This window comes from Sinohyriopsis cumingii, chromosome 12, assembly GCF_028554795.1.
Source record: "Sinohyriopsis cumingii isolate HCF-2022 chromosome 12, ASM2855479v2, whole genome shotgun sequence".
NCBI lineage: Eukaryota > Metazoa > Mollusca > Bivalvia > Unionida > Unionidae > Sinohyriopsis > Sinohyriopsis cumingii.
Window position 1 is genome coordinate 107,824,242 of NC_142972.1, and position 72,089 is coordinate 107,896,330.

At 36.2% G+C, this 72,089-nt stretch overlaps 1 protein-coding gene across 1 annotated transcript; it reads right to left on the reverse strand.

The window, feature by feature from the left end:
* Positions 1-18,910: 18,910 nt before the first annotated feature.
* Positions 18,911-42,689, reverse strand: LOC149787217 (uncharacterized). The gene is made up of 9 exons (XM_089977717.1): positions 42,560-42,689; positions 37,866-38,086; positions 34,193-34,353; positions 32,839-33,066; positions 31,807-31,988; positions 30,802-30,976; positions 22,799-29,908; positions 22,367-22,531; positions 18,911-21,904 (listed from the first exon to the last, which is right to left on the reverse strand). The coding sequence occupies exons 2-9, from the start codon at positions 38,072-38,074 to the stop codon at positions 21,786-21,788; spliced, it is 8,349 nt and encodes a 2,782-aa protein (XP_089833843.1). The 5' UTR covers positions 38,075-38,086; positions 42,560-42,689; the 3' UTR covers positions 18,911-21,785.
* Between the last annotated feature and the right edge of the window lie 29,400 nt (positions 42,690-72,089).

Genomic DNA, 72,089 nt, shown 5'->3' on the forward strand with positions numbered 1-72,089 from the left:
AAATTAGCGATAATGGTATTGCAGAAGAAGAATATCCTGAAACAGGGGAATATATATATGTTCACGTACAGGAAGGTTTCTACGCGGAAATGAAGCGAATGAAGAAGAAATATCATTCCTTGACAATTTAGAGACAATCAATATTTTATTACCAAGTAGAATAACACCAGGTCATATGTGCACATTTCGTGGAACAAACATATATTGAGAATGTTATACAATGTCTTGTTTGAATATTCATTGGTGACCTTGATTTGTGCCTCATTAATGCAATGAATCATTAATACCTTATGTGTTTGCTTGTTCAAGTTTGAAAAAGATACAGTGTTTGAACAAACATTAAACATGTTACAAATGTATAAATTGTCGTTGCTGGTAATATCAGAATTATCAATATCACGGTTACATTCTATTCTTCCTCTGCTCTGAAAGCCATGTACGAAAATATAGATCGTCCAAGTTGGGAGGCCTTGTATCTTCCCAGTTCCTTTAACAGGTTCATTGCATGACCGAGATTTTCAGGAAACACTGAGTTAATCAATCGTTTGATTGAACACAAATTACACTTGTTTGATCGTCTTCCTCAACGTACAGTGTTGTTTTACAAAGGGAGGACAAATATGAAACCATCACAAAGAAGAATGTCTATATTCTTTCAATGCTGCAGGTCAGAATGCGTTCAAAAAGTGTATTTAAACAAAATGCTGCTGCTGAAACCAAACTTGATAGTGCACCTTCACATAGTGTGCAAGAAAGGTTGCACGAATAACACTGGACAACAAATTTTTACAAAAGTCATGTTACTGAAATAAAATTAGTCAATTCTTATCAATTTTTATGTGCTGAACACGAATATGACAGTCAAATTGCAAAATTGGCTCTAGTTTTTTTGTAATCTGCAAGAAATTAATGTTTACATAACGAAATGCATTCCAATAGTAAAAGGTCAACTGTAATAGCCTACCTATAAAAAATCAAGTCATTGACTACATCTTAGATTTCTTCGCCTGTCTCTTGTACAGCTGTTCGGGAGCATCTCTGAGGAGTGTCCAGCAGTAGTCAGCCAGCATTGTAGTGGACCATTTTCCCTGGTATCTTTGTTCCATTGTTGCGATATCTTGATGAAAATGTTCGCCGTGTTCATCACTAACAATACCACAGTTGCTAGGAAAGAAATCCAAATGGGAATGAAGGAAGTGAATCTTTAGAGACATATTGCAGCCAAGTTTCTTATACTTCATCAACATGTCTTCTACTAGTTCCTTATAGTTTTCTGCCCTAACATTTCCGAGGAAGTTTGTAGAAACTAGGCGAAAAGCATTCCATGCTTGTTTCGCGTCACCTTCCAGCAAGTTGTTGAACCGGTCATCTTTGAAAAGCTCTCGAATCTGAGGACCCACAAAAACTCCCTCTTTAATCTTTGCTTCGCTGAGTCGAGGGAATTTTTCATGCAGGTATCGGAATGCTGGCAAAGTCCGGTCAATGGCTTTCACGAAGTTCTTCATCAAACCTAGTTTGATGTGAAGGGGTGGTAGCAAGATTTTCTGAGCCTCAACCAGAGCTGGGTGTTGGATATTCTTCTCTCCAATGGCTACATTCTGCCTGTGAGTCCATTCCTTCCTCATGTAGTGCATTTCCCTTGCTCGGCTATCCCACTCGCATAAGAAACACATGTATTTTGTATATCCTTGCTGCAGTCCCATTAAAAGGGCAACTACCTTCAAATCACCACAGAGGTGCCAGCTGTACTTGTTATACTCAATGGAATTCAGTAGCTGCCTTAAGTTATCGTATGTCTCTTTCATGTGGACAGCATACGCTACTGGAATAGATGGAAGAATGTTTCCATTGTGCAAAAGCACAGCCTTGAGACTCAGTTTCGAAGAGTCCACAAATAGTCTCCATTCTTGTGGGTCATGAGTGATTTTTAAAGCATTCATGAGGCCCTCAATATCGGAACAGAATATCAGATTACTTTCCTTTCTGAAGAAAGGCTCCAATTGCTGGTGGCGCTTTCGATATGCAGTAATTGTGACATCTTCTTCTAGAAGATTCCATTGTTGGAGTCTTGATCCTAGCAATTCTGCCTTGTTCTTTGATAAGTCCAAATCACGAATCAGGTCATTTAGTTCTTCCTGTGTTATTCTGTGTGGGGTTGATGATGCACCACAGTGAAAATCTGGATCACTGCATGCTGATGGACCAGGAGAAGAACAGGTCGACCCACCTTTGTCTTCGTCAGATGAATCAAGAGAATATTCTGCTGGAGGTTCTGGAATAGGAAGTCCCTCACCATGTGGAACTGGTCTCAATGCAGACGGAATGTTTGGGTAGACTATTCTCGACTTCTTTCGCTTCGTTATTCCGCCGGAAAGAGGAGGAACCAAGCAGAAGTAACAGTCATTTAGGTGGTTGCTTGGCTCTCTCCACACCACTGGGACTGCAAACGGCATTGATGACCTTTTGCAATTCAACCACTGTGAAAGCTGTGTTGTACATGTAGCACAGCATATATGCGGAGCCCAAGGCTTGTCTTGGTCACCAACCTTGCATCCGAAGTAAAGATGATATGCCTTCTTCACTTGAGAATTGATACTTTTCTTCTGGTTGGCAAATGTCACTTCCCCACAAATATAGCAAAAATTGTCCGCGGTATTAACACACTTTCGAGGCATTACTGTTCTTTATTGTACGTAAATGGATAAAATAATAAGTTTTATGTAACAGTAGCTTGAACTGTCTCGCACAACGTCTAAAATATTTTAAATGCTGAACCTATCTGATTGGGCTTTATATAGTACACTGCTTACGTCAGCTTCAGCAGCCGCCTGGCATTAGTATAATAGGCCTACACATGTATAGTACACTGCTGACGTCAACTTACTTCAGCAGCCGCATGGCATTAGTATTGCATTGCATCAGATAATGATGCAATCAACTGTGGATGATGTGAGCATGATGGTATTATGCAATGTTACATCATTATTCCGGATGTTGCTGCAGTCCTACTGGAGAAATTTACACAGTGAAACATAGAAAATGAGGTATATGAATATCTTCAAAACTAGAGCCAATACAAATTTTTCACGGTTATATTCGTGTTCGGCACACCAAAATACTACAGATTAGGGCCTTTTCAAGTCAGTAATGATTTCACTGTTGACCAGTGTAATCGACGTACACGCTGCAATGAACAGTCAGATGAAGATTTTCCAGAAGTCAAACCAAGCGATCAAATTCAAAAAGATTTAGCTGACGCCTTTCATTTGGCAACGTACAATCTGGTCATATGTATTTATTTTCTGTGTCATCGACGTGTTTTGAAAATCAGCATGGATATATAGTTTAAATTCTTAAACAAATTCAGAGTTAGTAGGAGCTTTCAAATTGATTTTGAACGAAGTGGTATTGAACCTTTACGATGACATGCAGACAACTGCACCAAATGTCTGATTAAAGCTATTTAAAAGAAGTAAATGATACATAATCTGTTTTGTCACCACTAAATATCATGATACAAAAGCTAGTGTCCCGGAACGTTTTAAAGAACCTTTGAAAGAACGTATATGGAAATAGTTTACACATCAACACACTCTCCAGAAAATGGACATGTTACCACGTATCGTCATTGCCTGCAGTCAGTATTATTATAGTAGCATTGGATGTGCACAGAAGAAGCGACCACCGAACACAAGGAGTAGGTGTTGGATCGATGTTTGGAACGTCACATGCCACCTATAAGGAACAATGGATGCTAAATTTGACAGAGTTCATATTGAAAAAAGCAACGAACACACAGTGTTAGTTTCAACAGCACAACTTTGCCACCAGCGGCACCAATATCAGGTCAAATCACATTTCAGTTGCGGCCCTTTCAGATTATCGCAATGGTTTGTTTAGCTCAAATAATAATCTTGCGGACAACTCTGCAAAACCCAGTAATATGACTGGGATGAAAAAGAATGAGGGTCCACGAGGCTGCAAAAATCCAAGGTTGAAATGCTCATTGATGGAAGTTAGAGCGAACGTTGGCCCATCTACTACTATCCCGACATTTCCAGCTTTATGTAGATTATGAACTGCGTTTGTGTTTGCCAAACATCATAGACGGTTAAAGTTATATTCGTTAATCCTCGCTGTATCTCTTGGGTCGGAGTATTGTAGCAATATTGACATCAATCTTCGGTCTCGCAATACCGGCGCGTCGATATCAAATTGTCGATCGGATATATCTTTGAAATGAGCCATTTGTTATACAATTGGTTTCGTCTAGTCCATTGTTTAAATAACCGTAATGCGTTCCAAATTACCAGATTCACAATTATTGAATCTGCAGTGGCTTGTGGCAGATATTATTGAGTGACTTCATTGACAATTGAGATAACTGGAGAACTGACACTGGTAATGCCGATGGAAGTGTAACCACATCTGGTTGTCATGTCACAGTTAGTTGCAGTGCATGTTTCAACCCATTCACATCTATAATTTTGATACTGTCGGCGACTAGCATTGCAAGTTGTTTAGCTGAATGTGCTGCAAGCGGGGCCAGGCTAGCGATTTTATTTGGGGTTCATTTTATGGCTCTATAGTCTAAAACCAACGAACATTAGAGGGTAAAAAAAACTTTTTGTAAAAGTATTCTTTTTTAACCTAAATTACAAACTGAACTTTGGATTTTTTTGATCAGAATTGCAAATTAAATCACAGGTAGTCCTGAAAATTCTATCGCCAGTCTATAGGTATGGATTGCATTCTGGCGGTGTTCCAAATTAAGTCCGATATTGAATGTGCTGATGTGCCAATATTTTAATTTGTTGATTTGCTAACAGTCGGATGTATCACAAACATATAATATAATTGTACTTGAACGTATTCCCAATAATTCCAAAATAATGATTTAGAACGAAAATAACCAATGAACTATTCTGAATTCCAATGAATAATTTAAACAAATAAATTAAATCATTTCAACTGAACACATGTACAAGACAGATTCATCCAGACAGATGGTATGATTATAAATGAGTAATTCTGTTGATCACGACATTTAGATACTAAATAAACGCAATTACAACATCAAGATGATGGTAAAAATTTCATTTAGCGGCAAAAGTAATACAGAAGATCATTTATATACTCTTCCTAATTTCTACATAAAATTGACATTGAGTTCAAGGCCTTTAAACATGATTACTTCCATGTAATAATGATCGTAAAGGACAAACCGGTATCACATAGAAGTATTAGCTATGTAAAAAGTTATTTACGAAAACGTTGTGAGTTGTTAAGAAGGCTTCTTTATTTTTTCTTAATCAAGGTCAACCACACTATATATATTCATAAAACTCATGCAAAAAATTCCCAGATAACATTTCCGTAATATGTCGCATACACAGACTTTCTCGACTTCACAACACGCTCGGGTCTCACATGTCGACGTAAGATTGTCATAATATTAACTATTATATGGATCATTTTATGTTTTGCTATGTCGCCATTGTTTCTTCTCGCTGGTATAACAGGTGTCCGACCTACAAGAAAAAAGTGAAACGAGGGTGCATCAATTGGGCAACGTTGCTTGTTAGATATACAGTTCTTGCTGGAGCAATCGACATCATATAACACGGGGACTTATTTTGGGCACGCCAGAATAATATGAAAGCTGGGAAGCAGTGTTAAAACCGGAGGTTCTCTGACTGTCACTGATAGCGTCACAGATTAGATCATCCTAAATCATGATTGTGATCAGGGCAAGATATGACTCAATATTGTATTATATGCGTAACACAAATTTTCCCATTAACATCTTCCGGCCATCTTAGAACCGTTCAGGAGATGATTTTTAGATATTAACCTCCTGCTCTGGAATTTCGATCCATATAACAAAGTCGATTGTGGATTCTTGCTACCGTAGAGTCTTAGAGTTTTCGATTGTGACTTTCTGTTAGGTCTCCTCATCGATAGATTCTATATCGTACGCGCCCGCTGAAGATGGAAAACTATTACGGGTACCGTTTAGGCAGGCCTCTGAGGAAACACAAGACATTTGTTTGCGCCGAAGCCCTTTACGGCTGAGAATGAATATTAAGCTATATGCGATAAACTCGCAAGGTCGATGATCTCGAATGTGTCGGATTAAATAGAGTCGAAAAATATTTGCACAGTTTCTCCCTCTTATGATAAGATTGTGAAAATTGAGGTATTGGTGATATGCACCACACATTCACAGACATCTATGTAAGCGAACAGAAGTTGCAGTCGATCAAGGGTGGATTTGCGGCGTCGGTCGGCATACTTTGTCATAGCATCGAGATTGTATTAAGTTATCATGGCTGTTAAATTGACGATTTTTAAAACCCTTGCGTTACTTGAGCGACCCATCTGCCAAGACAATGGTGAGGAATCTATATTGGTCTTGTGAGATTCCCAGGTACATATTTCGAAACTCATCCCACTAGTGGTTGCCGGCTCTGGGTCAAATAAATGTATACAAGACCATGCGCTTCAATGCAGCTAAATTTGATCAATATTTTGAAGTTGTCCTCGATCACATTGGTCAGATAGATCACGTCTGTGTTCTAGTGCTGGCCATTGTAAATATCCTCCGGGCTTTTTCTTACCGGTCCGGCATCAAATCATCGTACGCGACAAGATTATTAAGCTCCGGGTCCAGGTCGCGAATTTCATGAGCATCTTCGAGGTTGGATAATAACTCAATGGTAGACGGCGACGGCGTCTTAGACGATAAAACAACTTAGTGTGAAATCTATAAGCAATTGATAATATTGATGGTCTTCAGCGGATGGTGCAATTAAGGTATAATTTATGCCACATTAACAATCTCATGGTTTGATTTTGCCAGCTGATGTTTTACCCCATCCCCTGTTTTATAATGCCATGTTTAACGTCAATTGTCCTATACAAATTATCCTGTCCTCTTACTGTGTGCAATGCCACATCAAAACTCGAGGTTGAACATCTAACAAGTCTTCTAACGCTTAATAACTGGAATAGCATATTCTTGATTACGGTGTGGAAAAAAGATCGATCTTGACCAGGTTTAAAGTAACCCTGGTGGCATTGATAATGCTCCTGCATTAAGAAAACACCCAGTGGTATTGTGGAACACATATTCTGGTCAAAAGCATAAGCATGAATGAAGTGTTACTGGTATCAGACACAACTGGATAAAATATGGAACTATTACTATATTGAGGCCCGAAGAAGAGTATTATCCACATTATCTCAAAATATCGTGGTGAATCCTATCCATGATCTGAATGCTTACATTCCTATCACAGAAAAACTATCGGCAGTTTGATCTTCAGTGGTGGCATAGAGTACAAGATTTCTCTCCATGGTCAATTTTCCCCATTGGAGATAAAGCACATTAATATGATAAACATGATCGAGAAACTGGTGAAATATGTTTTACATTCCCTGCTGTTACATTAAGGGTGAAACAGGCTTCCGAACGTGAGCGAAGGGTTTGTTAGTGCGACGACAAATGATCCGATTTGTCATCGAAGCAAATGAAACAGAAGAACACCCGTTAACAACTTCTCCTTGGGCAACGGCGATGGGCCAGCTGGATGGGATCAAATAAGCCGTTATTTTTGGACTAGATCCATTTTAAAATTAGTACATGGGTGAACCCTGCCAAGGGAGGATCACATTAAATTTAGATTGTACTCCTAGTGTAAACTTCCACTTGTAATAGAGAAGAATGCTCGTGGATTTCAGGGTTGGGAACTTCCAAAGGTAACGTATCGTCGCCCGAATATTGTACTACTTTCATGGAAATATTGATACATGATTACGCATAGCCAATTATTGAACTGAAATATAAGTAATCACCCAAATACGAGCTCTTCCAAATCTCAAGCTGGCACAAGTTTTAGAAGTTTCAGATACGAATGATCAGTGGTTCTTATCTACTTGTACCTATTACACGAGAAAAGGACACGTTCTTTATTTACAAATCGAAAAATATGCAACAGAATCAAGACAGACCTATTATTAATGCTCTTATTTCTAAGAGGTAAAGGTATTAAAAATAATACATTTGTTTGGTCTAATAAACACCAGTCATAATTTATATGGAGAATTATGAAGCATTCGTGTCGAATGGCTCTATTTCACTCACGCCTAATTCGGCCTCTTCTGTCCTTATTAAAATATTAAGGGACTCAGAAGCTTCTCAGAGTCATTTATTATCAGGTACATTGACTTGTTTTGAGACGTTTACATCTAATGAGAGTGTTCTTAATCATTGAATATAGTGTCGTTTTGTTAATGGGTCTCTCCATTGTGTACATTTGTCATCAGACGTAGTGTCAGGACCTTTGACAGTCGGAATTTTGTTGTCTTTACCCATTGAGGGCGTTCATATATTACTAGGCAATGACCTAGCTGGAGATAACGTTGTGGCGCATCCACTTGTAACTGACAAGCCTTGTATGGATCAGAAAGTCGATTCTAATGAAAAAGAATTCCCTGATGCACATCAAACTTGTGCAGTAGCTAGGGCTATGGCAAGGAAAGGTCTCAAGAGTGATGTTGATCAGGAAAGTATTACTTTAGCTGACCCGTTGATTGATTATGCGTTTAATGCAGTCACTTACACTCCTCGTTTGGAGGAATCAAAGGGTATTGACCACACTGATCCTCTTTAGCTACTCTTTTTCTTAATTCTAATCAGGCTGACAAACGACAATCGCATGTCGTCCAACAAGAAAAAGATCCTGAGATCTCCTGTTTGCTTCAAATGGCCAGCAGTGAAGCTGAAGCCATAGAAGTACATGTTTATTATTTCATTAAAATGGGGATTCTTATGAGAAAATGAAGACCACCTGAGGTGCCTGCTGGTGACGAACGGTCAGTGAACTATCAAATTGTAGTTTCAAAATCGTACAGACAGGGAGTTATTAGTCTGGCCAGTGAAACTCATCTGGCTAGTTATTTAGGTATTAATACGACTTATCGCAAGAACTTAAACCACTTCTACTGGCCACAAATTACATTGATGTTTGTAAATACTGCAGATCTTGTCACACTTGCCCAACGGTAGGAGAACCAAACCAGAAGATACCTAAGGCTCATCCACAACCTATTCCTGCATTTGGCAGAATGATGGTAGATTGTGTTGGTCCCTTACCTAAGAGCAAGCCACGTAACCATTATTTGTTGAACATAATGTCTGTGTCAACAAGAGTGCCTTAGGCAATTCCTTTAATGAATATTAGAACCGAAACGAAGCAAAACGCTTGACAAAATATTTTATTCAATTTTGCCTTCCCAAACCTATCCAATCTGATCAAGGGTCAAATTTTATGTTTGGAATTCTCCAGAAAGTTATGAACGAATTGTGCATCCAGCAATTCAAATCTAAGTCAAAAATGAAATTAATGTATGAGTAAAAGTAGAAAGGACAGGAGTTTTAAGCCTGTTTATAGAGTTCTGGGTCTCTGACCCGTACCACAATTGAAAAGAAAGTAAATGATTTAAATTATATCATCAATACTCCTGCAAGGAGAAACAATAAACACCAACTTTGATATATAAATATGTTAAAGGAATATGTGGATAGAGTTAGTCAGATTAATCATGCAATTAATTTAATTGTACCTGCTCCACACACTGAGGATTTAAGCGATGAAATGTAATGGGATTGTACTGATTTTGAAGTTAAAATCTTCGAAATTCAGAAATTATGAATAATCTGAAAAATAAACTTTCACATTTGCAGCAGCAACAAAAAAAAAAGAATGTCCTAAAACACCGTTTAAACAACTCGCATACTGGATGAACAATCTCAAACTCTAATGTTTGAAAAAGGATATTGAGTATTTGCTGGAGAATGATTTCATAGAGCTAAGTACAAGTGACTGAGGTTCATCATACTTGTTCCGAAATCACATAGTACCTCTACATGTGCACTGATTATACATTAGTTAACAGTTTTACTAAAGCGATTAATTTCTATTACCAAGAATTGAATACTGCATTGGTAAAGTTGGAAATGCAAAGTATGCCACCAAATTTGACCATTTGAAATGATTTTGGGCACATTCCACTAACGGAAAGGGCAAAGGTAATTGTGATGCTTACATTGATGATGTCATCATCTACAATACACATGGAACATCATTTAGCGACAATTCGGAAATTCTTTGGCAAAATCCCTGATGCAAATTAGACAATTAATTTATCTGATAGTGATTTTTGCCGGACTTTTACATTAATAGGACAGTTCGTGGGACATGGACAAGTTAAATCTATACATGCTAAGATCAAGGCTGTCTCTGAATTTCCTGTTCCTATCAGTAAAATGCAACTGATTCGAGTTTTTGGTAAGGCTGGATACTATCGGAAATCTTGTTCCAATCTGTCCATAATTGTTGAACCTCTCAAAAATGTATTGAGCAAGAAATCCAAATTTCATTGGTATGAAAATTGTTAGGAAGCTTTTGTAAAGTCTAAGGTCAAACTTAATAGTGCACTGGTTTAAGAGCTCTAAATTTCAGTCAGTCTTGTAAAGTGTCTATTGAAGTAAATGATGTTGTGGTTGGATCAGTAGTGTTTTAAAAAGACATCAATGGTGTAGCTCTTCCAGTATGCTACTTTTCAAAGCATTTAAATAAGCACCAGAGAAATTATTTTTGAATCGATAAGGATTGTTTGGCTTTGACATGGGCATCACAACACTCCTCCGATTATTGTATTTAGTGATCACTAACCCCTTCCTTTCATCAGCAAGATCAAAAATACAAGTCGGAGATTTTGAATTTGGAGCTTGATTTTACAGGAATATAATTCTGGCATCTGGAAGATCAAGGGAAGAGACAATTTGATAGCATATGGACTTTCACGTGTATATAAATGTATTGTTTCATATATACTTTGTGTCATTCATAAGATTTCCTCGCATGTAATTTTTTCCACATGTATATATGACTCTTAGTAAAAAAAATGCTTTATTATGTAAATCTTTCTTTTTCTTTATGAGGGGAAGTGTTACGCATATTTAATTTAATTGTTTGTTTGTTACGTTCAACATTTTTACCTTTCATTACATGCTATTGTATTTTAACATTTTATGCTGGATTTGACCTTTTCCAAAACTGACTTCATTTCTGCTTGACCAGAGGAAATTTTTACATTTAGTTTGTGTACCAACTAATACGTAGCTAAATTATTATCTCAGTTTATGGGATTGATAGAATAATGTCTAGTAGAGAACTATATAAACCTGTAATTATGAGGACCTGGTCATTAGTGATTTAAGTTTTGGTAAAATGAAGTTGTATGTTGTGTTCAGTATTCTCTTTTTCTTCGGGCTGGAATCTTTTTCTTCGGTTTTTTCAATTTATGTGATTATTTTCTCTGGAAATTAAAAGTGATAACATTCTTGGATAGAGAAATTATCTGAGTTTTATACTGAATTCATACCTGGAATTATATTAATGTGATTCAACAAACTGTGTAGACACATCAACACCCTACAAGCCATAACACACACTTCATCGCCTTCACTTTTTGGATTTCTCCGGGATTTGTACTGAAGTTACTAGGACTTGTGTCTGTAATTCTTTGATATTTTAGGATTAATCCCGGAATACAATAAATTCCTTTTTTCCAATTTTCACTTTGTTTTCTATGGAATATATTATTTGTCAAATTTTACAAAGCTTGTCGCTCACTCTTTTTTAGAGGTTATTTAAAAGCATAGTCTCGTAACACATTTTATTAAATTGTTATACTTTCCACTTTGAGTTATTTATATGCTTTGACCATCAGCATTGATGACTGGGAGATCGGAGCTATTTAAAATGTTAATTTTCCATCTTTCTCCGGTATCAGAAATAATACCGTAGGCGTCTTGTGGTGGCTTTTATGTGGGACTTGAATAAACACCAGTGGGATGTACAAAGGCAGATTCTTTCTTGCATATCTAGGTATTCCTTTTTCTGCACTTAGCGGCATGAAAAGACTGCAAATAGAGTAGAAAAAGATACAACGTAACAAAATAAGAAGGATTGTTAGAAAAAACTAACACTTTTGCTGGACATGTCTCAAGATCGTGGCGGCTCAAACCTTTTCCCTATCAACATACTATTTTATGGATGCCACAACTCTTTCTGTATAGTCAGTGCAGAGAAAACAGGATTCGCAGCATCACAAGATGTCGGAATCGCTTCTGAAACAATGACTGACCATATGTATATCTTTGCGGCTGTATGTGAAACCATATTGTATTGTATTGCAGTGTTGCACAGAAGAAAATAATATAGTGTTTTATGTTCTATGGTCATATAGATTATACAGCAAATATTTGAAGTGTAGCAAGTCATTCCGAGTTTTACATAGAACGTGAAACTGGGACAAGTGTGCGCTTCAGGAAGGTTTAGTCAAGTTTGCGACTACAGGCGGTGTTGCAAATTCAAGTCTTGGATTTCAAGAAGTAAATATTATGTGGAACGTGGAACGTTTAGCCACTTGACTCATGTGGTAAAGTCATAAACGCAAACCTGCAATATTCGGTAATACTATGCTTCCTGGTATTTGAAAAAGAGAATGCATGAGACGGGCACAAACAGTCCTTCTTCAAAACATTAAGGCCGCCGCAGCTTGTATTAAAAACAATGGATACACAAGGAGGTGCTTTACAGAACGTTACGTTTTGTTACCCAACGTTCTAAGAACAGCATTGCGTTGCCATGACAGCAACTGCTCCTAATGCAAGAGATAATCCATGGTCTGTGTTGGCGGTCACAGAGTAGAGCTGGCAGATCAATTCAAAATTTCTCGGTTCAAACGTGCGGCCAGGAAGACTTCTGAACCTGTCATTCAGTGCTGGTAATATGATACTTAAATACCACGGAGTGATTCACAATATGTTCTAGGTCATGCGTGCGTATTGCAATGAATGAAAACCGAAAACAAATCGTTGTACGTTCCCGTCTTCTATATTAATGATCACTAACCCGGATATGCAACTAGCAAATATCAGCAGAGCTCAACGAAAACCGATTTATACTTCTAATCGCAATACCGATGCGTTAAAAAAATTGAAAATGACTTTCTGTCTGAATTGTCTCAAAATATTTGCTTATTATCTTTCCCTGTTACAGACTCAGATGATGAACTGTGTCCCTGGAACACGTTTTAAAGCTACCATCCAAGGATTCCGTCGAATGACTCTTTCCAGACCAACAGTGGCTACATCTACAAATAGTATTCTTTATTTGATAGGAATCATTCAAGTCTTTGAAGGGTCTTTCTAAGATCATCAAATACTGATTGTATTCTCCTGTCAACACCTCAAACATTCTTCATATTCCGTGGCCATTAACCGACGCTTCCAAAAGCGCTTTAACCCTATCAAGACCTATTTCGTAGAATTCCTTATATCTGAGGATATGTAAGTCAAATTATCTTGCTTCGGTTTAAAAACATTGCCAGCAAATTGACAGGAAGAACTGATAGTTTAAATCCTCCCGATACTGAATATAACCATTGTGTCCATAATATGTGCATGTTTTATCAGATTCATGTATATATGACTTATCTTATATGACTTCTTACATGCTGAAATGTATATAGCTGTGCATAGTATGATGGTCATAGTATGTATCTGTTGACAACTATAATTGCACATATCAATTCTTTTAAATATTTGCGTGTACGTGTGCAATGATGCTAGATATGTGTAAATGGCTTTTCTAAAAGAAACTTTTAAAACATATCCTGTTACAAAAGCTAAGGACCACGTGGCAGATGGATCTTCCATGACCCAATGTATTGCCTACGCTAAATGCTAATAATAATAATAATAATAATAATAATAATAATAATAATAATAATAATTATTATTATTATTATTATTATTATTATTATTATTATTATTATTATTATTAGTGATATTATTATTGCAGGAATACTACAATCACTTTTTATTTAGATGTGTGTGACTTTCGCAGAAGACAACAAGTCTCCAATTTCCATAACTTAGTTCCTTATTTTCTGTGCAACGTTAAATGTTATCATTTCCAATGGCATCTGGTTGAGACTGTAGAAAGAGGCTGACTTGTTACATTACAACATATCTGTTTCGTGTCCTTGCATCATACACATAAACGCGCTTCAGAAAAGTGCATGTCTTAGTAGACGAACAATCAGTCCAAAAATCTAGTGGTACGGACGGACTTACATAAGAACTTAAAAGGTGTTAAGTCACAAACTTGAAAAACCGTTTATTTTCTTGTAGTATAAATTCCTACCTGTGTCTTAAATGAGTTGCAATTATTGCAAACTCACTTCAATCTCTATTTTGCTTTAAAAGTGGAGATTTAGCAATACATATTGAAATGGCCTTTGATGTGTTGGTTTCGAAAAGAAACCGAGTTTGGTTTATCCCATGCCGCATGTGCGAGTGCTTTATAAGGAAACAACCGATATTTATCAAGCGCACAGATGATGTAGGGCTACATCGCCTGTGTATAAATACCTGACCGTAGACGAAAACATTACACTACGGAAACGTTTTGTCAGTGAGCAATGAACTTAAATATTTGGAGATCTGCAGCTGTAGCGGTATGTGAGTTATTTATTAACTTCGTATGCATCTTACAGGTTATAATTATGTGCTACCACGTTTATTTATGCATATTTTCTATGTAGCTCCAATTTGCGTAGGATAATGCAAGTATTTTCTATTCCTGTATATGGATTATCAGGAGATCTATATTAGCGATAAAGTTGCATTTTATTAAGAAACGTGCATTACCAAAGGATTCTTATCGCACACAGGTAGGTTCACTTCTGAACTTGTTTATTGCTTAGTAATGTTTTGCCGATAATATATATTTGTCTACCTTACCGTATATAACGCCATTACGTGTTAGTGTATATGCCAGTGTCATTCTCCATACACTTTGTTAGATTTATTTGCAGCTGATCAGAGTTGACGGTGTAGCAGTTGTATAGCTGACCATAAACTGACCATAACAGCTGTAGAGCTGACCATGGTGATCAGAGTTGACGGGGAAGCAGCATACAGCTGACCAGAGAGTTGACCATAGCAGCCGTAAAGCTCAACATAGCAGCCATAGAGCTGACGATGGAGCTGTTGTAAGAGCTAGTTGAATAACAGCCGTACAGCTGATTGAACAGTGTGTATACTGGTTGAGTAGCAGGTGAATGGACGTTGCTGACTGACCAAGTGATTGAATGGCGGTCGGTGATCACCTGTAAAGCCCACTGCTTGATTGGTAGCCAATTATTCTAGTGACGCAGTATGCATTTTTCGTGGGCTAATTTAGGGGTATGTTATGCCTAGTGTTTTGGGACTGTAAAGATATATAGTACATTTTTACATAATTTTACTATTTGAGTAAAGTATATACTTTTCTAGTATTCGACTGAATATGTAATTTTACTGTTTGAGTAAAGTACGTCATTTTGCACTCTCGGCATTCGCCCGTAGGGAGTCGATGGTGTAGCTTCTAGTTGGGTGTCCTATCTGCACCTTCACGAGTGGCTGAAGAGTCCGACCCTAGAGTGAGTCTGTGTTGCGCTTGCTGCAGGTGAACGTCGGTGCTTGTTGAGGCGGTTGTTGTTTCGCCTTCATCCTGGTTGTATTGCAGCAATGGGTTGTGTTATCTTCTACCTCGGCTTTCTGAACGACCTAGGCACCAGATGGAGCGGTCGGCAGCAATGGTCTCTCGGTCGTTGACGTCGATGTTGGCCGTCTGCATGTCCTTCCTGAAGACATCTTTGTAACGCAGACCTGTCCATAAGCCAGTCTTTCGCTTTCTGCTAGCTTGCCGTACAGCAGGCCCTTGGCTATGCAGTCTGACTACATTCTCTTAATGTGGGCGAGACAGCGAGAATGAAGAACATGCTGTTCATGTTGGCGTATTCTAGAATATCTGTGCTGAGTAATTTGTCCTTCCACTGGATGTACAGAATGTGTCGCAGATATCTGTGTTGGATGCTGTTTAGTTTCCTCTCGTGGCCACATAGGTGGTCCATGCCTCGCTGTTGTAGAGGCGTCTACTGAGCATCCAGGACTGGTAGACACGCGGTTTGGTCTTCTCATTGACTTTGGGTTTGTTCCAGATCTCTGGTTCAGTCTGGCCATAACTGCTGATGCCTTGGCAATCCCGCTGTTCACTTCAGAATCAATGGAGACGGGCTGGATATGTGAAGTTCTCAACATCTTCCAAGTTGTACCCATCGATGGCGATGTTAGTAGGGGCTTATGAGTCCTGAGCCATGACTTTCGTTTATCGTCAGCCTGATTGCCAGTCTAAACTCCTAACAGGTGTGGGAGAGGTGGCCCTCCAGTTGTTGAACTCCATTTTCCGTGTATGATGTAAAGGCTGCATCGTCGTCGAGGAACAATTCACGGATGAAGACCTCTTTGCCTTTAGTCTTACCACGGAGAACGGCAATGGTGAACAGCTTGCCGTCAGCCCTGGTATGGATGTATACTCCCTCGTTGCAGTCGTTGCAGGCGTACTAGAGGAGCATGGAGAAAAAGATGGCAAAGAGCGTCTACGTAAGGACGCTGCTTCGCTTCATTGCTCTGCTGACTGAGAAGCCCTCCGATGTTGCGTCATTGAAGCACACTGTGATGTGCAAGTTCTCTTGGAACGACGTGACGACAGCGAGCAGTAGTGGGGTCAGCTGATCGTCTTCAGGAACTTGAATAATCCGCTCCAACTGAACTGGTCAAACGCATTCGTCTGGTCTGTGAAGGCGATGTAGATGGGCATCAACGGCTCACCCACTTCTTCAACAGCTGGCGTAGTGAGAAGATCATGTCTAAAGTTGACCGGCCGGCTCGTTAGCTACTCTGGGACTATGAGTAGACGCTAAAAGCTATCGTCTGCAAGCGCGCCAGGGCGACACGGGCGAAAGCTTTTTCGACGGTGCTGAGGAGGGAGATAGCCCGGTAATTGTTGCAGTCTCTATGGCCTCCTTTGTTCTTTTACAAGTTGACGATTTGGCGTATCGCATGTCCTGGGGGATGTGTCCCTGTTCCAAGCAGATGTAAAGGAGACTTGCAGGTTCTGACGCAATGCTGAGTTTCCGCTCTTGAGGCCTTAAGAAGCGATAACGTCGCTCCGAGGAGCCTTCTCACAAGCGAGGAAATCGATGTGCGGGTGGGCGGTCTGTTTATTTCCTCCATGACTGGCAGGTCTGGGATGGCGTTCAGTGCGTCTCGGTAGCGACGTTTTGGGTTGATTACAGCTCAAGATAGTGCTAAACCCATTCCTGCAGCTCTTTATCCTGGTCTGTGATGACTTCGCCCGTCTTGGACTTGAGGGGGCAGTCTTGAAGGTAGGGGGCTTACCTTGCTAAATGAAGGTGCAGTCGGCTTCCCTAATGATCACGCAGTCGGCCAGTCGGGTCTCCTGAAGACAGACAATGTGGACGTTCAGTCGGGAAAGTTCTCTATTAATGACAGCAGTCGTCCATGCGTCGTCGATCTGCTGAATATCAGCGGTGATTCCAGAACACGTGAAACTGATGTTCCAGCTTGCGAAACAATGAGCTGGAGTCTTCTTATTTCTTCTTTAAATCTTGCCTGGTGCAGAATTTATATCCCATTTATCGAGATAGCGCTCTAAGATCAACGCACCCTGTGAAGCAGGCAGGTCATTGCGGAGCAGCACCTTATTAACTGAGGGCTGCCCAGCTAGTAATCAGGCAGTGATACAATGGTTTCATTAAAATATTGCAGAGTACCCGTCATACATTATCAGTATTAGTTCATACCAGGATTAGTTCGGTCATTAATGCCTTTTGTGGTTGATGACAGTGCATCGTAATGAATACTTGCTAATAAACTCGGTACTGGTTCACCATATTGGAAAATTTGAGTGCGCTATTGCTTGTATAAACATATGTCTGAGTACCTGACACAAGAACACTTGAATATTATATTAGTCCTTGTTACCTTAGAGTGTACAATATGCACATTTTAAAAAGAAAAATGCAATTTCATGCAAAAAGCACTGTGAGTTATCTATCTTCAATATCCCTGGACGAAATGTTACAAGGCGCACAGGACCGAGCTCCCACTTGCTTTTAAATACCATAAATTGGTCAAGTTTGATACATAAAATGAATCTGCTTCATTTTTACAATTTGTAAGCATTGTTAATTTTATATTTAAATTTATTTTCCTAAATTCAAATTTGTTTTAAAAATTCTTTTACAACTTAATTTTGCAATGTTTTACTTGTAGACAGTCATTATCATTTTTTACAATTAGGTCTTACTGCAATTGACAATAATAAGGCGTCTCAAAAGCAATCGGTCTAAAACATACAACCTGTGGAATATCGACACTACACACTTTTTGACAGTTGTCATGCACCTTGTTTGCTGTGAACATAAAACATCTTTGTGAATAAAGTTGAAATAGTCTTGGAATGCAAATTAAATAATCTGATTATAATTAGACATAAATATGTTGGCCTGATAATTACTTGTTGTCTCAATCTATTTGTTGAGCATTTCATGTCTCATTATGGTAAATAATCGGCATTAGCATTTTTGCGTTGGTATATATGTTTATTAAGGCGTCACTACAAAGTGAGTATTGAGGCATTATTGCTGGCCCGGAAGTGAAATCTGATCCATTGCACGATGGTTTGATTACAAAAGAGACTCCAAACAAATTCCAATTAACCGATGGTGATATCTTCACCGTGACTTCATCTTTGAATATATTTAAATTAATATAACCTTTATTATGATTTGGACATACTGGAATGTTCCACAATAACCAATGTATGCGTATACAGGAAGCAATATAATTATGATCTGAGTACGGTTGATAAACGAGAAAACCACAATGAAATTGAGATGGGAGGATTTTTAAGATAACAAGGTGTTGAATTTGCACATTTTATTCAGTTTGCAAATAGAGCATATGTAATTGTTGCTCCGTTAATTATATATATCTACATATACATTAGCATTCCCTTCAGTAGATATATATTTCTGTAAAGATCAGTTATTATGATGAAAAACATTAAGCTAGGAAGCAGAGACATGCTGTTGCAACAAACACATATGCTTCAGATATCCTACACGATGGACAAGCTACTTAATTTGGAAAGGCGCTTTGAAAGTCTTCCATCGAAGGCTATCTTTGGGTCATGTAAAATTTTGTTGTTTGTATCATTATCTGTATGGCACATACAAGCAACAGAACGTAATTGAACATGGCTGTATTCCACATTCAAGTGTACATTACGATTTATAGCTGCAAATATGAATAAATTGGGTTACTATACAACATGCACGTGTAACATTAGCTGCAAATGAACATGGTATGCAAATAAAATTATAGGAGGATATTAATGTAACCATGATAAAAACAGTTAATTCATTTTAAGGATAGTGTCTTCTTGCTATCAGCTTTGATTGGCAAAATATGTAATTTTCGGACATTGAATTCAATCTTTCATATCCCACTGTTAAACATTTTCTTTCTGAGCCATATATAATAACATATGATTAAATACATCAGTATCTGTCTAAAATATCTTACTATAATAATGACAATCAAAATAATCATAATCTTATCATCATTGCATGACGCATTAACATTTTAAAATATTCCTAACATTCTGAGGTTATTAGATATTTGTTACTTTTCTTACTATGGTAATGTTTTTATCTATTTCCAAAATACTCATGAGTTTGATTTTACCTATTAACTAATGTATCACGTTCCTTAGTGTTATAGCTGTATCTGGCTTTTCTTTTAATGGCATTTCATCTTGTTCTTTTCGTCACTGAAAGTTTCTTAGTCGCTCATTTTTGTACGATTCATTTGTGCGTATAGACCAATCTTCGCTAGTTTTGTTTTAGACATAGTGATCAAAACCAGGAATTATTTCAAGTATTCTCATGGTTATGCCCTGACCTTCTGATAAGCTAGGGATATGAACATTCAAACACAATATGAGCATTTTGTTCTTAATTTATCAACTCATTACTATCACGTGCGGTTAGAACACACTCTATAACACTCCGTTTGAGTATATATGACACGATGGGGTCTTCTTAACTTTCGGCTCTCACAATTGTATTAATATATTTGTTACCATTTATCTATTACTACTATAATCACACGTATATACATTCTACATTTAAACCTAAAGAGAAGCATGCTTAGAAAACACAGTCAAATTAAATATACAAAACTCAATCATGTAATCAAAGTATTCAAAATTAAATGACTATTGTTCGGCAAGAACATACATTTGTCTATCTGTCAGCTTGCTGGTCACAAATCTGACATCAAGACAACCCCAACAAACTACACTATAATACACCATTTGACTGCACTTGAAATTTCCAAAATCAGTACCTTCATACTGAATTCATAGTCTTTGCATGAAAATGAGATTGACAATTTACATAAAATTTAAGTCCAGCTCTTCATTCATTCATTCATTCATTCATTCATTCATTCATTCATTCATTCATTCATTCATTCATTTATTCAATAATTCATTCATCCTGCAATCTTTCCCTCTAATCAAGTATATATGAAGTACATTTATACAACAATGCAAGACACTGTCTGATAAAGATTATATTGTACCACGTTTGCATAAATCCAGTACGTAAACGTAAGCAAAATCATCGTTTTCTTTTATACGGTTTACTTCAGCACGAACATATTTGTTCTAGTTTGCATAGAATTATACTAATTTACATTTAATTAGAATTTTCATTTATTAATAAATCACCCCTGGAAAACAATGATCTTTACGAATGAACGGAATAAATCTTTACTCTATTTATCTGTCAAGCTGCATATTTTTTAAATTTCTCCTCTATTAATATCCCTTACTGAAGAAGTTTAGTCTAATCTATTTGATAAAATAACATATTAACACAAGTTATAACGGTGTAACGTTTCATCCTCATCGAACTAAGACGAGTATGAAGAAACGAAAGTGCACTTCAAACACTGATTTTCTTGCATCACCGTCCAAAGTCCAATTGATTGACTGTTGAAATATATATGAACTTACCACTAAAATCTGTGTTGATACTGATGGGCGATATGTGGGTCTAATGTCGCCAGTTCATTAAAATGTGCAATTTTGCTGCGTGCAAATCTTTCCGGAACAAACCTACGTACACTTTATACACTTAAGATAATTGGTTACAGCCATATATAGCGCGAAATTCAAAATGGCCACAGGGCATAGGGTTGTGCTATTCCACGTGGATATACAAGTCATCAAACATAGCGTTTGTTCCGGAAATATAAGGAACATGTTAGCTGCCGGTAGCTCTATGGCGGCGTGAAATAACGGTAAGATCATCTATGTGTGCAGCCCAAACTGGCAGCCATAGTTGCATGTGACTGACACAGTATACATCATCAATGCACAACACAGATTAATACTGACATACTCACAGTCTGCAGAAACGTCCACCAAAATCGTTTTCCTATATGGCCTTGTTAATGATATTAACCTGTAATTCTAATTTTGCCTTATTTTGGGCGAATATAATGTGACGCAGCACTTTTATCTGTCAAAATAGAATATATTAGAGTTTGCCTATAATTAGCAAAGAACAATATAAACTTAATCTCAATCATGTAGAAAAATGGAAAGGTATACAAATATATTTTCCAAACAACAACTTCTGCTCTTGCCGCGAACAACTAGGCCAAGTTCAAATAGCCTTAGCCATGCCAGTGGCACTATGTACACATTACACACTCTGTCTAGGTCTCAGTTGCAGGCGGTACATATCTGCTTGACAGCATCCATCCACTTGTATGCCAGCCTTGCAGATGTTGTTTTAAAAATGTACGACCTCTGCTGGGTGCGGAAAATTAGGGCACACTGTCCTGCAAGTAAAAATGTATTCAATATAAATCAGATGAGTTTAATAGGTGACAGCCTTTAGTGATTGTTTAGAATTAAAAGATTAAATGCGTCAAATAAACGTTTATCACTAAATGGTACACACATATTGCGTGTGAGAAATACAATATTTTGCGCAACTGGCTATGCAAGTAAGCGTTTTCTTAATATTTTACTTCAAACTCTGTTTTAAGGCATTTAAGAATATTATGCTTCCACGTTGTCCATAACTGAAATTTCCCCTCGGTAAATGGAAACGGTAACAAAATGTATTATCCTTAATGTTAATGTGTCCAATACATATTTGAAGTAAACTGCACAGCACTATGTACATTTTTCAAATCAAGCGTGATTACATCAGAATGAACTGTAGATAGTTGACTTGAGAGGTTTCGATCTATCACTGTTATATTTGGTCTCCTAACCATCTTGTAATAGTGACTTACCATTAATGATACATAGTGATATTTCTTGTACTGTACTTGAATGAAGGGTCCTGTCCTGTCGAGCTGTTTTTTTCCCCCATTTAAGAACAAAGTGTGATGACGTGCTTTCAAGCGTCACAGCTACTCGGTGATCCCACCCCTTGGATGTCTGCTTCGTAAAATATCCTGTATATATTGTGAAGGTTTTATATTATTATTATTTCTGTTTATGTTGTGAAAATAGATAAGTAATAAAAAGGTAATGTAAAGTGAAGAATTTAATTTTCTTTTTTTCCTAAAAATTGAAGGGATTTCTTGGTTAATTCCTTAAATCTGCTATTTTACAGAATCAGTATTTGAGACTATCATTTACATGTATAAATCCCGCATTCACGTAGTTCATTTAGGGGAAGTGTGTTATAATGATAAACATATAAAAAAAGAAAGAGAAACCTGTAAGAAATGGATAAGGCGTTCTTGTGTAAACATCCAATTTCGAATTGACCAATATTCCACTCAATGTGTCCGTCTTGCTTTCCTCTTTTTTGGCTTGAATGACACTGTTTAGTTGGCTACGCAATGCATTTGTCTCGACTGTCTCCTCAATCAATACTGTGCTGTTCAGAGGCTTCTCTAAGGAGGTTGTGTTTTGTTTGTTCATGGAACTATCGAATTTCTTTGGTTGCGTGATTGAAATTTCGGCTGATAATTTTGTCTGGTTGGAGACAGTGCCTAAAAAACGTTTCTTTTCAGAACAGGAACGTTCTATGAAATGTTTTGTCGAACCAAGCTCAGGCAGATCTCTTATTTGGCAACTTGGAGTTCTTGTCACATGTTCGATAATTTCTATCATAAACTGAGACAAAGAGTTTCCAACCCGTGCGTCCACGACAGCTTCATTGTAGGCGCACTCAAGGTCAATGGTCTTACTGTTTCGGTCATATCTTATGGTAACGTGTGTTTCATAAGTGCCGCTGATGTGGGCAATATAAAAAGGCTTTAATTGAGGTGAATCAGGAACTTCATAGTAGTCCATATTTGTCAGACCAGCCATATTGAGGCCATGTCTTTCGATGTTTTTAACTAGGGTTTCCTTCATTGCCTGTTTAATCATAATATATGGATATATATTATTATCAACCGCTTCAGCAGTTAAATCAGCATTTTGGGATACATATGATTCCAGGGATTCATTAGGATTGATATGCGCTACCAACGGAAATGGGTTGATTAGTCGACTTATGACCTTTCTAAATTGGAAAATATGGACTCTCAGGTCGACTCTTGTGATGATTGGAATATACATACTCCTTGTAAGCATGTACAACAGGAGCTGGTATATTGACGCAAAGAACTGGAAGAGAGTGATCTTTCTTTCCTGAATAAAGCTGAATACATCGACCTGATGTCTGGATGGTAGTCTTGTACAGTAGTATCGACTGTAAATGCTATTAATTGGTTGGAATGTTCCGTCTCCAAGAGTGATGGGATCCACTGCATCTATAAAGTATCTGTTCCAGAACTCCTGTAAATGGTTCAACCTTGGTTTTAGAAATCGTTTCAGTGTCGATTGGATATTTGGAACATTTGGTTTTTCGTCTATGATTATATTGTTTGCAATTCGCTCTCCGATTTCAGATAGGTCCTGTTTTAAAATTCCAAAAGAATTGAGATCGAATACTATCTTGTGTGCCACCAGTCGCAGGATCGTTTTACTTCCATTACGAAGTATATAAAACTTAACCGGTAGTTCTTTGGTAACATCGATCTTGTAATTCATCCTGGGATCACTTTTTTGTGGTATCGTTAACATATCAATTTGCTCATCAAATCCAATCAAAGATCCTGATCCCACTTCTTCTGGCGCTAGAACTATTGCTTCATATTTTCCTCCTTGAGTGTGCTTGAAAACTGTTCTCATTTGTGGATGTCGCTTGTAAAGCAATTCGAGCACTTTTCGAAGTCCTTTCTCTGAAATATGTGGCGCAACATCGAAGTCAACGAGAATGAGAAAAGTATGGTCATTTGGCTTTTGTTCATAATCCTTCAAAATAACCTCTTGGATGTAAGTTATCTCAGTCTTTGGAGTCGAGGCTACAGCGTCGACTGTGACTGCTGTCATGGATAATAAACCAGAAAGGATTTCATCAGCAAGATCAGACATTTTTGTCTCACTAGAAAGCAGTTTCAATATGGGTACCTCGTAGCCAACATATTCCGAAATTCGATTAACAAAACTCATTGCGGCCATCGAATCAACGCCTAGAGTCATAAATGGCGTTTTCGGTTCCAGTGTTTCGATGTCTACAAGAAATACTTCGCTGGCGGTGTTGTAGATGATACTTAGGATCATTTCTGTCTGATCCACGACTGACATTTCATGAAGAGTCCTAAGATCCATGCCAACATCATGTGTCTCAGCACTAGCTTGTGTTACTTTATCGATAAGTTCAGATGATATCAAAGATTCGAATGTTGTCTTCCAACTCTTGCTGGAACTCTGCAACAAGCTTTTGGTGAATTTCGGCCAGTTAAATGAATTGTAGGTTATTTGTGTCACACCCGTCATCAATGCGTGCAAGAGACAGGTTCTGATCTGTGGAACAGTCAGACTATGAAAACCCACTTTTTGCATCTGTTCTTCTATTGCTGGATTGTTACTTGCCATACCGACAGTCATTGGTCCCCAGTTAATACTCTGTCCACACAATCCCAGAGCTTTCCTGTAATGGGAAACCGAATCCATAAATGCATTCCCTGCTGCGTAGTTTGTTTGACCTGCATTTCCTAATACAGATACAATTGAAGAATGCATAACAAAATAATCAAGCGGGAGATGAGTCGTACACAGATGTAGGTTCCACGTTCCTTTCACTTTAGGCAGAAGTACCTTTTCGAGCATTTCGTCTGACATTTGAATTAGTAGGGAGTCTGACAACACTCCAGCTCCATGAAAAATTCCCTTAATTGGCGTGCTTGGGAATTGTGATTCTATATAATTAATTCCATTTTTAAGGGACGTAACATCTGAAATATCCACTTGAATGCTAATTATTTGACATTTATATTGTTCGATCAATCCTTCAATCCTCTTCAATTGCGATGAATCAGGAGATCTTCTTGAGAAATTTACGATCATCCCTGCACCTTTCTCTGCAAGGAGGATAACAATTTCCCATCCTAGGCCTGTCAGGCCACCAACGACTATATAACATCCGTTTGACGTAAACAGATCTCTACTTGAAGATTTTACTACCATTTTTGTGTGTCCGTCTTTCTTAAGAGATAGCGTTAGGGCTGGTATGGGTAACACTGATGTGTTTTCTGCCCAGGCAACGTCATTAGACTGATATGAATTGGCCGCTTCGGTGCCAACAGCTAGTAGCTTATCCTCGACAGCCTGAGATAATTCCAAGTTAATTTGCTTACTAAAGTCAGTCTTTTCTAGCCAGCAAAATACAGGACCGAGGGCGTTGCGAAGTTTACATGGTGCAAAGATATTATTAGTATCCAAGACAAACACATCAGTGTGAGGATATTTCCTTTGAATTGCTCGTTGAAATGAAGTCGATAAAAACTGCCGCAACGTGACTAGTTGGTTGAAATATCCTTGCCCCAGGAATCTGTGAAACCATTCATCTAATGATTTAACACATGCTAAAAGAATTATCGACTTTTCATTAAATGTTACTTCTCTTTTGATCTGGTTGACCGTCATAACTGTCACATTTTGATTACGGTGTCTGAAAAGACTTTCGACAAGTTCCTTCAAATGCAATGATTGATCGTCAGTTATTGCTATCAGATCGCCCCTCAGTTTCACTTCTTCCGCTATACTCCAAAGAATAGTAGCGGCCGTTACCAAACCGGGGCGATAATTCCTTAGAGTATTCATCGGGCAAGTAGCATAGCGAGGCACGCTAAGATATGCTGTAGATACCATTGGGTAGCACACCACAAGTTTTGTTCCTCGTGTAAACTTGTGGTTTTCGTGACTGAATGCTATTTCGTATCCGACTGCCTCCAGATGCAGTATTTGATAATCAGATTTTTCCACTTTTTCCCACACATCTGTACAATCTGTATCCTGGTCTTCAGTCAATGAATAAATGTTCTCACTATGGAGACATATTTCTTCAAGGGCCATTTTAACACTTTCATCGAGGTTGTCATTATAATTCACAGAGACAATGTTTCTCTCACTGACTATATCTGACACTACAAGACACGGTTCATGTATTCTGTCTGGTTGGGATGACTTAATCAAAGCCATTTGGCCATCTTCCAACTGGTTTACGTTGATTTGACGCTCTAATAGTTTTTCATCAAAGCGAGCAAATGTTTTATGATATAATTCCCCATCAACAATTACTAGTTCTTCAGGAAATTCAGGTGGACATTTTCCAGATGCAACTACGGAGATCAGTAAACCAAGCTGAGACAACCCAGATTCTAATGCTGGATAAATGTCAATCAGATATATTCCCTGCAGAATATCTTCTTTTTTTGCCATAATTCCTTCTTTTGTCACTGATTTAACCAAACCCCACAATTCAGCACCGTATAAATTTGGCTCTGAACTTTCCATTGACCTAATATTTTGAGTTGCTTCGGTTACAACAAACAATGGTACTAAGTATTGCTGCTCATATAGAACCATAATAAGGTCTGTTAACTGTTTGAAAGACCTTTTTAACGTGTCCAATATCACTTTACTGTTCTCATTATGCGACTGAAGTCTTTGTCCGGGTGCATATATTATTCCTCCTAAGCTATCAGATGAGATCATTTCAAATACTTCACGAAAAAACGTTTGCCCTAATGCTCGCCCATTCATGTGAATCGGTTTTACAGTCCCGTTTACTGACAGGGACTCTAATTTAGCCATACTTTCAATATTGCAAGTAAATGCAAAGAATGTTTTCTTAGTACAACTTGAGGCCAGTATGGTTTCACTTTCAATGAAATATTTCTGCCAGGACTGCCAAAATGCGATGTCTGTGTCACCATTTCTTGGATCACCTATTGTCTGTGTGTATAAATGTGTATACTCAACGATTACATGTCCGTCGATTGTAGTTAGAAGTGAATTGTAGTGTCCATCAGGGTACACTTTAGAGTACACATACATCTTCTTTTGCAAAAACTGGTTGTAAATGAGATGCCCGACACCTTTTGGAAGCCTCTTCTCATCTGGATTACCTGTAGTAATAACTGCTATAACCTGGAACATTGCATCTAATATTGCAGGATGAAGAATGGTATGTTTCATGTCGTCAACTATGATATCTGGTACAACAAGCTCAGATAGGCACTCCGTTTTGTTTTTCCACGTTTTCACATTTAATGTAAGTGTATCACCATATGTCAGACCTATATCCTCGAGGTTGTCATAAACATTACATTCTTGGATACAACGTTGCTTGATCGATCGAAGTTGAACTGGCAATCTTCTTGGTAGGGTCCTTTTGCCAATCGTTCCAGTAGTGACTACGACATCCTTATGGTTTACGATAAACTGCAAACTCCCCACATGTACTTCTTCAGTACTTACATATAACTCGCAACTTTTACCCTGCGACAGGGCAACTGGACGTTTGAAATCCAAGGATACTTCGATATTGTTTGGGGTGGTTTTCAGTACATGTGTTCCAATAAAGAATGCAACTTCTGCATAGGTTGCTCCAGGCACTAATACAGTTTCCTGTAGCTTATGATCGAATACAAATGGTGTCGAAACAGGATCTATATGCACTTTGAATCTACAATATCCTGTTGCTGGGCTTATAAATGGATGAACTCCTGCAACTCTAATGATTCCTTCACGACGTAGTTGTGTAAGTTCTGGCTCAAATAAGCCCTTCATTCTATTGAAGTAGTACTGTGGAATGTCAGTGACTGTTTCCCGCTCAGGTATTATATTTTTCCATTCGAGGTCCATCCCGTGCTCGTACAATGTTCTGAGCGACGCGAGGATAGTGCGTCTCTCATCGTTGTCTTTCATTGAGCTGAGACAGAGTGTATTTGTATTAGGAAGAATATTCCTAATGTGCCCATGAAGTACAGGTCTAGGGCCAAGCTCTATAAACACATTGAGACAGTCTGTTCTTGAAGACTGTTCAATTGCTTGACTAAATTGTACAGGATAGCGCACATTTTTAGCCCAATAGGCTCCCGTTGAAAGACTGTTATCAATTATTTGTTTTCCAAGAACCGTTGAATAATGCTCGATAGACGGAGAAGTACCGTGCAATTCTTTTAGGTTTTCCTGGACTTCCCTTTGACAGCTGTCAACAACTTGGCTGTGATAGGCACACATTACATTGAGTACTTTAAGAAACACATTTTCTGACTTGTGTTCGTGTTTGACGCGTTCTTGGATTCTTTCGATTGCATCTGCGTCGCCAGCTATGGTGCAGGCTTTTGGGCTGCTGTATACAGCAATATTAACATTTCCTGCGTCCTTGGCACACATTTCCTGGATGATCTCAACATTAACATTACTGACTACCATCATTTTACCCCTTGTTTTCTTGGCAAGAATATTTGATCTGTGGTAAATTACTTTCACAGCTTCTGCGAGGTCAATCGCTCCAGACGCATATGCAGCTGCTACTTCCCCTACTGACTGGCCAACAACGGCATCCGGTTTAATTCCCCATGATTTCCATAGGTGATACAGTCCAATCTGACAAGAAAAGATAGCTATATGAGATGTAAAAGGATCACTTAAGTCAGCCGAAGTCTCCAACTTCTCGAGTATAGACCATGTCGTCAAAGGGGTCAAAAGCTTGTCTACACACATCACTGCATCATGGAATATATCTTGAGATGATATCATTTCTTTACACATGCCAGTCCACGTGGTGCCCACTCCACAAAAGACGAAAATAAACCGCATTGTTTGGGCACGGACCGGTTTTTTTGTCTCGACTGTATTTAGTATATTGTCACATTCTGTAACGACATCTATATTCCTCGCAGCCAAAAATGAAATTCTGTATTCGAAGTGGTCTCTTCTACACGTTGAAGTGAATGACACGTCGGCCAGATCATAGTCCTCTTCCTTCTCAAAACATGATTTTAGATGCACAAGACATCCACGGAGAGAAACACGATCTGCTGCGGAGACACAAATCAAGTGCGGTGCAGTGGCAGGCTTGATTTTGTTAATCTTTCTTTTTGTGACTTGTATCTGCTGTAGAATCGCGTGACTATTTGTTCCACCAAATCCAAACGAGTTTATGCATGCAACTCTCTTCAGTTCTTCGTTGGGCTCCCATACTTCATTCTCTAGAGGAACTCGAATGTCATACTTATCAAAGTCAATTTTTGGGTTGAAATTCTTCTTTTCCGGGTCGATATGCAATGATCGAACAATCAAACCGTGCTTCATCATAAGAAGTACTTTGATCAATCCTGCTGTCCCTGCACTGGATTCAAGGTGACCAATATTGCTTTTAACGGATCCTATTGGTATTTTAGCATTCCTTGTTTTATTTCCGGTGAAAAACTCTCCCAGCACGTTGGCTTCTATAGGGTCTCCAACTGGAGTTCCTGTTCCTGAAGAGAATATAATGTTAATTAGTTAAAGCTTTCTTTTGTTTGAGAGCATGCAAGGAGTAGAATGTAGTATAACATAGAAGGCAAAAGTCTTTGAACTGGAGAAAATTTGTTTTCTTAAGAATTATTTTTTTGTTGAAGGTGGTGCTAGAATAAAACCATATTTTATATAGTGGTTGTAAAAGATAAGTGGGATGAAATAAACTTAAATGTATATCGGGAAGCTAAAGATACAGCGAATAATATTTCCTTGGATTTATATCGCGTATATGTATCTCACAAGGCACTTCAGAGCGAACGTTTCTTATGAATGCATGTTTAGCACTTTAACATATTTAGTGTACTATTTAAAATGTCTTAACAATTTAAATAACTTATTGATTATCTCTCGAGCGATGCATGCGATGGTCTTATAGGGTGAGTAACTTAGCGAAATTATTTTGACGAGTATTGTATAAGATGGTGTTTGAGCGTAAGTTACTTGTTGAGATTCAATCTTACGGGTGCTTTGTGAGATGAATTCATTATACAAAGCGAAGATGGTGCAAACTTGGCCGAAATCTTTACCTCCGAGATTTATAATATGACGGACCAAAAATGGAAAATCATTCGTTCACATAAATTGTATCTTGACTTGTAAATTGTAAATTCGAATATAACACCATAATGGAATCTGATCACATGATGGCGTATAAAGGAACGCTCAAAACACTATACTGATGACATTATGATTTTGTTTAAATTACAATTTCTCATTTTTAGTTGGAATTACTATAGACCAATTACTGTAAGAAGTTTCTTTCAATTTCGTTTTCAAGGTTTAGTCTTGCGCAGAATGTGTCAGAGGTACTTATTTCAATAGATTGATACTTAAGTACATAAAGCGAACTTGCCATGAGCCTCTATGTACTGAATCTGTGACTTGTCAATGTTGTGCTTTTCATATACAGTTTTCAGAAGGTCCAGTTGCTGTTGGGTTGAAGGAGCTGTGATTGGATGCGCTGTGGCGCCATCCTGATTGCATGCAGTGGAAATAACCGCCCATATCTTCCTGTTCTTCTGGAGAGCCTGACATTGGAAACAACTGTATTACTATTATGCCAGTGGATTGACCAGACGATTATACAGAAATATGTATAGACTTCAAGCTTCTAAAGATTCTAAAAAATCAAATACTAGTATTCAGTATTAGTTTTAGATGAAAGGGGAAATATGGCGGATCGGCCTTCATCTTGTAAACCATTGAAACATATGTAATTGTTTACCTAGATTTGTAATTGGTTACCTATTTCTGTCCGTATTATATTATTTTCTTCTAAAATCAACAGGCTAATTCGACTAAGCCAATCTTTTGACCCTACGGAAGTTTTTCTTATATCGATACAAATGTAGTATATAAGTAGGACGTCTTCTTTCCCAGTAATTCGATCGTATAGGTTAAGTCAAAATAAAAATTAAAACAACAACTATACTAGCAGATTTAGCAAACAATATTGCACATCAATATGTACAGACGTCAACTTCCTATACAAAATCAAATGCTAGTATTCTATTCAGTGTTTATTATGTAAATGATGACGGAGGACATATGAAAGATTGACCTACATATTGTACATTATTTGAAACTATGCAATTTGTTTAATCTAATTTGAATAAAAAAACGAAAAATTGCCTAAAACCAAGTGAATGAATTCGGATGATTTCTGTACTAGTGGACATTTAAGTCCATGTGATATTATTTGCTTATAAAATAACGGGTACTTATAAGATTTCTTTAATTAAAGCATTATCTTATAGGCAAAGAAGCTGGTCTTTTATAGGTAAACATTTAGCAGATAAGTATGGCTTCTTGTTTCCTACTGTTAAGAGTTCATAGTCTGGATTAGAATAAAACCTACCGTTTCCAACCTCTGTAAAATTACAACTCCGCATCCCTCGCCTCTGGCGTATCCATCCGCCATGTCAGAAAATGCGTGACACTGTCCTTTAGCAGAGATCATCCGGGCTCTGCAGAGAGTGATGAATGTCTCAGGGTACATGATGCTGCTCACTCCCCCGCATATTGCCATATCATTTTCATCTATTGTCCAATAGAAGCAAATACATCAATTAGTATGACGTAAATTCGATTTTTACTGAATTGGTCACTACGGTCAGATAAATAGGATGATCAAAATCAGACAAATCTCGTTGCATTCACTATATTAAAGCTATGAGCTTCAAGCCTTTTTATTTTCAGAATGATATTAAGTCGTCAAGGTCTATACACGTTTTGTAGAACATATCTTTTTATGTTTAAGCATGAACAAAGAAACACATATATATACACTACTGTATACTCACAAGCATAAACTTCTTTGGATATGTTAATATTCATTGTTGAGCGTCGGATGGATTTATAAATCTTTGTTAAATAATAATAATGATAAAATAAATACAGTATAAAACCACAATGCTCGATCACTAATAAATTAACAACAGAACATCTCTGTTATAATTTACACTAAATGAACACACATAGAAGAAACACCGGCACACATAATGAAATATGCAGTAAAACCACGAGGGCAGAGAAGAGGCTGAAATCTTAGAAATCAAACAGACAGAAATATGCACATACAAATTTACACGAAACTGCACAACGACATGATTTCATCTGAATGTATAATGATTTATATGGAATCGTTATCTGAACACATTATCTCACTCTCTTGACACATACATACATACATACATACATACACACATCCATGTACGTATATATATATATATATATATATATATATATATATATATATATATATATATATATATATATATATATATATATATATATATATATATCCACATTTGTTTACTTGAAGTAACACTAATCCACTGTACACATTTATTTTATGGTACCAGTGAATATAATGATTTTCAATTGCTACCTAATCTTATTGACTGGCATCCAAGATGGACAGCGACAAGAGAAGATGAGCAAGCAGTATCGATGGTCATACTGGGGCCTAGTAAATTGTAGACGTATGAGACCCGGGCTGATATGATGCTAGTGGATGTTCCGGTCACGCTGTAATTGGCATCTTTCTCTTTGTCAGGGTTCATGCCTACCTTGAAATCGTCGTACAAGGCCATCTTATAATCGTCGTTCATACAGCCTTATTTCAGAAAGAAATGATAATTTTCAGGTTTAAATTAAAATATTACATCAAAACGTAGCCCCATGTTGACTGGTTACAAACCCAAAATATTCATTGTCGCTGTTCATGTTATGTATTTTCATTTGCATGATAACTTTGTTTTCATTAATGACATTTTATGATAGAGTAAACGATAGAGAAAATAAGTATTACTGGATATGGAGTCTTGTTGTTCTTCTTTTCTTATTTTTGAGAAACAAAATTGAATATTTTAGCAGCCATTTACCTGTTAATGCAGATTTTTGCTTATCCACGATATGTTCCACGGATACATGTTCAAATAATATTTTTGATACGCAAACGTTTTGGTTTGATTTAGTTTGGTTTGATACCACATTTCAGCACATGATACGTTATTCATGCCGGCCAGTTATTTAGTGATGGAAGAACCCAGAAAGACCTCTGAAACAACCATTGACCCACTGAAGATACTGACAAGCTTTCTCGTCTACCCTCTTGTGTCACGGACTACTTAGTGTTGTATACAATATGTTGATGAGGTAATATTATCTGAGAGAGAGAGAGAGAGAGAGAAAGAGAGAGAATGAGAAAGTCTTTCACCATTTTAGCAAAAAGTAGGATTGTATAAGAAGAATATTGATGCTCAAGAAGAATATAGAAAACTATATAAAATGTGGAGAAAATAATACATAACTCAATCACCCTTCTTGTAACAACAAACACATTCAACCTGACACATAGTAACATTTCAAATTACCAAGCTCGCAAAAAAATAACTTTATTCCAAGTAATTTCTCTTATTTTCAAACAGGCATACATGGATAGCGGAAAACATGATTTTCAAATACATTAGGATGCAAGTGTATGCGTTTAATGGCATCTCGGCATGATAGTGGTATTATGGTACCAAAAAGATAAAGCTCGACAAAAGATAAACACTCCCATGCTTTCTGAATCTATTTGGTCATTGTCACTTTAACGCTTGTGATCAACAAGAAAATAAGTCATGTATATAAGTAATAAAACGTATTATCGAACCTGGCAACACAACGTACTTTCGATTATGGCATGGCAACGTACTCTCAAATCTGTTATGACAACATTTTTATTTGTATCAGCCTACCAATGTACACTCCTGTCTTCGAACCGCTCATATCCTTTCTCGTGATACCTCCATCTTCCAATGCCATGTGGACGCACTCTAAAGTGTACCGTTGCTGAAGGTCAATCCTCTCTGATTCGGCGTCACTGATGCCGAACAACCTGTTGTCCCACTCATCATGCCTAGTAGGGAATATTTGCATATGTCAAATAAATTTTTAAACTTTGTAAATTCGATCTGGATGCATTTCTAAAATACAGAATATGTTGATAATGCTCAGAAACTGTGGCATCATCGGAGGAGAAGGTACACAACTTGATATGCTCTTTCACGACTCCTGCTTAAATATATTTTGCCTTTCATATGTTCGCATAAATATTAAGTCGTTATCAGGAAAATAATGTAGCATCCCCAATAGAGATATAAAAATGATCGCTTTATCTGTTTTTGGAAGTGAAATTTAGTTGGGTCACAATGGCCAGAAGATTTGGTTGGCTGATTTGACTCGCACTCTCAGTGATTGGTTAAGCCGGTTTAGTCATATACGTGTCCGAGGAAATATCTGCAAAGGCAGACACGGATAGCAGAGTAGCTTTGAAAATGCATCCTGAGACGATGCATTTTGTATTGTAAAAGCAAACCCAAATAATAGTGTCACTTTTAAATTGAGAACACATTGCCTTGAAGAAAAGAGTATTGTTTTTCATATTAAAGCTTATACATTTAATATATTCGTCTTTAAAGGACCAATAAAATACTGAAAATTATCAATGATTGTTGTTATTGCTATTATTATTATTATTATTAGAAGAAGAAGAAGAAGAAAAAGAAGCTTGTACAAATATAAATGTTTGGAAAAATATCCCCACTGTCTTGTTGATTCTTTCCCTCGTCTGAATTGGTATATCCTTTCAATTTCACAAACCAAAATTACAGACGAAGTGTTATCGATTCTATAAGTGAAGTCAATGATAACCTTATCCTGATTTGTCTCGTGTTCATCATTGATATCTTCAATTTTCATTGACATATTCGTTATTGTTTCCTAACATCAATATTTTGTTGTATATCTTGGGCTACATGACATTCCATCCTCTTTATAAAAATAAAACATCTTCAGTGTTGAATGAGAATCACTCTATGTACGCTCACATCTGCACAATAGTAAAGATGCATGTGTTATTCGCGCTATTCAGCTTTAATGTATTAAATCAAGAACGTGTACATTACTCAGCAAAACATTTAATAATTGGATGCTTCTATTTACTTCATCTGACTTAAAAAATGAATAATATGATCGTGTTTAAGTATATAATCAAAAGGTTACTGAGTATTTAAAATATTGGGCCTTTGTTTATGTGGCGAAGAATGATCTTGCAAATTTGGGCATCCTGCGCCACATGGCATCAGGTGAAATAGTTTCAATACTCAGTTAAAAGCATGTATAGGTCCGCTCCGGTGGCCTAGAGGCTAGTGTATCCGCCTTGGATGCGAGAGGTTACAGGTTAGAACCCCTGCCAAGTCAAACCAAAGACTTATACAAATGGTAATAACAGCTCCTTTGCTAGGCGCTCATCATTAAGAGGTTAATGTTAGGACTGGTCGGCCTGGTGTCAAGAAAATGTGACTGGGTGGGACATCATGCTGTATGTCTGTAGCAAGATGCCCAAGTGCTAGACATCACTATAAACTGCCACACTGCAGACATGATAGCGATACGACCGAAAATTTTTTACGGCTACGTTTTAAATCCAAGGCACACACAATCACACACAAACAAACAGCATGTATATTATTAGACTTGTGAAACCTCTGACTTTCACGCGATACCGTCATATCTTTTCGTCGCATCATCGAATTGAAATGCAAGGTTTTATAAATTTAATAACATAATTATAAACCTTTGATCATATGCATATACAAAGCATCTTTCATGAGAGTTCATTTCAGTGCGTGATTTGGGATTTTAACATAGCTTTTAACAAGTTTTCAGGCATTTTGTTATCTGCAGTGTGGCAGTTTGTAGTAATGTCTAGCACTGGGGCATCATGCCGCAGACAGGTGGCATCCTGTTCCACCCAGTCACATTAACCTGATACCAGACCGACCAGTCCTAAGAGCAACCTCTTAATGCTGAGAACCAAGCGAGGCAGACCATTACTTAAAATACATCTTTGGTATGACTGATGAGGGAGTCACCTCATGAAATGATTCGATTAAATGTTGTCTTTTGCAAGTCTTGGCGTGCTAACTATTAAATTATGTACAATGTTCAAAACTTTTAATTGAAATGAACATACGTGCAAAATATCATTTTATTGGATTTTGTAAAAACAAAATGATTTTAATCGACCAAACTGCAGAATAAGGTGCAGAAATGTACAGAGGGTGGGGACTTGTTATAGTTACTACTGAGTAACGAGTTGGTATTCAGGAAGTTTAACATGAACTGAAATCAAAACTGATTAGAAGCCGAGAAATGTTCACCGATGTTTAAATTGTGCCTGATTAGAATAACGTGAACGTTTATATGCAATCACGCTGATCCAAAATGCATAGCCCCGTCTTCGATAGCAAAGTTTCGTCGACTCTTATATAGCATTATAGGGTAGAGTGTCAGAGTGAGTCATGGCAGTGATCTAAGAAAATAATTAAAAAAATATGTTGTTATTGCGCATGTTTTGGTTTAGCATTCTCTGTTTTTGCTTTCTACGCATTTCGATCTTTCAAAAGCAAAATCGTGCCATATTTTGAGATCCCTTGTTCTTCACGTGACACTGACTTTTAATAAAAGCTGGTGGAATATATTGTCGAAGCGAAATGCAATAATGTTTCTAACGTATATCAGCTTACTAAACCTGACATTCATTCCCCGTAGAAAGGAGTTAGTGGTGCAGTGCAGGAAAGACTGTGCGATTAAACTATTTTAACTTCCAATGGCCTATTTCAATAATAGTTTTGCAAATTTTAATCGAAATCACGGTATTGGGCGGGTGGCAAAGAAAAAGCTTCCATTAAAATAATCTGGAAAATATAGTTCGCAAAATTAATCTGTTTATAAAATTTTCATATAAGTATTACATGATCGTTTATTCATAATCAAATTTCACAAGATTCGATCAGTTCTAAACAAATGAAATTATAAAGGGATGGCTGGGTATGTATCGAAGCGTTAGTAGAAATGGGGTGCCTATTACTATTTGTGTCAATTTAAACTAATCATTCAAAAGTGAATGAAGAACAGTATCACGCGACAGATAAAATGCAACCATATTTCAGAAAAACCATTAAATACCTAATAGTTGGAATTATTAGTTCATAAAAATTTATCTAAATTTTAATAAAGGTCAGGGTATTAACTACTGCTACCAAAGACTAATTGTACTCTAGAGTGTTTGGATTTTATTTATTTGTATTTATACCTTTTTCTTTTGTTGGAATCCCAGCAGAAACTGGAGTCAAGCTTGAATAACATTTTGGTGTATAAACGCTTAATAGATCTCTCAAGTACATTTACAAAACGATAAAGGTTTTGTACTATTCTTATCATTGCATCCTCGGTCAGGAAGTTGGTGGAATATGTATGAACTACCCTCCCCACCTTACAAACTAACTAAACAATTCACTAAATATCCAGTTAAGTTATTAAATAATTAAGCAACTATCGTAGCACACAAGCAAATGGATAATGTACCTGTCCATGAGACCGGCATGAGTGGTATAAAGTTTACCCCCGGCGTTTGGATCAGGGTTGTAGAAAGCGTCGTTGTTCCATCTATGTTTGGGAATTTCTTTGACGTGGTTCTCTCCATTTTTGAGCAAGCGCCAAAACTCTTTTATGTTTTTGGCACCAGGGAACATACCTCCGATGCCGACGATGGCAATAGCGTCTTTGAGGTCCATCGTTCCATGAATCTGAATTAAAAACAGTACGTATTTATTATTGTCATTTCAATTAAAACAGTAGAGAATCGTGATATGTTCCTCATCGTCTAAATATTTAGGTGTGAACGACAGTAGTTTATCCCAACCCTTCGGAATCAGCACTAACACATAAATGCAACTTTGAAACATTATGACGTGTACTCCAAAAAGCGATTTCGGATGCATTATTTATAAAATTGACTATAAATAAGTTACAATAGGTTTCTAGACGGAAAACAGTGCCCTCCCATTCATAAATAGCTTCCCAGAAGAAATATAAACAACTATTGTTATAAATTGTTCGTGAAGCTTTTTGGCGAGACAGCAACGTTAGCACATTCCCTTGACATCATAATAAGATGGAGAAACTGAAAACTGAAACTAGCGTCAAAAGTGCGAACATAAAATGTGTTCACATAAAAGTAATTGCCCTTTTCCCGCTCACTGCACCAATTTGTAGTCGATTATACATGAGCAAACTGATCTAACGGCAAAACCTAACTAGACTGATTACAATTTCAAAACCCCATTTCCCGAAACTCAGCCCAACCACTTTCAGACTGTCCTATGGATCGAAATTAAAAATATGTTTGTATACGATGCTATGATTGAATATTTAATAATTGGTTAGACAATGTTTGAGAATGTCATAGTTATTGCACTTTCTATATTTAATCTTTAACCCATTTACAAGGCGTCTATTCGGTCGAGTAATGAATGACAATCTTCGTGCAAATGTTTATCAAGCAGAAAGACCATCTAATAGTTTATGTGATGCATCCCTGGACAGACAGATGGAGAAAAGACAGAAAAAGGGTATCACCGTATTCCGACGTTTCTTAAAAGTTGCGTGGATAATGAGATGCAGTCTGGCGTGCAATATAGGTTATAGTGACACGCTTTCGCCAAGGTGGATTTATACTTCTCAAGACGCGTTCATATGTCAAGTTAAGTTGTATGCTCCTCTGGATATTGATGCCTCAGAATTTGACCTAAACGCAAAACGATCAAAACTCTTGACACGCAAAATAAACGCAGTGATCCGATTATAATAAAATGGCTCTGCACCAAGGCAATCACGTGCATGCCTCTAGTGCCAATAATTCCTTGGAAACGGACCTAAACGCTAAACTGAACAGACGTGATTTCATCACGAAACGTGGATCACAGTGATCTATTTTGTTACGATATTAATTACCTGAATGTAATTATGGATGCCGAAGTTTATGTATCTAGTATAAAACATTACGGGGAATAGACCTAACGCAAACAGCAAAATAGTAATGCTGCATTTTATTAAACAGTCAGGTGATAATCATTGAAGAAAGTAAATTATATATTAGCTGATTTTAAGAAAGTTCTTAATAATAAATGCAGAACAAGTTTATGGAGCAAAGCTTTCAAAATCGACGTTTCGATGAAAGTATTTAATGTTTCGTATAACACGTATAAAAACATTAATTCAAGTATCGCAATCAATAGAAATGCTTTAATTCCCGAAGAAAAGGAACTGTGACGATGAAAATATACCACAACTAATACGTGCTGTACATTTAAATGACACTGGAAAATATCGTCAATGAGACATAGCAATTGCTTCAGACTGAGAGTCTAATATTCTTATCATGGTAATATCATACAAGATGTTAATTTTTTATATTTGCAATAATAAATGTTTCCTTGAGACTATTAAAGTTCTCCGAGGATGCAGATTTACTACAGAACTCATACAATCTCCAAGGAAGCAGCTCTCTAGAGATCCCTAAGGATACAGTTCTCCTAGAGATCAACAGTCATCGATAACTACTTTTAGCACGTATTGCAGTGATTGTAAGTTAAAAGTTAGTTAACGTGAACACGACAAAAGCACCAAACGTTGGGTGAAGATTATATGAATAAGGTAGAGTTTAAATATAAACGTGCGATCTTGGAATGAATTCCGTTCTCTTGAGATTTTTCTAATGCCAGAATATTTTTAGAAGCTATTAAGCAAACAATATCAGAAGTCACGATAAAACTATTTGTATTGAAGACCACATATATTGAATTGTAAACCTACCTATAGCTTGCTAGGTAATGGTATTCGATAGTACCAAGTACCTATTTTAATGTATGGATAAACAATTTGGGACTTTGAAAATTGATCAGTTATTGAGATAATTCATACAGACTTTCTGAGATGGGCTTGAAAGTGTAATGGTAGTAATTCGGTATGCATGCCGGATTGACAAAGTGTATGACAGCCACTTACCCATCGAGTGAAATGAAATGCCATCAAATGCTGTTATTATCGTATTCACAATGTCATATATCTGTTCTACTTTATATTTTGTGTTATATCAATTCTAAAAGAAAAAGGCTGTAATGTTCAAGGGTCTTTTTATAAGTTGAATGTTGTTGTAACAAACCAATTGACGTTATTTTCTACAGCACCTTACTTCCTTATTTATCATATTTACCAATTGGATCATTAATCTTCTGTGCAGATGCGATATACACGTCACGTGCACACAACTATCTATATATTTATCAATCTCTCCCTCTTTATATATATATATATATATATATATATATATATATATATATATATATATATATATATATATATGTGTGTGTGTGTGTGTGTGTGTGTGTGCGTGTGAAATTCGTAACCTGAGTGTAGATATCATTGTCTATGGCAAAGAAAACTGTTTTTCTTGTTTTTAAAATTTCATGTATAAGGGATTTCGTTTCTCATACACCATTTCATTAATCAAGGTTAATAATAGATGTCAGAAATTCGGGACGACAAATAGCCATTATTTACATAACAAAAGTGAATTAATGAAAGAAATATCATGTGCGTTTATTAATACAATGAACATAGCTTTGTAAGGCTTCTTTACTGGATATTTCACCTACGTTGTTTAAAATCAGGTCTGTTCTGCGAAGGCGTACTGCATGTGAATATAAACTAATTATATTAGCTCAAATGTTCACAATTAGACTTGCTCTACAATTACGCATTCCTTGTGTAGAGAGACTAATTATTTTGCATAAAAAATTAAGTCCATTCTATGACGGCTTTGTATATAAACTGATTATTTTAACGACGATGTTTAACATTAGATCTGTTATATGATGATACGTTCCCCGTGCATCAAAAGACCAATTCAGTGTTTTACTTTTCACGCCTTCGATAATGTTTAGAAAAAGATATTTAAAACAAAATTAATTTTAAAAGTCTAGGTAGACAAATGAAATTCATGCTGCACTTTACAAAGGGCGAATATAGGACTACATGATTCTTTGTTTTATTATATGTGGAATGCAACAGTGAAACTGCCCCATTATTCATATGAACAGCTTCTAAAAGTCGAAGTTACCTAAATTGATATTCTTATTTTAGAAAGATAAATAGGATACATGCATTGTAATGTACCTTACGGGAATACTTTCCATCTTTCAAACTAAAATGAATTTTTTTTTTCTTAAAAAGCAAGAGTAAATAACTTGAAAAAGAAAGTGGTGATAAAATTAAATTGTTATATAATAGTGACTAATACTAGGGATGTTTACAGATGTGGTATACAAAGCTGTGAAAAAGGTATACATCTTTATCTATTAAAGAGACCATTTTGAGAAGTACAAACAACTTAAATGTGTGTGTTAAACTTAAATGATGAGACAAATGGTAAATAGTTTGCTAAATTTATAGGATTGAATGTATTCGCATCTACGTTAAAACAATAAGTATATTAAAAGAGTAAAATGCATAACATACGTTGTAGTCAAATGGAATTTAAGACATGGGTCATATGAAAATAGTTTTGTTTGATTGAAAAGAGAAAACGCGCATAATCTCTTTGCGTAAGATGACAAACATATGAATTGGAGAGAGAGTGAGAAAGAGGGACAGAGACAGAGACAGAGAGCATCCGGACCCGTCGGGGAGGGTAAGGCAGAGCATCAGGACCCATCTTGTAAATAGATTTCATCCAGATATCTGGTCGTCCGGATTGTATCAGGAAGTATACCTTTGAATGGCTGTATCTGTATATTTTGGTCGTCCGGATGATTGAATTGTATCAGGGAGTAGAACTTTGTTTGACTGTCTGTATTTATTTTGGGTGATTCAATCGTTTCTCTATTTGAAGTGGGGGATATAATAATAGGCTTGATTGTATCTGTATCCCATGTGAGAGCTAATCATACATTCGAGTGTATCTGTATTAATAAGTATGTCAGTATCAACATTTGGAAACTTTGAACATATTTGAAAGGAGTTAACAAAGAAAAAGAAACGAAGAAAGATGCTATTTTTTAATTACTAATATATATATATATATATATATATATATATATATATATATATATATATATATATACAGAGAGAGAGAGAGAGAGAGAAAGATAGATAGATAGATAGATAGATAGATAGATAGATATAGCACGTGCAAATGCTGAAAAGTGAAAGTTCCTTACCTCTGGTCAAAATTGGAGAGGGAAATCTTAGACCGCATTTATTTGCACACAAATACTGCATTTTTCATGACTTCGGTTTTTTACTCCAGTGGCTGTGTGAGAAACGTACGACATGATCCTTTAAGAGCCACTAAAGCGATCCTATGCAGAGACTGGAGGTGCAGGTGTTATTTATAGCGATATGCAAATTACATTCTTAAACACCTCGTAAACTAATTGTGACCTTCTTGTTTGATTTATCGTTAAACATGTTGGGAAACAAAAACGCAACCAAATACCGTATTCGCTGATGTAAAAAACAGCCTTTAGCCAGAACAAGAAAACGCAGATTTGCCAGAATAGCACGTGCTTGTAGAGAATGATCTACGTTATTAATGTCCCATAATACAATGTCCTGCGCACTCTGCGATGCAGAGCTGGGTAATAACTATTGGTGGGATTAATATAGTAACGGGCAAGTAGACTAGGTATAACATGTAGCCAAACTAATTTGATGCTAAATGCTACAAGACCAGTTGACGATGCAATATTCATGCTACTCACACAGTAAAGTACCTAATCTCTTGTGGATTTAATATTTTGCAGCGCACGATAATCTTTACACTGGCAGCCAGACTATCTGATGGAGGAACACAACGCGCAAAACCCCGAGAAGATCAACCGTTCCATAGGACTGGCATGCATTCCCACATGCCGACATTACTCGAATTCGAAATTAGAAGAACCCACGCAGACAGAAGTGAGATGTCAGTACTCTGTAAAGATGAGCACCTACGTTCAGTCGGCCATTTGGGTGACATATACTCTACCATAAGAGCTGATGAAGAATGTTGGTGTTGTATATAAAGGGCCCATTACGAGTGACAATTTTAAATGAAATCGATTGAACTTATTCCACGAGTTTAAAAAATATAATTTGAAATCAACAAAATGTAAGATTATATCTTTTGCAGTGTGAAAACATTGGTTTTATTTGCTAAATTTCAAAATGTTGTAGTTAACTGACTGAGATGCATTCAGATTCTTTTCTAATAGGGTCGTTATTATTTTATCACCTGCTTGATTGGATAATTTTACTTTAACTTGTTCAGCTTTACTACGTAATAACCATTGTCCTTATATGACGTAATTTATATTTTATTCTGAGATACTGAAATTCATTTGTGGAAGAAAACTAATATAGCCACAATGTCGATGCTACTTTTGGAACTACCGTATTTTTCTGTTTAGTTCATATGTATGCCCTGTCGTAAGTGTTTGAAAACGTTATTTCCAAATTCGTGTCTGTTTCATTGTCTTCTGTTGCTGTTGCGCCTCTCTGTCTGTCTGTCTGTCTGTCTCCAATCCGCGTTAGTAAGGTTTTCCATGCAAACTGACCTATTGCTTAAAAATAAAAGAAAATAAAACTACCATTTCTGTGTGAGTAGCTCTGAAGAAGTAGTTCACACGTAAATGTACAATATTGTATAGTCTTGATGGTGATATCATATCTGGAACTACTTTATCCGCATTTCGAGAATATATCGTCCTTATGTATGTTCTTCGAACTTGTATTTCATATTTACGCCTGTTTCATATTCTTTACTGGTTCTCTCTCTCTCTCTCTCTCTGTCTCTCTCTGTCTCTGTCTCTCTCTCTCTCTCTCTCTCTCCCCTTCACTCTCTCTGTTTCGTAAAGATATCAATAAACTACCCCCTTTATCTCTTTCTCCCGTCCCATTAAGATGAACAGATCTGAAAATGTGTCAACTTCAATCTCTCTTGTATAAATCAGCGTATACATGTTACAAGCTACGGAGAACGATATGCATTTTAAAGACCCCAAACAAAATATTAAATAAATAGCTAATACCATTTATAAGTAAGGAATTTAAGTTTCCTTACAATCATGTTGGGAAGCGACGGAGACGTCGGACATTGAGGAATGATGATTTCAAAGTTAAGACAAAATAATAATCGAAATTTGGGTGCAAAGTCCACTGTCGAACTATACCACAAACTTGCCAAGGTCAAGGTTGTGCTCAAATGTAGAAAAATAACATAACGAACTCAAATCCGTACAAATAATCTCACAATCAACAAAATCGTCTGTTGAAAGTTATTATCCTCTAACGTCTGTCGGATAAAACTTCTCCCCTATGTCCTGCATTATCCCCACCCTCATAATATTTGTGAACCGTACCATAAATGAATTAACAAATAGTTATATATGTTCATTTTCTTATAAGCAAAAGTAAGTAAAGTAAACAATTATACAAACTTTTGAAACCTCGCTGAAACAAAATTATTACATCTGTTAGGAACTTTTCATCCAAGTAGACAATGCAAACTCCAACATTTTGCCTTTCATACACGTGCACACACACACACACACACACACACACACACACACATATATATATTTATATCGTGGGAGGCGCTAAGATAAATTGCTTGTTTTTCTTATTGATGCATGTATTGGTCTTATATCCACTAGATGCGGATTTGTTTCCATCTTTTCGTTCACATGCATGTTATGATATGTGGGAAGACAGACAAACACTTTGAGTTGGCATAGCTGAAGCAAGTTTTCATTTCAAGCATATATTTAGCACAAAGTGATGACAATAGTAGTATTGCAGAAAGATGGATTTACGAAAACTTATTTGGCATAAAGAGAACAGCATACATCTGCAGTATCCGATCAGTAATCAGTGTCTTTTTTTCTATGGTGGGTATTGTCTATATCTTAAATCTAAGAAAATCTTATGGCGATAAATAGTTGTGATTTAAAGTGTTATGATCTCTCTCTCTCTTTCTGTGGATCTCGCTCTGGCGAGCAAAGTTTTCCAATGATCACGCACACGAAAATGAATCCCGGTAATGGTCCTATTTGTCCTGCTGTGTAATTGCAAATTTGCTTAACATGCTAATCTTATTTATGTATATCTGACTGCGTTGAATAATGTCGTGGGGAAACCAGGTTACCATTGTCATGCCTTCATTTGATTTATGCAACATTATTCCGCATTAAGTGTGTCCTTCATTGTGTACCGTAGCTAACATTTCACATTGTTTAAGCAGAGACAATTATAACATATGTGATATATATATATATATATATATATATATATATATATATATATATATATATATATATATATATATATATATATATATATATATATATATATATCTGGTTGACAATGCCTTGAAGGCAGAAGCAGGTTCTTCGGCTGACAGTTCCTTTGACAACAGACACAGAACGTGACAAGGAAGAAATTACATTGGAATGCATAAAGACGAGCTTAATTTGAAACTAATTCACTTAGTTTGCATACGAATATTGAATATCACATAAACCATGACTGCTGCAAAGTCCATCGAGAATTTTAGAGTCATACCGAATGTCATGTCATTCACTCTTTCTAAAGAAATAAAACTTTGACGTCCGAGTAGGTAGTGAAATAGAGGATCAAGAAATCTAATTCACTGAATTATTTGCAAGTTTGAATGTTCTTCTGAAAGTACCACCATACCTGTGATCGTAGAAGCTTCCTACGAAAGTTTTGCTTAATCAATATTCAACAGTGAAAATAGGCCATCACATTATTATTATTTTTTGCATATGATCAACTTTGAGAATGATCACGTGCTTTACACTGCCTTTTCACAACCTCTGTATTATCTAATTGATCACATGATCTGCTCTGTACAAGACTTTGGTATCCTTTATATTAACTGATTTATCAATTTTACTCAACCTATCAAAATTTACAAAATGAAAGATCAGACTTAAATGTCATGCAAGATGTTGTTGAAACAGGCGTTTCATTTGTCTGGTGTTCGTCTATTAATACCGTAATACACCTGCGCCAAAAAGGATATGTTGAGAACCATCTTAGCTAACATGCCACCCCATCTGCAAAACGGCAAAAGGGTTTCTTCGAAGTATCCCATTTGTAACGAAAGTTATGTATGTTTGTTCATAATATTATTTCGCAATCTTTTTATTATGAGACGAACAAGATCATAAAATACAACTGACTCTATTTCCCAATTTTCACGATGGAATGAAGCTTTAATCAACAAGTACAGTATTGTTTATCTACATCCGATTAAAAACATGTATGCTATTATTCTTGCCGCCACAGTTATTTCAGTTTTCTTGAGTTTTAAGTTATAGTACTAGGTTCAGTATTGTCTCTTTACAGAATGTAAATTTAAATTTAGATACTTGCTGCTAACTATGTTATGTTTCGCATCTTTAAAAATAAAAACGCAGAAACATTTGTGGAACTTGTCTACCTAAAAGATAGGTGTACGTTCTTTCTCTTGTCAGCCTATCATCACACCACTATTTTCAAGCATAGAAGAAGGCCTTTTCCGCTTAACACGCAGGCTAGAATTATGAATTTTAAAACCAGTAGAAATAATACCCATATTTACCTTTCTGACTGCATCAGGAAAGTATTCAAGTCGTCAATGTAAGTAAAATACCAGTAAATTAATATTTAACATTCTGGTTAGCTCACACAAAATATATTTAAAATATTGACATGATCCTGACAAATATTTTCCCGAAAGAGAGATTGAACATTTAATTCAAAACTCCCAGGCTACTCAGTGTATATACTTCTGTGACACTCTTCCTAGTTTTGGGCAAATAAATGGATTTAATTGTGACACACTCTTCCTTCTTTTGAAGCTTGTAAATGTAGATAAATATGTGACATTATTCGCTCTCTTTGGACAACTTAGTGGGTATAATTATGTTGTACTCTTTCCTCTTTTGGGCTACTGAATGTATACAACTTGTAACACTCTTCCTTCTTTGCGAGGATTTAAACACTGTATCAACCAATGCCTACAGACTGATTAACATACTGATATTGTTGATTGTATTTAGAAATGGAATACTGAGTTAATTAGAAACGGATTACTGAGTTATGTTTAACGTCAATATAGTTGGATTTGTTCTTTTGCTGGAACATTCTCCAGATAAAAGCCATCGGGAGAAGACGTGTTAAAACTGAATGGCTAAATAGTACCGTTTGAGAGCTCTTTGTATCTGCAGAAATTAACATAGATGCCCAATTCTTATAATGCGTGATCCGTATGGGCTTCTTGAACAACTGTTTGGTCTAATTAAGTTTTCTGCTCTGGGAAATGATACAATTTTCGATTTAGACGCAAACACAAATTCTGACTTTGTGAATTTGTAATAAATATATGCCATCGTTATTTGGGTATGTAGGTCCAAGATGAGAACGACAGACATATGAAACAGTAAGGTGCATATCATGTACAGGCAAGCTTTGTAACAGTATGACATATGAAACAGTAAGGTGCATATCATGTACAGGCAAGCTTTGTAACAGTATGACATATGAAACAGTAAGGTGCATATCGTGTACAGGCAAGATTTGTAAAAGTATGACATATGAAACAGTAAGGTGCATATCGTGTACAGGCAAGCTTTGTAACAGTATGACATATGAAACAGTAAGGTGCATATCGTGTACTGGCAAGATTTGTAACAGTATGACATATGAAACAGTAAGGTGCATATCATGTACAGGCAAGCTTTGTAACAGTATGACATATGAAACAGTAAGGTGCATATCGTGTACAGGCAAGCTTTGTAACAGTATGACATATGAAACAGTAAGGTGCATATCATGTACAGGCAAGCTTTGTAACAGTATGACATATGAAACAGTAAGGTGCATATCGTGTACTGGCAAGATTTGTAACAGTATGACATATGAAACAGTAAGGTGCATATCATGTACAGGCAAGCTTTGTAACAGTATGACATATGAAACAGTAAGGTGCATATCGTGTACAGGCAAGCTTTGTAACAGTATGACATATGAAACAGTAAGGTGCATATCATGTACAGGAAAGCTTTGTAACAGTATGACATATGAAACAGTAAGGTGCATATCATGTACAGGCAAGCTTTGTAACAGTATGACATATGAAACAGTAAGGTGCATATCGTGTACTGGCAAGCTTTGTAACAGTATGACATATGAAACAGTAAGGTGCATATCATGTACAGGCAAGCTTTGTAACAGTATGACATATGAAACAGTAAGGTGCATATCGCGTACTGGCAAGCTTTGTAACAGTATGACATATGAAACAGTAAGGTGCATATCGTGTACAGGCAAGCTTTGTAACAGTATGACATATGAAACAGTAAGGTGCATATCATTTACTGGCAAGCTTTGTAACAATATGACATATGAAACAGTAAGGTGCTATCATTTACTGGCAAGCTTTGTAACAGTATGACATATGAAACAGTAAGGTGCATATCATGTACAGGCAAGCTTTGTAACAGTATGACATATGAAAAAGTAAGGTGATATCATTTACTGGCAAGCTTTGTAACAGCATGACATATGAAACAGTAAGGTGCATATCATGTACAGGCAAGCTTTGTAACAGTATGACAGATGAAACAGTAAGGTGCGTATCATGTACAGGCAAGCTTTGTGCCAGTATGAGCATGGATTAAATGAGCGAACATAGAACTTCTATGGAGCCAGCCTTGTTTTCTTCGAGAGTTCCCAACATGTCCATAGAGGTGTGGTTAAAACGCTCCAACATTATATTTCTTATGATATACACTTGCGTGCGCCTTTTTAACAAAAGCTGGGCTCGATACGATTTTTATGAGCGTTCTTCGTCCCTAGTCACCGTGTATTATCTATGGAATCCATTCTTCTAACAATCCTTTTGCAGTAAATGTGGCAGTCTGGTTTCAAATTGGCTCTTAATTTGCATATCTTTTATAATTGTCTGTCTTGACAGAAATTTTGATAACCCACCTTTAGACTTCGTATCTGAAAGGTAATCTAGACTTACCAATTCAATAAGATGGTTATTACGTATTGTGACCAGTTATGTAGTCGGTATTGGCAATTTCCTCCGTGTGACACAAAGACACACTTTAACCTTTTCAGGTGGCAAGGCAAGATAATATATGGTCTCTCCTTGAAAACTGGATAAATAAGTCTATTGAAATGTCCAATTTTTCCGGTTATCTGAAAATTTATTGAAAATGACACAATAACTACATCATATATTAAGCCTTTCGTGTAAGTATCAACAATTTAAATGCGTTATTGAAACCTTGAATTCCAAATATATAATTATTATATGCATACATCGGCTGAGTTTTCTGTAATGTTTTGAATATAAAGTTGAACGTGATACTGCTATAGAATTTGTACGCTTATATGCATTCTCTGTACTACCGTCAGTTTGCAGTCTTTAGGTAAAGTTTTGTCTACGTGCTGTTACAACTCTATGGTCACAAACTGTTAACAGAACAAAGCAAAATTAACACGTTTTATGAAAATTAACAAACAATTTAATAATCGGAGTTATCAGTGAAAACGTGAGAGGAACTAACAGTATTAAGACGTGAATCTAAACTAATTCTTATAAAAGTCTATGAAAGTTCTAAATGATTGAAAAGTTCCTGATACATTTCAAATCCGGAAATGTGTTTGTCTTTCAAAAACCGTGACGTTGTCAAGACGGTGTTGGATGAAAATTATTTCGAATAATTTATGGCAGTTCCAGGTTAATATTACACTCCAAATAATTTGCACTTTCCTAACAAATGTTTGTCCTCTCGAATAATATCTAAATACACCATAAACAGACTTACAACAGGAATACAAATATGATTCAATCAAAACTCGAATGAAACTGATTGCTTAATTCTCTCTTTATATTCACCGTCTATTGGGACCATATTTCTTAATAGAATCCACGTGACAGAATACACTACACATTTTGTCTCCAATTGGCTTATCCATGTGACCGAGACTAACCATTGGAATGTTATAGAATAATTCAAGAAAAGTGAAAACCCCATCATCCACTGAAAAATTAAGCCATAAACACCATTTAAGTCTTATTATTAAGATTATTATCAAATAAGCGTCAACATATATACGAAAGTGTCTATCAATACATCCCATGCAATAATACACTTTTACCATCAATATGTCCCATGCAATAATACACTTTTAACAGATTCAGGTTACGTAGACACAACTAAATAAATATATTCTATACACTTTACAGATATGAATGAACAAATATAAAAATGAGATAACATCATGTACTATGAGTTACAAACAATATAGATATGCATAACAATGAATAATAATATTAATAACAACAGTAAGTCCCCACTCCATGACTCCAGATTAGAAGTTGCAACTCCAGGAAAAATAGTGGACTATAATATCAGCTAATGCAATTTATCAATCATGTCTGCACTCACAGATTCATCTGTTGTTATGCATGTTTACCTTAGATTTACTCCGTTTGATTATTCACTGGAATTACAAGGTGCTGAATAATATTAATGTATTTTCCAATTTAATAATTTGGATTTTTAGCGACAATGACATTTCGAATTCTATTACAAGACAGCACTAAAGCGAATGCTATAGACATACCTTAATAACGAGAACAAATTACTTATAAAAGACAATACCTAACATATTATTACTGAGATTGAATGAATAAACAGTTCGACGTTATATTCTGTTTAGTTATATTTTCTTTTAAATTTGTCCGTGTTGAGAAATGCTTACTAATCTTTCGTATGTGGAAATTTGTCTTGCAGTGGAAATGAGTCTCTTTTACATTTTCCACATTAACATGTAAATAAGATTTGATTTTGTGGGTATTTCTTAAAATCCGTGTGTGATGAACAACGTTTGCCTATGCCTTTTTGAACGAATTGTTTTGAGGCGTTATAAACATTGTGACAGGACATACGAGCTCGGGGCTATTTTCATGCAATTATATTCTAAATGTTTCCTACATGGTTTGAATGGGTGAGTGATATGTAAAATGGTATAGTTCATACGTTTAATTGAGTTGTATACGATATATTAGCATTCGTACCGTTGATTGTTATCATTCTTACGGTTGATGAAAGTCTATGTAAAATGAGATGATTCATATGGTATGGTCAGATTCATGGAAATTATTACTCATACGGTTGATTCATAAAATGTTACTTCATAAATTGACCAATGATAAGTGTTTCTATCGTTGTTTGGCGTGAGTTTTGTTTTTGTTTTTTGATGAATCACTAAAATGTCCTTGCAACGTTAGAATAATTTCCTAATTGTCCTATAAACTTCGACTAATATAAATGATTTATTTGTTCACATGAAGTACGTATTTTGTCCTGGTTTCAACCGCACTATTTCATGTCTCGATGCTTACTAGTATATAGTCTGAAAATATTCATATTTTGTAAGATATATTTCTTGGTGTTCTAAGAGTCACTATTTTTGTATTCGCCCTTATTACATATTGACACTAGTAACTTATATACAACTTCAAGTTACCTTTTGACTCCGAGGCAGTTCCTATTATATAACACTCACACTATATTGCTTTCACCGGCCAATCCTTTTGTACTCTAATGAATGTTGAGTGAAAATTTTAATAGTTTGTCAAATAAGTAGAATATTTTGTTTTTGCTTAGATGTTTCAAGTGTGATTGCTCTTCATTTCAAATCACATGTGTTAATTTACATTTTAGAACATTTTTATAAGTGCGCTCGTTGTGTTCTGGTGGGTTTGTTTATAATATTCCTTTCTCGTTTATAATAATTGCCTACCTATACACGACACGAAGGTAATGTAAATGCTTTTATGTGAAATTTATCAAACACTGTTATCCCCTCTCAATTTTTGTTTACCTGAGTATGTGAAAAAGGTTTACAGTAGCTACCCGTGAGTCAGTACTTTTCGCTGGTTTTTTATGCGTATTCCTCCTCAACCCAAATATAATGGCCACCGTGTATAACCTATCAAGGAATTAAAAATGACGTTCCACCCATAACTACCAATTATATTTCTGCGCTGCAGAAATGTTCAGTGAAGATATAATTAGGTGGCCGAATACTGTTAAGTTTTAGCAGAGTTTGCTTACTATTTACTGCCAAATAGCATTTTTGTTTATATTTTTAGAACTCTTGACAAGTGTGCTTGTTTTATTTTTTCTTTAAAACAAACGTTCCTCATTCATGACATTTTCCTTGCCTTAATCGAGATGGTGGTATTTTGTGGAAATGTTGAAAAATGCTCATTATCTTGTGCTTTTGTTTAAAAAGAAAAACTTACGTTTGCCAAATCATTATAGTCATTTAAAAGATTATAATCAACATTTGTATAAAATATTACATGGTTAACTTTATGTTTTATGTTATCCAAGATCGTAATGCAGACTTTAGATGGACTTGTTCTCTTTAGCAACTTTGTGACAATATGTAACAACATCTGTATCGGACGTTATAATGTTTAAGAAGCGAGTCATACCTTCAGGGTACTGATTCTAATGTTATGTAAGAGTTCAGTGACGACAGCGACGACAATTCAAACAAGTTCTGAATTATTTAATCAAATTGGATGCACAGCTTAAATGAAGAATTACTCGTCAAAGTGTAACAAATGGCTCTGTTCCCTGACGATCGGTTTCTACCATCCCTATCAGATACAACATGGTCAATACCAAATACCTTGCTTGTAAGGTGGAAAGATGGTTCCAAGTAGGCTGTTTAGTATCTGGTCTAGTGCCATAATGCACACAGATGTACCACAGTACCTAGTTAATATATGATATTATAGGGTGAAACAGTTCTACAGATCCGATATAAGTTCAAAGCCATGGTCATCAAGGCTCGATGAGCATTAAAGCATCGACAAGGGGATCGTTCCATTCCTAATACTCTTCAGTGCTATGATATAGATCTATAAGGTTCCAGTTATCGAACCATTTAGCAGAATAATGGTAGCTTGTGTTGGTCACTTATCAAAGACAAAGTCAGGTACCAAATACTTGTGGACCATAATGTGTGCGTGAACAAAATTCCCAGATGTAATTCATGTGAGGAATATTAAAACTAAAGCAACAGTAAAAGCTTTAATAAAGTTTATTCAGACAATTTGGCCTTCCAAACCTGTAAGATCTGATCAAGGGTCAACTTTTATGTCTGGAATTTTTCAGCAAGTTATACTTGAAGTTGTCATTCAGCTATTCAAGTAAAAATAAAAATTAAGGAATGACAGAGCTACAATGGAAATAAGTTTCAGTTTGGTGCTAGAGTTCTGTCTCTCTTGCTCATTCTTCACAATTTTCTTCAAATTAAGTATTATGGCCCTTCCAAAGTTAAGAAGAAAATAATTGAGTTAAATTACAATAATGATACTCCTGGGATGTAAAAATAATAAAGGAATACCAGCAGGTGGATAGATATAGCCATGTTAATCATGCAATTAATTTTGTTGTACCCGTCTCACGCACTGAGGAATTAAGCAATGGAATGGAATCGGGATGTATTGACTTTGGAGTAACAATACTTTGAATTAAGAAATTATGAATAATCTGGACCAGAAACTTTCACGTTTGAAACAACAAGAAAAGAATCAACGAAAACATTTATTACTTGAATATGAACACTTATTTGTTGATATTCCTACAGGAACCAACAAAATCTACCATGACGTTAAAATGATGAATTCGGCACCTGTGAAACGACACCCTTACAGGATGCACCCTCTCAAACAGGAATGTATGAAAAAAGAAAGTGAGTATTTGTTGGAGAATGATTTCATAGAGACGAGTAAAAGTGACTCGAGTTACCCATGTATGATTCTTTTGAAATCAGATAATACTTTCCGCATGTGCACTGATTATAGAAAGGTGAACAGTGTGGCTAAAATATATTCTTTTTTATTAGCAAGAATCGGTGACTGCATTGAAAAAATTGGAAATACAAAGTATGTCACCAATTTTGTCCTTTTGAAAGGATTTTGGCAATTCCAATGACGGAAAGAGCAAGGAAATTTTGGCATGTGTGACTCCAGATGGACATTATGAATATAAAGTAATTCCGTTTGGGATGAAAGGCTAGCCTAGCACATTTCAATATTTAATGAACATGATTACATAAGGTCTAGATAATCGTAATACTTATATCGATGACGTCATCATCTACAATGACACCTTGAAATATCATTTAGCGACAATTCTGAAATTCTTTGACAGACTCACTGATGCAAATTTGACAATTAATTTATCTAAAAGTGAGTTTTGCCGTGCTTGTGAAATATTTCTAGGAGATATCGTGGGGCATGAACAAGTTAAACGTATAGATGCTAAGGCCAAGGCTATATCTGAATTTCTTGTGTCTATCAGTAAAACACCCTTACCTTATGAAAACTGATGCAATGTTTGGGTATTGCTGGATACCATTGGAAATTTTCTTCCAATTTTTCCATAATTGCTGAACCCCTGACAAATTTATTGAGCAAGAAAACCAAGTTCAATTTTTCTGAAAAATGTCAGGAGGCTTTTGACAAGTTAAAGGCCATACTTAAGAGTGCACTTACGGCTCCAATTTTCAATCAATCATTTAAACTGCCTGTTGATGCAAGTGATGGTAGGGATGGAGCAATATTGATTCAAGAAATCAAAAATGGTATAGATCATCCAGTGTGCTATTTTTCTAATACAATAAATAAGCATCAGATAAATTATTAAACAATCGAGAAAGAATGCGAGAATTTGATATTGTCATTACAACACTTTGAGGTCTACAATACTTCAGCTCCTAAGAATATTGTTTTTAGTGATCACATCCCCTTACTTATATCGGCAAGATGGAAAACAAATTTCAGAGATTATTAAGATAAAGCTTGATGTTGCAGGAATAGAATATTGACATCAGGCACGTCAAGAGAAAAGACAATTTAATAGCAGATGCACTTTAACGGGTACAGAAATATATTGTATCGCATATACATTGTGTCCTTCATAAGATTTCATCCTATGTATTTTTTTTTTACTAATTGTATATTTGACTAATAGGAAAAAGACTCATTGAACAAATCATTGATTTTCTTTATGAGGGGAAGGGTTATGTATATTTAATTTGTTCGATAGTTAAAAATATTATTTCATTACATGATATTGTAATGTAACATTTATGTTGGACATGACCTTGTCCGAAACTGAGTTCATTTCCTGCTTAGCCTGATTGAACCTTTTATTTCATTTTATGTATACAACTAAATTCTCCATGTGTGTGGGCTTACAATCAGATCTTTATTAACAGAAGAAGTAAACATGTTTATTTGGGTCCGTGTTTCGACGTTCCTAAGTGAATTTTACAGGTTATGGTTTTGATTTTGTAAACATCAGGGTCATTCTAGAAGGTTATTTTCCGTTAGGTATTTTTTCTTCAGAAAATGCTAATTGTGCCCAGAGGTCAAGTAGAGGTCTATTTAATATTTAATTGTGAGGACCTGGTGATTGCTGCTTGAACATCTTGCACTTTCATGGTATATATATTATATGTCGTGACCAAACGTTTTGGGATGGAATCGGTTTTGTTTAAATTATTGAATGCAAGTGAGCATTTTCTATGGAAATAAAAAAGTGCTGTGCTAAAATTATTGGATAAAGACATTTACTGGAATTTATAATCTAATCAAACCTGTTATAATATTTCTGTGATTCAACAAAAGACTGTTGCCACATCAATACTTTAATCAGTACCACAGACACGTCATCGACTTCAGTTTTGGTTTTTTTTTTCTGGAATATTACTTAATTGTATTCAGGACGTTAAATTATTAGGACTTTTGTCTGTAATTCTTGGATTATTTTGGGATTTTATTCGCAATACCGTAAGTTCTTTTTTTCTTTTCACTTCTTTTCAAGAGAAAAGCTTTTTGTTAAATTTTATAAAGCTTGTTGTCTTTATTCTTTTCTGTTACTTATTTTAAGAGTCTAGACTCGTAACAATATGGATCACTCTTCAGAACAGGAAATGATGGGTGTGTTTCATCAATACTGTTTTATATTATGATACGGCCTATTCGTGCACCTAATGCACGGGCGACAAGGATCCAAAGTCCGGCAACATAATATGGTTATCACAACGGAATCGCATGGTCTCTACTAAGTACTGGACCCATGCTGGGCGATCGTCAGTATATGACCATTTTTTCTAAGTGCCTATCGACGTTCGCTCCAATTCTTTCCAAAATCATAATACAACCGGAATGGTCGCTTAAACATTCCTTGATCACTCGCATATGTTCTAGCTCAGATGGTTAACTGGCCCATCTATTGGCGCCAATTGAAAATGTAAAATTCCTAACCTTCGTCGCCGCAATAGCTGGGATGCTTGCCGTATTTCCTTGGATAGGTATATCTTGAACGTATACGCTAACCCTCTATCACTCCGATTAAGAAAGTGATACAGAAAACATGAAGGTTGCTCGCCTCATCGTGATTGGTCCACTGAGGTGGGAAAGATATCATTCTAATGGTGGAAATCCCATTCACAATATAGACATTTCCTCATCTGCCAACGAAACCACAACAGCAAGCTTTCCATATCAATGCGAAAATGTCTAACTGGCAAGTCAAAAACACATTAGACAAACCTTCAAGAATTAACAGCTGCCTCATCAAGTGGTTAAGAGAATGTCTTGAGCGAGACGGAACTCCACTTTGAAAGTTTTTGAGAGAAATGCAAAATGATTCCACACTGGTGTGAGCTCGAAAACACTGCACCGCTGAACACTTCCATACCTGAAATATTCAGCTTCATACATTATTTCGGAAGACAAGCAGTTAGCATCAATCACGAATCCTGCTTTCTTTTCCACCAACAGGCTCCCAATCATGGGAAGTGAAACCTTTGTGGTTTTAACCCTGTCGATTCTGGACACTTCATCTCAAATACGTCTATAGGATCTAGTGAGAGCAATGCCGTCAGACAAGATCAGAGTCTGTACATCTTTGGAAATCTCGCCTCTTCTCAGCTCTCAGTAGGACAGGGCATTTTTGCTCAGACATTATCGTCTTGAATAAAATGGATTATCCGCTCCGCATGTCAGTAAATAACCCCAAACCACAACAAAGGTGCTACGTGTCCAGGCTCATGAAGTTAATTTAATAACAACAAGCATTGCATTCAACCAAAATTGTTCCCTTGCTGAACTATTGCAAACCGTGGGATGTAGAAATATTCGACGTCCTCCAGCTTATATCTGCAAGGTCTTTCAAGCAAAAACGCATCAGCTCGATTTAGTGAAGCGAATCGCAGCTGTGCTATGAGTCATCATCTCTGATCGTTCAGCACTTTCCTACCTCTCCTCATCTCTTGCGTCTTCTCATAAAGCATATGACCGGGTATGTATTTAATGAAGAAATCAAACAAAATAGTGAATTGAGGAAGGCTGGTCAATTAGAATGTGCATTAGTCAGTAACCATTTTTATGCATTGTTCTTTCGGAGCCTGTTAGTAACCATCTAGCCTTTACAATCCAACTTTGCCAACAAATACCCACAAATACAAGTAAACTCGTAGTGAAGTAAGGATTAATTTGTGTGTGCGTTATTGATGTTCACCAATAAAAATATATTTCTACGATATTTGCTTCATAACTGAGGTATCAATATATAATTGTTTAAAATTCTCAAAGGCTTAATTTCTGACCTAATTACTATTGCTATTATTAGGATCTATTTTCATTCCTTTGGTTGATATGAAATAGCCTAGACATATTAAATATCAATAAAATGGACGGAAATAGCATAGCAAATAGACTCTCTGTCTCTAAAATGTATAACTTGGCGTTATAGGAAGTAGAATTATATCGATAACATGTATCAGAGTAGGAGTTATAGTAAATAAAATGTTTATCGATAACATCCACTAGGCTTAGGGTCATAGTCAATAGAATGTTTATCAAAAACATCCACTAGACTTAGGGTCATAGTCAATTTAATGTTTATCGATAACATCGACTAGGCTTAGAGTCATCGTCAATATAAAGTTTATCGATAGCATTGGCTAGGCTTAGAGTTATGGTCAATATAATGTGTATCGATAACATCGACAAGGCTTAGAGCAATCGTCAATAGAATGTTTATCGATAACATCGACTAGGCACTGCGGTGGGAGAATAGTGTAAATGGAACAACCCACATGGATTATCATAAATTGTATACGAACCTTTAGACCTACAAAGAAAAGAACGGACAATGTAAAGAGTGATAACAATGGTTCATATGTACTTTTAAATACTGAGAATTCAGATTATTCAGCAAGTAATATAGGCTCATGGTAGTCCATATTTGAAAGCATATTGCAGTATTGATTTTACCTCCAACACCCTAAACTATACACAGAGACATTGATTTGAAAATTGACGATAGATCAGAAAGATAAATTTGGAACCATGCAGTGGAGAGTCCAATAAAGAAACACAATTATTATATTTGAGTAAAATTATATTCAAGTCGAAGATACGAATATACAACAATCATCACGTACATATAATATATAGCAAGAACTACATCGTCGACGTTACTCGCATTCATAGCATACTTTCTTCCTAATATATATATATATATATATATATATATATATATATATATATATATATATGTATGTATGTATGTATGTATATATATATATATATATATATATATATATATATATATATATATATATATATATATATATATATATATATATATATATATATATATACACATATATATATATATGTGTGTGTGTGTGTGTGTGTGTGGGCACAGCAACAAGGTTAAAAAGATGGCTTGGTGCACGCAGTCTTTCTAAGAAGGTTAGAATTGTATATAGAGTAATATGTATTTGAGATGACAGAAAAGTAATACAAATCGTCTGTAATTTGAGCAAAAGGATACATGTTTTACAACTCGTGCATCTTTCGAGGATAAGCTATGGTTTGCTAATATCTGATTATCATGCAATATTTTTATGCAGTTAAGTCTTATTACATAATCCCTGCATACATATAGGTCTTATTACTAAATTCTGCCATGCACTTCAGTCCTATTGCGAAATCATTCATGGAATTAAGTCTTATTTTGAAAAGAGGTATATTAAAGTCAAGTTGACTATTTATTCTGAAATTTAAATTGGTTAAATAAAACTGAAATGGACACAATTTAATAGAAAAACAATTCCATAAGATGAATAATTACTCAATAAAAAAAATAATTAATTGGAAATGAATAAAACGGAATAATCAAATAAAAATCTGTACAATTGCTGAGTGTAAATAATTGGCATTTCATATGCAAATATGAATTTATAATTTTTTAATTCTTTTTCTTCGCATGTCATCCATATATAATAAGTCTGTTCTAATTTAAGGAGAATAAATGTAATGCAATATGATTCAAGGTGCTTCTAAAGAGTATTTTAGGGTACAATAATTAGAAACAGATGTATCAGATTCCATCTACTAACTCATGAACATTAGTTACATTAGATTAGTGGGTACATTTTTATGAAAGCATCGGTTATTACTAGAATGGAATTGCATCTTAATGACTTGGACGTCACTCAGATTTGATTTCCATGCTTATTCCAGTTACATGCTAATTATAGAGTTTAGTCTTGTAAAATTTACTATTTTTATCCGTGTGAATGCATATGTGATCATTTGCTGTACTTCACATGTTTGGATTCATAATATGTTAAGTCAGAAAGTATTATTCGTACCTACGGCAAAGAAATGCTTTTTCATCATAGCAAAACCAGTTATGATAAAACAGATTATAAATCTTGATATGCCCATCGTTTATATAAGCAGAACCTGGTCGTCAAGCTCCTATGGACGATATGAAGATCATCGGTCGTTCCACCAATTCCAGCCTCCGTTATAATATATATCGCGAACTCCAATCCATACACCGGCTTTGTATTCAGCTGCAAACAGATAGTAGAGAACAACTGTGTAAAATTTACATGTATCTTAAATCTTACACTCTAATGCATTAAAAAATATTGAATAAAATATGACGACCCTTATTATAATTTCCTCTGTAGTCAAACTATGTATTGAAGGTAATTATTCCACACCTTATGACCAACAAAATAATGATAATGTATTTGTCCTGGTAACATGGGATATATTTTTCTGACCCATCCGACAGAGAAATATATCTGTTTTGCTGACCTTACTTTTCCTAACTCAGTCTAGTTATCTCCGACCAGTCGTCTAAGTCATGGTATCCACGCGCTAGGGACTACTTTATCAAGGGACGCAAACATTGACGTATTCCACTAGACCAAATGGAGTTGTTTACCGATCCAACGAGAGCAGACACTTTGGGAAAATTGTCAAAATGGGTTTTGGAGGAGACAAACAAATAACTTACGAAATTAAGTTTTAAAAGAAAACAACGAATAAAATAAGACAGGATAGGAGAACAAAAATCGTAAATGTTTACCTCCACTTGGTACCTATTCCATGTATACAGTATGTTTTTGGACGATGGAAGTTTCCAAAATTTAGCTCAACATAAACTAGTATTTCCTGAAAATTCACCAAAGCATGAGACAGAAGGTCTTTTCTTTCTTCTTGATGACTGGGAAAGAAACGAAATATCTGTGTCTCTGACTCCCGAAGAACTTTTCGTCAGAGAAAATAACACAATCTGGAGTGGAAGTAAATAACAATCTCTGAAACGGTCTAAGAGAGCAGTTGTACAGAAGTAAGGTTAGAATTTGTCACAAACTTTGTTTTAGAGCATGAAAATGTGAATATCAAATAATTAAACATTGGAACACATACGACCACTAGAATAATATCTGAAGAAAAACAATGGGACTCGCCCTATACATGAAGTACCAGCATCTGACCTATACAACATGCGCTCAAGAATTTTCCATATAATTCGTCAGAATGATGGAAACGAATAGGAGTCAACACCAATGAGAGGTGAAAATGGAATTCGTATTAGAACAGAAAATATGAGTTAAAGAATAATGTATCAGTAAATAGAATGATGCATAGAGCCATTGAGATAATTTTAGTTTGTTGAAAGAAAAATGAATTTGCGAATGAGTACACGAATAAATAACTAATTATCTCAAATAAATATTATGTAATAAACAAGAGTAATCAGAGTTCTGAAACGTAAATTACCATATCAATTAAAGAATTTGACACAAAGCAATTTAAGTTCTCAGCAATGTGGAAGACAAATGACAACCGAGAGGTAGAGATTTGGTTCCCTAGTTACAAGGCCTTTTATATTTATTTATTATAGGCATGATGGGAAGTTTTGAGCGATATCTGTGACGACAAAGATATAATTGCAGCTTGGTCTATGACCCTGGATATTAAAAAGTAAATAGGAAGATATGGAGAACAAAGGATAAAGAAACAAACCAAAAACTTTTGTTTATGTCGTTAGTGATGATGACATCAATAAACTGTTTGAATACTCTCGTTTTATGCCATGGGTACCGTCAAGTTTACTAAACACTTTATGGTTTAACAATACATTGCAATTTTGGGCCTGGGAAGGGGTTAAAGAACACAGAAGCATAAGGTGGGGAGACATATCATTAAGCAAAATTGCGAACTTAAACTAGATTAGTTAGAGCTTAATGAGAGACAGATCAAAATGAGGACAGGGGAGGACATACGAAACACAAGAAATGAACGACAAAGGATGGCTCTATTTCCATATAGATGACCTGTAACTATCTATAAATATTTTCTGTACAAAGGGCAAAGTGATTTTGTGACATTGACCATTATTTTTACCTGGCCCGGTAACTCACCTTGCATGTAACTTGGCCAAATGAGCAATGTCCTTTACGGGCACTGGTTGGGGCACTAAAGCTTAACTAGCGTATGAAAAAATTGCTATGAAATTTAGTTTGCCTGATTTGGTTTCAGAACGCATTGCAGTCTCAGGCATGAGAAAATATCTATGTCAAAAATGTTCCAGACACACAGGGAATACACATCACTGGCCACAAACATCGTAACTCTTTCAGCAACTACAGAAAACGTAGTAACAGCCACGAATTTGTTATGTTAAACCTGCTTTCTTCTAAATTTGTTGAACATCCCCGTTTAGCTCCATTTGAATCAAACATGTATCTGCAATCATTAATGCCAAATAATATACTTACCAGTCAGAAGGAATCATGTATCCATCCATACATTAGTCATAAAGTAGATTTTCCTGTAGCACACCATTCCACTACTAATATCAACACTTGCCATATTTCCAAGAATCCAATACAGAAAATATAAATGTTTGAAGAAACCGTGAACTTGAAAGTTCAGTGCAAGGTTATCCGCTAGAGTTTGTATTTCAAGGGTCTTTCATACAATGCAGTAAGTTTACAAGCAATATTAATTACAACAGCAGTATGTCGTAAAGAGTTTTACCACCTTCAAAAAACGCGTAAGTATTTAGGATAGTGACATAGATCTCTAATTGCCCATGAATAACCCAAGCACGGTCATTCATGCTACATGGTACTCTTCGTTAATGCTATATAAAGCTGTGTACCCAGTATCGTTTCGTTATTTACAATGTAACTTGTCTAAATTGGAAATGACGAAAGTGGAACATTTTTTGTAACAAATATGAATTACGTATTTATTAAATTTATATAAGATCCATATATTAAATGTGGTAATGCCTAAATGCTATCAAACCTTTCATGTTATTTTTTGCTCACACGTACAGTTTGTGTACTTCGGAGGGAATGGTCACGCCACAGCCTTCATTAACATATCCGTATTAATGCGCAGTATGTAAACACTATTTACGCGTGAAATATATCGCAAACGTGAAGAATTCGTTTTATTTTAAACGCAAATATTGGGTGCGAAAATAACCTATGCTGGGATTTGCATAGGGGCAAGGAAATTCCATTCGCGGGTAACATTATATGTCTCCCCACGAGGCTTGCATCGTGGTGAGACCAAAAATGTAACCCCCTTGACTGAGATTCCCTTGCCCCGGTGCAAACTCGAGCATAGATTATATTAGTATGCTATGTCATTCAATTATTTCATTTTGTCTCCTGGGATACATGGATCAAAGTTTAAAGAATATTTTATAGTTAACGCAGTATGTAGACCGCAAGTGATAGCAGTACTACTTTAAGTTGATTTAATTATGTAGTTGACGCGTTATCCAGACAACCAGTGATAGTAATATTACTTTGGCCATTATTAGTTCAGTTGTACTACTGTGAGTTATTTAATTCAGAAAGGTACGGAAATTTAGAATAAGTAGGAGTTTTCAGGAACGTAGTCATGCCTTAAATGTATTGCTGAATACATTCAATACAACTATAATGAGTCAAATCTGACATCATTATTTCATAATTTGCAACAAAATGTTTTAGTTCAAAGTGCGTTTAAATTGTTTAATTTACGGAAGACGATGCTGTAAACGGTCCACTGATTGCATATTACAAAAGAAGTTTTATTTGAAGCCGCTCTTTAATCACTTCATAACAACAAATAAAGAAATTGTCAGTCTGATTTTTCAGTTTGTCAAACTATTGTGCATCTGATATGTTGAGTTTATCACACTATGGAACATTTGACGCGTTGACTGTGTCACACTCTAATAAAAAGTCTGATTTCTTTAGTTTGTCACGGTATTCTTATCTTATTTTTAGTTTGACAACCACTGTACATCTGATTTTCTGTGCTTGAGAACCACTGCACATCTGATTTTCTAATTGTGTCTCACTGTTATGCGACTGTGTTAAGTTTGGCACGTAGTGCACATGAGATTATTCTCGGCAGTCAATTTTAATGTTGCATATTTTCCCCCAAATTATATAATTGATTACACGTTACAACTTGTGCATACATTATACTTTTGAGGGAACAACTTATGCAAGCAAAAAACAATGTCTTTCCCGCTTATTATGCTCCAGATGATATATAGCGAAGTTATTTATAAATTACAAGTGGTTTTGAACGAGGGTTAATATGACCAGTATCACGTGACAACTGCCACTGGTAAAAATCGGTCTTGTTGACTGACATATCCCATTAAAAACAAATTTAGATAGCTACATTTGCGCACATTGAAAATAACTGAAAGCGTTGAAATTGAGTTAGGTCCTTGATGATTATCAACTTAGCCAGTTCTGTTTCACATGCAGCTCAGCCAGTTATATTTCACATGCAGCTTAGTCAGTTATGTTTCACATGCAGCTTGGCCAGTTCTGTTTCACATGCAGCTTAGTCAGTTATGTTTCACACACAGCTTGGCCAGCTCTGTTTCACATGCAGCTTAGCCAGTTGTGTTTCACATGTAGCTTAGCCAGTTCTGGTTCACATGCAGCTATAGCTTCTGTAAAGTTTCTCTTTTCGTAGTGAATGTTGTAGAACAGACCAAAAAACTGGTTGTTGATATAACTTCCATCGCATCGTTGCGGTTCTGCAAAACAATAAATTACTTTCGAATTTATATGAAATGAATTCAATAGTTTCCGTGCGCTGTTATGGCATCTCCTTGATAGCATCACTATTTTAATGATGTGTGCATGGTCGAAGGAATAAAACTGTGGTGCGTCCAGGAAAGGCGACGGGTGACGTTACCCGCAGGTCCGGATATAAATTTCCGTAGAGTACGAGTTCTCCTGTATGCCCATTAAATTTTTCCGCACTGATTGATAGATGTAATTAGTATTTTTTCTCTATCAAAACGAACGTTACTTTAAATCAAACTTGTCTCATGTCTTCGAAGCAATGTGATAAAACATATTTGGTATTGTTTTGCAGTTGCTACTCGACAGAATGAAAGAGATGTTGTAATTGTCGTCTGCGAGTCTTCCTCTGTTTGTTTGGTTCTTTTTAAAAGAAGGGATGTGTGGAATATTAATTTCAATTCAAATAAAAACAAAACCACTGCAAGCTTTCCACACAAAGCAGTTACGTAAAAGTAGATCGCCAAAAAAAAACAAAACCAACGCAATCAAGAGAGTAAAATCAAACTTCTTATATGTGGTTATATAAACCTGTATTTTGTTTTAATGCCCAATGTAGACATGTTTATTGGGTAAGCGTGTTCACATCAAATACCAAACATAGCTTTCAGAAAAATGTGGTCTGTGGCACATGAGGGAATGTCATAATTATAAGGACAGCGCGCAGATTAGCCTGCAGTGGACACTTGGGGGTCATACGCGAAATCCTATATTAAATGGTCAATATGTCTAACATTGGATTGTGCAATGGGTCAAAAGTAGTTACGGGGCAAATGTGGTTATAGAGTGAAACGGGTACAAAAATGTTAAAGTTTTTATTATTCTAACACAAAACCCTAAAATTCAGCACTTGGTTTTATTACTAATCAAACACACCACAATATACCACGTTTTGCTATCCTAATACACACCACTTATACAATTCATTGTCAGCTTTATAGTTCTTATCAAAACACAAATCTACACCATCCAGCAAAAAGTGCAGGTTGTTAATGCTTTTAGATATGCGATGGCAGTGATCGATAAAAGCAATCGCTTTAGACCATTCATACCCCCGGGATCTCATAAAGGGGGACGGAACTATTGATACAATAATTTTCACAAAACCCAAATGCATACCATCACACAAGGAAGGAAAGAAGATTGTATAGACACACAACTATACTCTTACATACAAATACGCACTATCACAAAGAAGAGAGAAGGGGTAAATGGCTTTTTAATTTCAGTTGTCAACAATGGAGAGTTACATACATAAATAGATACATACATATATACATACGTACGTTCGTGCGTATCCACGAACGCACGCAAGTACGTACACACACACACATGCATGCATGCATGCATACATACATACATACATACATACATACATACATACATACATACATACATACATACAACACAAATTATTTTGTTAACTATGATTAGTAGTTCCCTTATCTACAGATTTGTGTCGCCTAGAAAAGGGCCGTTGGGGTTTGATAACCGAAGGAGTTCAGCAAACGTGGCATAGCTTCACTAATCTTCTTCGTCTCAATCTTTGTCGCACGGTGGCTTCATAATTTAGGATCAGCTTTAGGCGCGACAATGCCAAGATAATTCAGACCGGACCCGATTGTCAAGACTTCGAACTGATGAGGATCTAAATCGCGCAGGTTGGTATTTATGATATTAACTAGACAGGCAAAAGCAAGCAGGTGGAAACGGAATGATTCTTGAAGCCGTTTACAATTAGGTTAAAGGGTGGCACTGAAATGCCGAAGTCATTTACTAGAACTACATCCAACTAAGATCCTAAGAAGAGTTGTATTGCACAACAAGTGGGTGCAAAGATGGGAAACCACTCAGTAGAAAATACATAACCTCAGACCCGCACCACGGTCACTAATTTATAAACAGCTGGACACTAGTCGATACGAAACCTTTTATGATTTTAAAATGACCATACCTTTAACCTTTTTAATGGCGCTAAATAGCCTAACAGTGCTGGTGCGCCGTAAAAACACAATCAATCGATCGATCGATCAATCAATCAACCAATCAACCAACAAATCAATCAATCAATCAATCAATCAATCAATCGCGCAATCAATCAGTCAGCTAATTAATCAATCAATCAATCAATCAATCAACATATCGTGGGGTTTGTCAGCACCGGCAACAGGGCGATTGGAGTCATTAATCACGCCACATAAATATGTCAGCGGTTGCTTCTCAACGACATCATGGACATATGAACGTTTCACATATTGAACCAGGTTCAACTCATTGAAGACATCAGTGATGCATATAATACGAATTATGAGTCCTGGGGAACTTCTAGTGTTCCGTGGAGATTCAGCGTGTCGTTGCAAATCCAACCACGAGCAGTACCTCAATTATCACGATATTGTCAACAAGGCCAGAATAAATGCGTAGTTTTCCGACGCCAATTAACACGAGGAGATCTTGTACACTCGAGATCCTCGTTCTTGTGTCTTTATTGATCGCAACCGTTTTTTTGGCTTCAGCGTGAGTACCTCTAATAAGTTTTCTGCAGAGGTACCTGTAATATTATTGGACTGACCACAGGTGAATACGAGATTGAACTGATTAAAGATGAGATTGGACGAAAGGTCACAATGGTGATCACTCAAGACTCTAATCAAGTAGACGCGTGCACGAACCCACACTGAGTTCTGCCATAATGTTCGAAGTTCTAATGTACAATTGTAATATGGGACAGTAACCTCTGAAAACTATTCTAAGTTGGCCTGAAAATCTCTTAATGCGACTTGTTACGGATATGGCCTCAGAGTTGTTGAATATTGGTTGTTTAGAGAAACCTCACAGGTTCTCGTTGACTTGTCCTTGCGCGCTGCACCGATCCCTAAAGATGTTGTAATGTAAATCGTTGACAGCATCAAAAGTGCCGCAGCAGATCGGTTGAAAAATCTAGTGCAACGATTAGTGACTCTACAAAGTTTGAATTTAGAGTTGTTCTGCTTCCATGGACAATAATAATGCCAGCTCCATTGTGCAAAATTATTAGTGAAGCCGTTTAACAACGTCTTGCCACTTGCCAATGCACATTAAATGTTTATAAATCTGGTAATAGGGAGCACATTGCGATCGTCTCGCAAAAGGTAATAGACGAAAGTATAATGTCCAAGCAGGGACTCAATACCAACATATCCTGTCTTCCATTTGATATGGACGCGCCGTGTGACGAGATTGAGACGTATGAGATTTTCAGTAATATTCGCACCAAGTTAGGGACCGTGATGAATGTGGACGAATATAATTAGAAATGCATGACATGAGAAGAACTTTTTCTGCAGATTAAGGCTCTTTTGGAAAGCGAGTAAAAAATTTGTGGAGGCCGAAAATGCATATTATATCGACAATACCATGTTTGGGTTTGTCAGCAACGAAATAATCGCACAATGACATGATGGTGTTGTTCAACAGCTAACGACATCTTATCAACGGTAAAGAAATTGAAACCTTTCTGGACAGTGTCAGCATTGCGACAACAATTCTCTGACTCACCAGATACAGTGATCATTGTAGTGTATGATCTGGTCCTTCTACAATGCCGAACAAGGACGCAAACAAAAATGAACAGTACAAATGTCGGAAACGTTGGAGGAAATCGTCCAGTGCTTTCTGAAACTGCCATTAACTGACATTTGATCTGTGGATGTTTTCAGCATCTTGGACCCTGTTCTTGTTTTCGTGACCTATTCCTCTCAGTTACGAATGTGGGTTTTGTTCGCAAGCAAGCAAACAGTGTGCTAACCAAACATGACCACGAAAACTATGGAGCTTGGTTTTATGTTAATACCCCTGCTAGTAACGTTGTGTTCTCGCAATTAAAACTGTGAATGTCTGTGATAACCCCTTCGCTGATCACAGAAGTGCGTTTTCTTTTTGTTGTTTAAAGCATCTGGATATGTCTCAGATTTATCATTTTTCGCGCTCAATCAGGAGCTGGGAGATAAGTGCACTTACGAAGAATACACTGACGCAGCAGACGGAGGCTGATCTGGGAGGATATCACACCCGCGATCCCTGGATTTAAATTTCAATAGCATTCGAACAGAGCGTCCTCGGCTCCTCCCATTTGAGTTAAATAAGCTTTACTGACGGCAGTCATATGTTTGTCATACTTGTCTCGCAAGTACCCACAAAATAAGCCAGACATTACAATATTTTATTTCCAAAATTAAGGGTGATCTTAAAGTTAACTATTTTCTAATATTGGATTTTTGTTGTCTATTTTCTTTTCATTTCCAGCCCAACAAATTACAATGTAACCAAATACTTAATCTCAGGTGACGTTTCTTCCATTCCTAACTACCATGCAAGAACAGTTGCTGCTACAAAATAAGGAGTCTCTGGGAGGCTGAGAGGACTAAAGAACTCTATATTACCGATCATTGCTAGCAAACATCTGTCCGCGTTAGTTCTAGTCTCCACATCGGCCTATATAAGTGTGTGAGAAAGCTTCCCAGTAGCTTTCCGTGGGTCGCTAATTCTTTCCCGGGTTTTTCCGTGTTCTGCCTCCATCAGTTATATTGGCCAGCATGTGTAGCCTATTTTCTGATGGAACATGATGTTAAACCCATAGCAGCAACCACAACAATAGCAACTAGTAAAAAAAAAGCTTTCCACATTCTTGAGACAATGATACCTGACCAGGAAGAATAATTAAAGCACTACATTTTTAACTATATTCCCTTCTTCTGATTGTTTAAATGTTAAATTCTACTTTCTACAAGAGAGAAACCAAACTTGATTTTGAATAATCTAATTAGTTCGCTCAAAATAAACGCAAATGATATTTATTTATCATCGTCACGACAAAAGACCAAGCACGGATTTGAAGAAATAAATACATATGACCGGCTCCCTACATTATAATCAAACAGGAATAATTTATGTTCTAAGCAATGTGAAAGTGGTGTGATGCAATTATGCATATAGTCATCATGCAATGCAAAGCTTTTATCAGTAAAGTAACTCTTAGTTCACCTACTGATAACAGCATCCGTTAAAAGAAAATAAAATCAACCTTTTGTCATTTAAGAGGAACAGACAATTCAGGACGAATGGTGTCAGTTATGACAGTGGCTGTGTTTTGTGCGTTCAATGTTACTGGCAGCTACCGACACCTTTTCTCACTTGCATTAGTTAATGTATCCAAGACCCGATCCCACACGGATGTGAGATGAAATTGTTTTCATATTGCAGAACTCCACACAACACAGCCTAAGTGAAGTGAGCAATAAAAGTGTATCAATTATTGATATTGTGGGCAAGACTAAACTAAACAAAGGTGAAGGATGCAAACATAATGCGTAATAGTTACCTTTATAATGGATGTGACATAAAGATATATCACGGCTTTCTTACAACCTTTAATGTAGATTATAACTATATATATACATATCAGAACAATACGCAGTGGAAAAAGCGGTGACTTCATATAAAGTTAGATACACAATGACTAATTACAGTTTTACTTTGTCATAAAACAATTATAAAAAATGTAACAATATCAAAATTGTACTTTGTCATGAACAATTGTAAACAATTGTAACAAAATGTTACAATATCACAGCAGGCGTTGTTTCTGTAGCTGAGTGCTAATAAAATACGAGCTGCATAGTGTAAAATGTTTTAGTTAACTTGACGATCGATCAGACTTTATTTGTTGACTTGATTCCTTGGACTCTGCGCCAATGCCTTATCTGTTCCGGTGCGCAGCTCAGGTTATTGTTAGAAGAGTAATGTTAAAATGATCTAAAAAGTTGTTAATGAGACGAAGACTAAACAAATGTTAATAATGATATCTTAGTAACTGAGCAAATATGGAGTTTCACAAACTGTCAGTTGAACTCATGAGTCCAATATGTGCCAACAATTTGTTCTGATAAGTGAGTTTGGAGTGCCATTATATTGTATGCCATGTTATATGTTTGTGCTAAAAAGAGATGGTACACAGAAACGAGAACTCAAGAAGTTCCGAGTTTATAGTGAGTTGCAAGAGCAAAACGGACATGCACATTTCCATTGAGCGGTATATTATCGGAAAAGAGTAAAGTAGTGGAACACTTGGTTGAAATATAACTTGCTCAAAACAAAACATCATATGAAAAAAATAGACATGGGTTATTTTTCGTATATACTTTGTTTACATATATGAGGTCGCGCTTTTCCTGCTGCTATTAATTAAAAAAGTATTGTTATAATAAAATGGTAGATCCTGAATCGTGTACTGCAAGAATAGCTCGAGAACGATTAGAAGCAATTAAGAAATTTCTGCCTGTTAGAGATTCGCTGAGAAAAAAACTTACAAGCGCAGCATGAAGCACAAGTTGAGTACAAAATAAGACACTAAAAAGTTATTTAAACCCGTAACTGCAGCTACTGAGAAGGTTACAACTGTCATCAGCGAAGATCTTCTTCCAGTATCGAAACAAACGGCAGAACAAACTGAAAAAAGGATTTACGAGATCTTCCAGCTGATATAGCTACAGCTCAATCTCAAACTGTTAGTGAAGAAATATCCGCAGATAGCACAGAAACAGAACAAGCCAGGGCTAAGGTTGATGTGAACGAAAAATTTACCGAAAATGGTATTAAAACCATAAGGACAATTAAAACCGTAGATAATTTAGGTGAGTTTGCCGTGCGGACCTTTAATGACGGAGGGATTCTTTTAAAATCAGCATATGCAGATGATAGTGCCAGTCGTAATAATTGGTACAGGTGACATCTTGGATATTGGTGTTTACCGAGAACTTATCGATGAACTTGTTGATGATTACAGTGACTAGTTGTTATATAAATGGTAAATAAAATTTAAATGATCATGTACAATAGATATTATAGACCCGTACAGGTCAGAGCGGTAAATTCATGATTACCAATCTACAGAACAACTTACGGAATTGGACGTGGTGATGTTGTTCAAGGGTTATTTAGAAGATTAGCTCCAAAAGTAGCACCTTTTGCAAAACAATTATCTATGAAAGCTATTGATGTCGTCCGTGAAAAAGCTCCTGGTGCCATTGCTAATGTTGCTGGTAAGGCGTTCTCGGCGACCAAAGATAGACTAGCACGATTAATGCGACGAAAAATATCCAAGCACTACAGATATGTCCGCAG

Coding starts and splice junctions, on each gene's coding strand:
- LOC149787217 (XM_089977717.1), bottom strand. CDS start 38,074: ATGGACCTCAAAGACGCTATTGCCATCGTCGGCATCGGAGGTATGTTC. Junction 30,977..31,806: donor TTTTACAGAGGTTGGAAACG/GTAGGTTTTATT, acceptor TTCCAATGTCAG/GCTCTCCAGAAGAACAGGAA. Junction 21,905..22,366: donor ATCACTATGTATCATTAATG/GTAAGTCACTAT, acceptor TTTTACTTGCAG/GACAGTGTGCCCTAATTTTC.